This window comes from Nicrophorus vespilloides, unplaced genomic scaffold, assembly GCF_001412225.1.
Source record: "Nicrophorus vespilloides isolate i.1.1-1 unplaced genomic scaffold, Nicve_v1.0, whole genome shotgun sequence".
Classification (NCBI taxonomy): Eukaryota; Metazoa; Arthropoda; class Insecta; order Coleoptera; family Silphidae; genus Nicrophorus; species Nicrophorus vespilloides.
This window is the reverse complement of record NW_017098156.1, coordinates 1,740-73,828: the sequence shown is the minus strand read 5'-3', so window position 1 is coordinate 73,828 and position 72,089 is coordinate 1,740. Positions and strand designations below refer to the sequence as shown.

General features: G+C 32.0%; 1 protein-coding gene across 1 annotated transcript; it reads left to right on the top strand.

Annotated features, from left to right (window-relative positions):
* The first annotated feature begins 37,828 nt into the window (after nt 1-37,828).
* On the top strand, nt 37,829-69,877 carry LOC108561768 (succinyl-CoA ligase subunit alpha, mitochondrial-like). Its single transcript, XM_017919822.1, has 2 exons — nt 37,829-38,078; nt 68,865-69,877. The coding sequence occupies exons 1-2, from the start codon at nt 37,829-37,831 to the stop codon at nt 69,875-69,877; spliced, it is 1,263 nt and encodes a 420-aa protein (XP_017775311.1).
* The last annotated feature ends 2,212 nt before the right edge of the window (nt 69,878-72,089 follow it).

The following is a 72,089-nucleotide window of genomic DNA, read 5'->3' as shown; positions in this document are numbered from 1 at the left end:
TTTATTGTATAAGTGTAAATACACAAATCTATGATTTTGTAGTATATTTTAAGTATAATGCATGTTGTAAAATGTTTGTCAAGTGGGCTCCAATTGCAAATAATTTTTGTTTTGTTATATTTTTTTAAATATTTACTTAATTATTTGAAATTGGAGCCTAACGTGGGGCAACTTAATTTATTTATTTGTTTATTTATTTCATATGTACAGCTTTAATTCTGCCAACCTTTCGGTACTTATCGACCAGACAATGGTTTTTATTATTGGTAATATACACAATCTGTTACTTTTCGTACCAAATTTTACTATTTAATGAAATCACAATAAGTACTGTAACGTGTTAAAGTAGACAATGATGTAACTTCGGTCCACGGTGCAACTATGCTTCAAAAATTTTGGGGAGACATAATCGAACTATGAAGAGAGATGGTCGAGGTCTCCAGTTGAGAAGATTTTTGTGTGATGTGAAGATTTTTGTCGAGAAGCCAAGGCCCACCGTCGGAGAAGAAGTTTGCTGATCATAAGGAATCAGTTATTAGAGTTATTCCTCTCAATAAAAGGAAGTGGTGCCCAGAACCTTCCCACGTCAGGTACTGTTACAGTACAAAAACAAATATGTTTTTATTAAGTTAATAATTATTATGTAACAGGAGTGAAAAGCAGAAAATTTGATATAGTAATTCTATTTATTTAGACAAATAATTTGAAATTGGTGACCAACGTGGGGCGACTATTTTTTTTTATTAATTTACAATAAACTACGATTATATCGAAAAATATATTTTTATTATTATGTAATAGCACCAATAGTCTGTGTGTATATTGGGTTACAAATGTCTGCTCTATGTATTTTTTTTGTTTTGTTTTTGTTTGTACTTGCTGTTCCATTTATTTACGCAGACGTTAATATATGTAATTCGTACGTTCTGTTTGCATTTGCGAAACACACATTAAAGTAAATGTTGGAAGCGCTTCAAACATGAGCACATTTATTCACCCTCGCTTAGATATATTCGATAAACATTTTCGTACGGTATAAATACATTGCTCCAGCCATTCAATAATTTAGAAACTTCCGCATCCCAAAGCCTCGCTCGAGAGCACTGTTTGCGATTTATTGCATATTCATGATCAATTTTAACCCGCATCAGAAAATTCCTAAACTGTCTATAATTAGAATATTTCTTTACAATTAACTCAAATATACAGCAATACCTCACATAGTGCGAAATATCATAATATCCCGGACTGTTTGAAACAAGATTAATAGAGGAACTAAATAAAGATAGATTTTACTGTATAAAGAAAAAAATATTGATTGTGTACTAATTTATTTCAATTTTTCTCAAAGCGTACTATAGTAAATCCGGACTGATCGAAGCTGCACTAAGTGAAATATTTCTGTATTTATTAATTTAAAAATTAATATTTCAAATGCTTTAAACTAAAATTTATTTAATAGTTTTTTTTTCTTTTAAATATAATAAAATAAAGCTGTTTCCTTCCAAGCTGCGTGCTTTCCGTTCTGATAGCTTTATCAGGGAAAACTCGGTTTTCTGTTTGTGCTCTCATTCTTTATTTTTTTTTTAATTCCTAGTTCGGTCTGGGGCATTGCGGTAATTGCAAAAATGAAAGCCGGAATGTGTACACAATGGAATGACGTGACTTTTTGTTTTGGATCCATAATGACCACGTGTCATGGCAGCGTGCTCACTTGCGGTCTCAATTTTTTTTTCGAATCCCAGTGCCAATTAGACATGCGACCGCATTTGTTTCAGACCGCCCTGTAAAATTACTTTTCAATCCAATTTTCGCTCCGACACCTCTCGCACGATCACTTAATTACTTACTGGAAAAAATATATATATGTTAAATAAAATGCACGCAACTTGGTTTAACTAAACCAGCAACATGATTATTATTTACAATTATGTTGTAAAATGCTAGATTGTTATGAGGCAATATTTAAAAAAAAAGTTAAATGAAAGTTAGTTAAATATACTATAGATGGCGTATTAGAAATATAATTAGTCACCTATAAGAAATCCGTAATGATGATGAATAATTAACTTAACTTGCTTTTTGTCCACCCCTGGTTATTTATTGGTATTGTTATATTTCTTATTTGAGATAACTTTATAACTTTATTTTCACATAACTATATAACTTTATTTGTATTTTAGTATTTTTTCTTTGTATTTTAGTAATCTTATGATTCTGGCATCTATAGCCTTTTATCCACCCTTAAATCTAATGTTTGACATTTAAAACGTCAAATTGAACTTGGGTTAAATTGACAATAGATGGCGTATTAGAAGAAATATGATTATTTTAAGTCAATTATTATCAATGAATCTAATGCATTATTTGGGGTAGAAATAGTGCAGTCAAAACATTTTTAACATTCTTTAAAATGTATGCTGTTAAAAAAAGTATCTTTCCGCAAAACGATTTTTCACTCTTGTATATAATTACTTAGAAGGCGGAACGAATATGCAGTGATTCCGTTCCGTCTCGGTTGTATGGATCCATGCAGAGACTTTCGTAGTAATTCCAGCTCTTCCATTCCTCTGGGTATTTTCAAATGTGTACGATGAAATTGTAGTATTCGAGTGTTAAAGTATTCAAATGCGGCTGCATCGAGCGCGTTACGATATTTCATGTGTACATAATCTGAGGCGATGCGGGGCACCAACCAACCAACCACCACCACCAAGCAACACCCTCCCCCCTCAATCCCTCCGGCGGGGATTCCCCGGCATTGGCGACATCACGCAGCTCATCCTCATGCATATTTAATCCCCGATCTGTGCGTTGAACGGCCTCCACGGGCTGTCTTTCAGCGCCACTTTCGACTTGCGTAATCTAAACATAATCAAAAGGTAATATACATTTACAAGGCACGAACGGGCCCAGTCATAAAACATTCACATCCACTCTGATGAGCTCCTGTTTATACTGCACATCCTAAACACCAACCAACAACCACAATCACCGCAATCAAAGAAGCATCTTTCCTTTGCATCGCATACAACTGAGAATGGAAATATTCAGTACTAAGCTTATCCTCAAACTATATCTCTGATCATTATATTTTAATACTGGTTTTCTTCTTTAGCCAGTTTAATCTATAATTTTATATTTCGTAACTATATAAGTATAAACTTTAACAAATATTAGTTTAAAACTTCTTTTAAACAACTTAAATTATAAATTGTTATGTGAAAGATACAATAGAATTCTTATGTAAAAACGTTAGAAAAACGAAGAAAAAAAGACATACTTAAGTATGATAACTAAAAGTTCTTGTGAATCATAAAGTTATGTCAGGTGTACCAACTTCTATTGGTATTTGATGCTACTGAAACTAAACTGCTGCTGCATACGAATTGTAGGTCACGCATTTGTATGAATGTAGGTTTACATCTAAATACTGGTGAAAACGTTTTGTAAAGTTGATACAGTTAATATCAGGGTTGTAAAATTTAAAAAAGATTACGTTAAAAAAAAAAATGTGGGATAAGGAAACTTCTTATCAAATAAATTTGACATGCAATAGTGCAATTGGCGTTGATGTTAGAATCATCGCGAGTTAGCATGTGAAAATAGTATTCGTGCAAGGACAAAGTTTCCGCGAGCAGATGTTTCCGAAAAGATAAACTTGAATCCTTTTTGAGCGGACATTAGGAAAGGTGTCGTTGGGAAATATGTGCGAGAGAGACGGGAGGAGAAAATATGAAAGTTTAGGTATGCAAATGGAAGACAATTATCTTATGGTGGCGATAGTAATTTTCTGGCGAAGGAGATAAGGGAATTAGAAAATTTCAATTAGAGGATATGTGGAGAAGCTGCGCAAATAAACCGGGGATTAATATAATTTTGGCGCGAGCTCGCATAACCGTAAATACTGAAGGCAAACAGCCTCGAACTTATTGTATATAATATCAAGAGGGACGTGCATTAGTGTATGTGGAAGAGGATGAGGAGTTGGTGGAAGAGGAGATGCAGTTCTTCTCGGAGATATTATAGTCAGGGAATAAAATCCGAAGTTGGTAAGCCTGGCCAACATTTGCCGGGAGAGAAACGCCATCCATAAATTTGGCAAATCCTCTAAAATGTCGACTTGACCTTATTCCGGCCGCGTGTAAATCATTTCGGCCATTCCGTCGCATTACAGTCGATATTGGGATAAACTGGCCCGAGCCGTAGGAGGAAAAAGGAGGAGAAGTGAAGGACACTGACTGCATCATCAGGACGAGACTGCAGGAATTCGCAGAGATACACATACTCACATGTGCATGTTTACGGATGACGACGTACTGCATGTGCTTACTATTACAACTACTACATTCGTATATAAGGCGCGCCATAAAAATGAAGTGCGCAAGGGCTCTTGATTAAACTTTGTTTCCGCCGCAATTTTAGCGCAAATGCAATTTGGACCGTTGTTCCATTCAAATGCAATGGCGAAGGGATGTTTCTGAGTTTCCGGTGAAACTATTTCTATATTCGAAATCTGAGCAAACTAATTATACAAACGAGTCTGTGTCCGCAGGGCCGCCGGGGCTACTTAATGAGTGCCGAGCCCACGAGACCTGACACTGACATAACTACAGAAACCCCAATAATACTACCTCCCTTCTATCTCTCTCTCTCTATCTCACACACCCTGTCTCATCCTTTCGCCCGAATATCTTCCGCTCCAAATATTTGCAAAGCAAATAAAATATTAATTAAAATTCCGAGAGGACTAATTACACAGAATTCCAAATAATCTCCGGATGATGTCTCTCCAACTAACTAACTTTGATTGATTCATTATTTTTCCATCCATCTTTTCATAATTCGCAAAAAGATTATTTCTTGCCCTCAATAACAAATCGACTTATTAATAAAGTAGTTCAAATACAATAGCATTTGAACTACATAAACAAGACTAACAAGAACATATGGAAATTTTTATTGTTTTACAAAAAAAAAACAGTATTTATTTTGGATTAGGTAAATTATCTGTTTTGTATAATTTGTGGTTGGTCTGAGGTGGGCGGAATTAATGCAATCGAATATCGTTATGGCATGGGGGGGGAGGATTGTAGAGAATTTTCGTAAATAAATCACCGGCAGGAATAATTATAAAATCGTTAAAAATGCATTACATTACGTCGCGGCCGACGGTTTCCTGGGGCCATAAAACAGACCGTCAAATTCAAATTGTTCCAACAAAATGGCTCGCAACATTACAAACTATGTAATTTCACACCCTTAAATTATGGTGCTTTCCTTTTATTCTTATTACCCAGTTTCACTCTTTCCACACCGCACGCCCACGCATTCGTAACCCGCGGGAAAATTGTACAAAATGTCAGAGCAGAAGGCAAAAACCCGCAGGATTTATATTCGCTCCGCAATTCCATATGGAAAATGTAAGATGATCAATTTTTTTTTATAGATCTATACTAGTTGTTAATTGTAAATCTCATTTGAACAGCGAATTAGGAATGAATTGAGATTATGAAATAGAATATGAGATTGAGAGAAATAGATAATTAGATTGAGAGAGAGATAGTGGGAGAAGATAGGGTCAGGGAGAGACTATGTGTGTCTGTCGAAAGGGTGGGAAGGGAATTGCAATGGAAGTCTATTTCGCAGTGGATCTGCAAAGTCGAAGCCGGAATTGCGGGTGGTATGGTATTTGGCGACTGGCTATGACCCATTTCGCATTCATAGTTTCTGCCAGACGGGCTTCCAATCATTAGACACACCGAGTGACAAGCTGCGCCCCGGTTATATTCAATTAAGTTTCCTCCTAGTCTATTTAGTTCCACTCATTGCTGCCATCTCATCGGACACTTTGACACCAGATATCGAGCACACGATCTTGTTTTGATGCACACTCACACACAAAGGCTGAATCGTTCGAAATCTATTTGTTGCTCCTCCTGCTGCACCTGATTAATATTAATACACGTTATCTATTAAATTCTGACCCAACTAATAACCACTAGGTTAGTTATACTGAAACATTGTTTCTACCGATAAACATACATTGATTAAATTTTATTTTATTAATTAAATTCATTGTAACACATATTATACTTGTGTCTCTACACTTTGTCTAATATGAAACAGTAAAGAGGATTAAAGAAAAAGACAATTATTACCTCTCTCTTCACTTTATATAATTTGTAACATTTATTTCAATCATATTTATTTTAAAAAAAATTTAGAGTGGTTGAAATTCTAATGAAGATGGATGAACTAAACTATTGACACAAGTCGATGACCTAGCTGGAAGTGCGGATTCGTAATCAGGATGGACATGAGGCACTTTAAAGCTTGACACCAAATCTGTCATCGTTTCCGTTGAAGGAACAACATCCTTCAGTCTCACCTAAATTGACAGCTCACAGATTGAGCTATTTCAAAAGTTTCGTTACAAAATATATTTTATGAGAAGTACAGTATTTTCATATCCTAAATTTAATAAATGTTCATTAAATTTTTTTGATAATTTTATTCTAATTTATAAAAAAAAAGATAGAGTTGTTTTTCCATTTTAATGAGTTTATTGGATTCGAAATAGCGAAGCAAAACGATAACAATTCTCTAACAAGCTGAAAACTATTTCCAAACAAATCAAAGCAATTGCGAAACAATTCATAAATAAGGTGAAACAAAACGGAAACAAAAGGAAAATAAGCCAAACAAAATTGTAGTTAATGGATGCTATGAGAATGTATATGAGAATATAATATACTTTAAGATCTGAAATGCGATTTGAAGGAAACGTGAGACACTTTTTTTTATTCTTGTTATGTTTATGTAATTGGACACCTTCGGGCGGAAAAAAGTCGCGCATTTATGTACCAATTTTTTTTCCTCTGCATGACGAAAAAAAGATGTTTACGTTGAAGCCGTTGACAGCTATTTTAGTACGTCGGTCGAGGGTGTACAAAAATCGCGACGTTGACGTTCGCTTTGTACGAACTTGACACGGCAATTTATGTAACTCGTAATACGCGAATTTCATTCCGTCGGGGGGGAGAGAAAAGAGAGGGAGAGGGTTGGTTGGTTTGCTGAGGATGGATGGATGCAGCGGAATGGAAACGACCGTGTTTACTTTTTTTTTTGAAGGGTTGGAGGGGTGGTTTCTGGTGCGAAGAGGACGGAAGCCGTCGTTGGAGGTGGTTTCTAGGTAACGACGGTGGTGTCAGCGGCAACGGTATTAGCAGTACCGGAAATGTACAACAGGTCATTTTCATATGTCATTTCCGGCGACCGCGGGGGCTCATACATCACAGCCACTAATCTCCAACTCCAACCCTGCTGCTGCCGCCTCCGCCTTTGCTTGCACTCAATTTCGTATCCCAACACTCGTACATCATCTCGGATTTTAAAACGCCCGAAATGCATTAATATAAATTAATTAAAGCGCCCAGGAAAATCCATCAATCCACGGATTTTCCTCCATTCACCAAACAGAAATAAATAAAATAAAGCTAACCGAAAAGTCCCAATGCCGTGTTTTTCTCTTCACTTCAATCCGATAATTTACACCAAATCAATATTTTAATTTCACAAAGTTATTGCAGATTACTCCAAAAAAAAAAAAAAGTATATTACATTAAAAACATACAATATACAGTAATTTCTTAAATTACATAAGTTTTTTTTAAATACAAAAGAATAATTTATAATTAAAAATTTGATTAATAAAATTATAATTTTTGCAATTTTTTTTAAGGAACTAAAGCAAAAAAAATGAACTTTTGAGTAAATGGAGTAATGATTTTTTCTATTTTTATTTTAGTTTGTTCTAATATAAATCCAATTTATTCTATTACAAAAGTGCCCCATGTTGATTATCAAAATTATTAAATATTTGTAACATTATTACATCACGATTATTAATCAAAATATGCTTATTGAATTAAGAACTGGATTGTTAAATACAAAACTTTTTTTCCAAAAATATTAATTAAAAATAACATATTTGTTTCTATTTAAAACCCAATTTGTATAGTAATGAATGCAATTAATACAGTTTAGTGAATGTGATGATGTTCATTCTTATCAACTGAAATTTCAGTCAGTTTTACTGGGATTTATACCAAAGGGAGTATTTGGGCATCTCTCCAGCAGCAATTTTATTAAATCTGTCAAAAACTGACTGAACGTGTTAAAGTGAACGAAAGCACTAGAGGAAATTTAGATTATTTATCAAAATCAGGGGACGTCTCTGAGGAAACATCCGCCGCACCCGAAACGCGCATACATTTCACAAGAAAACAAGAATTCGCGAAACGATACGCAATTTTTATTATTTGTTTGAGTGAGGAATGCATGTTGAGGGAGGCCCACTCTTACACATTTTTCTTTAAATTAAATTCTCATCCCTTTCATATATGCGCATAACTTCTATTCACATGTTTTATTTCCTTCCTACACACATAAAAAAATATGCATATATTTCATACACAAACGCAGTTTTATTATGTTTCGTAATAGAAAGAAAACCCGAAGAAATATATTCAAAACGTTTTGATAAAATGAAGTTTTCATATAAACCTGAATTCTTCATTTCAAAAACTAAGTAAATTCAATATAATTCATCATGTATTTAACTTCTAAATAGTTTTATTATGTTTAATAACTTTACTAAAAGATACATTTTTTTTTGTTATAATAGGTAAACCTGAATTTTCTATTTTATATAAGCAAATCATTGTTTATAAAATAAAATATGTTTGAATATTACATAGAAGTTATATAATCATGATACCATATCATATAATCAAGAGGTATATCTTAGTATTATTTTACAGTCATTTATAGTTTTTAAAATTCAAAAATTTAAATAAAACTTTTTTCTGGAAAATGTGCAGTCAATTTATAAAACAAAAGTGTTCATAAAAAAATATTTTTTTGTTTAATTGATATATTTGATAAAAAAATAATTATTTACTAGTCAATGTGTAAATTTAAGCTTCTGAAACTTTATTTTTCATTTCTTAAATAAAATAATTGAAAGATTGCATTAAATTAAGGCTAAAGAAGAAGCGAAGGAGTGAAGTTAATTGGCCGCATTGAAATGTATGCCTCTTCATTAACGTCGCCTCCAATCTTTCAAAAAACTTTTAATGCAGATTAATACTGCTTCTCTTTCTCCTCCTGCCTTCAAACCCAATTCCAAAAATCAGAGCCGCTCGGGTAAGTAAGTGCATAAATTATTATTAGCAATGCTAATTAAAGAAGAGGATTTTATTTCCATCGCGAATTTAATTAAGGTTTCCCGCTGTGCCTTTTTTAAGTATGAAATGTTTCGATTCACGATGTCTTTCTCCTTTCAGGACGAGACGCGATTTTCAAGACACACCGATAAATTCGATAAAACTTCATTGAGGGAAAAGTCGTTGGATTAATCCGGAATTAATGAGGTCTGCAAACGTTTCCAAGGATTTTCATCATCATCATCTGCTTGTTACCAATATGAAATTTAAATTAATTTTAATTGACTCTTATTACCGAATATCATTATTTAATTTATTATTTTACATTTTTTTTTATAATACAAATATTTTAATTAATATTAAGCAGAATCGTCTTCTTTTCTTCAAAACTAAGAAAAAACAGACATCTAATTGCTTCCTTTAAGTTCATTGTTTTACTTTTAGAAAATACATTGAAACTCTTATTATATTAAGTAAAGCACAATTTTTGGTATACATAAATTAATAAATCTTCAAAATTAACCTTTTCCAGCCCAGTTATTCCAAATAGAATCATTAATTTTTAAATGCAATTTTGTCTTTCGACGATGAAAACTCTTGGAAGCAACTCATGTGAATTGAAGCTGGATGTATTTTTAACGGTAGGAAATGTTGAATAATTAAAAAAAAACAAGTGAGATTTTTTTATGATTAAAAACGTGCTTTTATAAAGTTTTGAATAAAACAATTTGGGCTGGAAAGGGTTAAGTAAAAAACACCCATCCAATTGCTTCCCTGAGATACGTTACTTAACTTTTAGAAGCTACATTGAAACTATTTCTGATATTAAGTAAAGCGAAATTTATGTTACACATAAAAATAAATACATAAATTGATTAAATCTTCAAAACTTAGAAAAAACATCCATTCCATTCCTTCCCTTAGCTACGTTACTTAACTTTTATATCGGAAAATCGATGGCAATCTGTGACGTTCCAAATTTCCTTCTAGCTCAAAATCCCGACGTTCGAAATCCCGACTATATCGAAATCCCGAGTAAGTCAAAATCCCGACTACCATAACCCCGACAATCAAAATCCCGAGTAGATCGAAATTCCGACTATATCGAAATCCCGAAAACCCGACAGTGTCTTTTATTATTATAAATTTCTACAATAACATTTTTATGGTAGTCGGAATTTCGATATAGTCGGGATTTTGATTGTCGGGATTATGGTAGCCAGGATTTAGATATAGTCGGGATTTTGATTGTCGGGATTTCAAGCGTCGGGACTTTAATATAGTCGGGATTTAGACCCACAAAAAAATGTATGTACTAAAAATAAGTAGGTGTATGTGTAACGTTACGTTACGTCACGAAATAGAAACGTCAACGTCACGTACGTCACAAACCAGCAACGGTACGTCAATTTAAATAAAAGTTTAAATTTTATAAATTTGGGCGAGAATAAAATATAATCAATTTATAAAAGGAAATGTATAAGATTTGTATCCGCTTTTATAGGTATTTTTCCGAATGTTAAAAACTGTACAAATTTACTTTCCATATTATTTTGACATAATGATTCCAGTTGATGTGACAAGACGTTGACTTAATGTCTCTATTAAACTTCCGTTTAAAAAATATAATATTAATACTATTTAAATATATTAATAAATTTACATTTCATATTTCATAAATATTAACATACTAAAATATGAAAAAAAAAATATACTGAAAATATATTGATTTTTCATTAAATATTGAATTTTAAATCGTAATTAATTACAAAGTAAATCAGTGAGTGAAAGAAGAAATATATTTATATATTTTTTGTATTTTTCATGCAAATGTAATCGAATAATGGATTGAAATATGTCGTGCACTCGACCAACTAAGATATAACCATTACTCTGTTCAATAACGTAATCATCGTATAAAAAAAATACGAAAGTAAAATAGAACGCATATACGTAGAAACAGTGAAACGAGATTTGCTGTTTCTATTTTATTTTTATGCTATCCATATTTCATGTAATCTCGTAATTAATAAATTACAAAAATATGGCGTTTATTTATGTACAGCTGAATCGTTAATTTCGGCCGATTCCGTACGTGTCAGAACAAATAAAATATATCGTAGCATATGGAAAAAAAAAACCATCATAAACACGATAAAAAAGTAACTACAAATTCGAGCGTAAAAATAATTATTTGCATTTTAATTCAAGCTAGGAAATTTAGTTGTAACAATATATAGAGTTTCATTCTTGATCTAAAAATCAATGTATACAATATTTCTTGCCCTAAAATGTAAAATTTTAGTTCAAAACTGTTTAATTTTTAATATATTTATTGAAAAACGTAAATATAAAGGATGTCCCAAAATTAACGCAAGATTTGAATTAAATAGAAATCACAGTTTTAGCCTTCAGGAGGCAAATTTAAATCTTGCGTTAATTTTGGGACACCTTTTATAAACATTTATTTTTTGCAAAATTAGTGTGTAACAATAATATTTTTTATGTAATAATGGACAATAAGACTTTGCTTGATAAACTTTTGACTAAAATTAGGATAAAATTACGGAAATTTTAATAAAAACCAAAATTACAAATAATAGGTTAATATTTATAATTATTGTAATAAAAATCACTAATTCTAATTAATTAAAAATGAAATATCTGGAGTGCATTTTTGAATAAATATGATAGATTTTTGTTTTTAAAACATATTTACTTGATAAATTGATAATTTCACTTTTTTTTTAATAAAAATTAATTGTTAATTTTCACTGTTTTACACAAACATTTGTGACATATTAAAACTTAAAGTTTAAAATATTTTTACAAGGAAAATGTATGTATTAAAAACAAGTAGGTGAATGTGGTACGTTACGTCACGAAACAGAAACGTCACAAACCAGCAACAGTACGTCAATTTGAATAAAAGTTTAAATTTTGTAAATTTGGATTAGAATAAAATGTAATCAATTTATAAAAGGAAATGTATAAAATTGAATAAAAATTAATTGTTAATTTTCACTGTTTTAAAGCAAATACACCAAGTTTATTTACACTAAAATTTGTGACATATTGTTTAAAATATTTTTGCAAGGAAAATTTTAAATTATAAAAATGTTTAAAATAAAATTTGTAAAATAAATTTTAGAACTCTGATAATTACGTTTGTCGTATATATGAAGAGATTATAGAAGTGCTCGAATATGTTTAGGATTATTAAATATAAGCTGAAAAAATGTAAAATATTTTGAATTATATAATGAAACTGGTATTGTTAATGGATTCCCATTTAATTGGCTTAAATTAAGTGGGTTTGCATATTGGATTACAAAGACAGGGTGGATTTGTATTAGTTTGCGTGTGCAGCAATATTACAAACACAATCGTCGAAGTGGCTGTGTGTTAGAGAGAGAGAGAGAGAGGGAGGATAGTGGGTGGTGGTACTAGGTGGTTGGTTTGGACGCCCTTCTACAGCGAGACTGGTTTGGGTTGTAAATAATTAGTGTAATCAGTGTGTTCGGTAACCAAACATTAACTTAAATAATTTATAATACAGTCATGATCACGAGAGATAGAGGGCGCCGTGGAAGCGCGTCCCGGCAACATCATCATCATCATCGTGATCACTATGGAAGGGAGTCCGTCAAATTAAGGCCTCCGGAATTGAGATACGAAGCCCCGGCTCTCCGACCTCTCCATTGTCTGCCATTCTATCCTCACAATGGCTATACCAACCAACCCGAGTTACTTTCCGTTGATTATTATGACCAACTATCTCGAGCATAGTTCACTTGTTCTGATACACGATGGCCGCGTGCACACACACTCACACACTCACTACCAAAACAGCACGTAGGTAATACTGGAAGATCAGATATCATTCAGCAGAAGACCCCAGTCGTAAATATGTTCGTGGATGTAGGTAGGTAGGCCCACCTTTGTGTCGTCCATCCACCCTCGCATAAAATCGCATTATATCAGTGAGCCTATTCTGTCTACAATTCATACTATCTCAACAAGACATACGATATAATAACAGCAACAATAAGAGCAAAAAAAAAAAATGTATATATGTGTAGCAAACGCGGTGCGTCATAAACCTTTATCATGGCCAGGAAATTACATCGTGCCTATATCGTGACCATATATTGTTAAGCAAAAGCCCGGAGGAATTTATTTTTGTTTGCCTTCATAAAAATAAATCCTCAGCAAACGCACCTTCGCGTTTATTTTAATCGCATTTTTATTATTTTAAATATCAAGACATATAAAATAACTTTTCTCAAAAACATTATCACAAAATATTTATAGTTTTTCTTACTTTATTTTTATACTCAATGCTGTATCTACACTATTCGTGACATGGTACATAAATGTAATCAATTGTACCAATTACACTAAATCTGACAGTTGATATTTGCAAAAGTATATAAAAATATGTAAAGTTGAAATAAATGTATGGTAAAAACGTAGCAAAATTGACAGTTCCAATGTTTATGTTTACATAACTGTTGTTAAAATGACATTAATACTAATAGCAATATTTCGGTTAAATGACAATGAAATTGACAGTTGATATTTTTCAAATCTACAAACAAATACAATAAGCCTGGCATAAAACTCATATCTGAAATTTTCAAACCTACAGAAACTTTGGTAAGCTTTGGTTAAAATGACATTGTAAACCTCGCATACATTTATACATAATAATACTCATAGTATAATAGATTCTAGTTATTAGTAAAATTATACAAAATCTAACAGCTGTCATGTTTATGTTTTAAAAACAGTTGGTAAAATGGTATTGAAATTTGACAGCTATAATATTTATGATAAGATATCAAGGAAATATCAGTCGTACCAATTATTATTAGTAAAATGACTATGTATACTGTGTATACAAAAAATGTAGGAATTGAGATTGACTTGTCTTGAATACTTACTTAATCCATGTTGGGAATTGTGTACCTTGATGTATTATATAATGGTATTTCATAAGTTTTAAGATGTTTTGCTATCTGAACTTTCCGTGCGCATTCTGAAGGACTATTTATCTAGGAGTCGTACTCGTAATTATCCGGTCTGCATTCTTGGCATGTGCAAGCTTTGCTCAGCGTTCTCTCCATCCGCAGTAATTTACGTCCCCTTAAATTTACCATCGAGACTTGCATAATTTGTGACACACGTAATCCAACTTATGCTCCTGCGAAGATACGTCTTTATCAAAGTTAATTAAAAAACAATAAGTTTGTATTTGACTATATTTTTTTTTTTTGGAATTATCAATTAAAAACAAAGTTTCATTATTTTAAAACTGTTTGATTATGTAGCAAAGTCGACAATTTTACTAGAAAATATTGTCACAGCTTGACAAGTTGCTGATTGATTGATGCATGCCTTTTCCGTCCTTTTCCGTGTTACAAACAAAGCAGAAAAACTGCATCCACTTACTTAGTAACCTAATTCCGTGAGGTGTAATCCAGCTGTGTAATGAACGGTAATCCGAATGTATTATCATCAATTTTAAAATGCGTGCAGCTCGGTTCGGGGAAGGCGTCACGTCTCACGCAATTATTTATAGATTTACATTTGATTGGCGTCCAATCTCGTGCGCAGCGATATAACGTGAACAATCAATAATGCATTAAGAAAATATGCGAGGAAAGTCACGCCGCCCCCAGAACACTCGTTACATAACGTACGTTTCCAATCCTTCCTCAACTGGAGGGTTTCCAAAACCAAAGGGATGATTCTGCAGCTGCAAGTGCAGGTAGAATCTCGGATGGTGGACGTTGTAAATCTATACCCAATCAATGGGAGTTATCAGTTCTGGTTGTGCGGTGATTGCGGCCGGAAATCTGCTCTCGGTCATGTCTGGTATTTATGCCTTCGGTTACGTAAAGCCGTCTGCGAGCATCCGGCGTTTTCCGGAAGCGGAAAACTTAATTTCATATCGCCCCCGTCGCGACGGACATTCTCCGAATGCAGCTGAGTGGGAATTCCGGCTGGCAGAGCGCAGAACCAGGTCGGAACAGTTATAAAACTATTACTCAAATTTTCCTCCGAACCAACACCATCTCTCTCTACTCTCTCAGTCTCCGCCACCCCTCAAACTGCACCCTCTTTGCCGTTTAACTGTTGCTGCATTCCTCAAGTTGTTACCAAACCTGAAGTCATTAGAGTAACGTCAATAGTCCTCCAGATATGGACCGCTCGAGGCGGCGGTGGCGGCGCTGCATCGCATTTCGCTTCCGGAGTTGGATACTAAATTCTTAGAGTTTCCTGGCTTCGCATTCAATTCCATTTCGAATTTCAAATATATATATATACATACACACATATTAGGTACTCACGGGATATTTCAATCTTGCACCGAATTGAATCCTTGCTTTGGACTCTCCAACTGCGATGCAATTTCGCATAGATGAATGATGGCATTCAGTACTTAACATATTTGTGGTATATGATACATATTGTAGTCAAATAATATTGCATTCAATAAAAATTAACAACATTTTTACATAAAAATATTCATAGAAACAATACTGAAGTGAGAAAACACGAATATTCATGCTAATTATATTGTTTTAATTAAATTGTTTGTTTATTCTTGACTGTAGTTTTGGTTAAAAAAATATTAAGAAAGTTAAATTAGATCTAAATTAGTAATCTAGACTGGATTTTCATTAATTTATTGGATTAACTTTTATTGTATAATTTAATAATAATAATAATAATCAAGTTTATTGACCAAAAGAATACAAAGAAAACAAAATAAAATAAATTTACAATGAGACATTTGGCCAAAGGGAACCGAATCAGTTTTGATAAAACTTTTTATCATCATTTTAAGATTTAATGGGCACTAGTTAATAATTAAAGAAAACGTTAAATTTGTGCATAAAACTAATGAAATATCTACTAAACTTTATATAGTCATTAAAATATATAACCTAATACAATGTCCTTGGGAAATAATATGTTAATACATATATTTTGCTAATATTAATTATTTAGTAATGAAACATTTTTAAGCGGAATTTTTGCATTTTTTATTAAGTTTTATATATAATTTAATATTAAATATAAATCTACACTTTAGACCAAAAAAATATTTTGTTAAGCTCTTATCAAATATTAAAAACAAACTGTACTTAGTTAATTAAACATATTTGATTTTTAATGAAATTATACACATTCATTAAACGTTTTTTGCAGTATTATTAAAATTTTGATGTAATGTTTTATAAACTCTTATACTAAAACCTTGTTTCTCGATATACTTGGTATAATTATTAAACTTGGATTTGCATGCATCTCTTGGATTAACTTTAATTGTTTAATTAAGTACGTCTTTTAAAGATTTCTATAATGTTGCTTAAACACTACACGTATTTGCATTTATTAAATCGTTTTTTAATGAAGTTACTAATTCAAAATCTCAACACTAAACTGCAGTATGCAATTACATATGTTATCCAACAAAAAAAATACAATGTCCTTGGGAAATAATATGTTAATACATATATTTTGCTAATATTAATTATTTAACAATGAAACATTTTTAAGCGGAATTTTTGCAATTTTTTATTAAGTTTTATATATAATTCTACACTTTAGACCAAAAAATATTGTGTTAAGTTCTTATCAAATATTGAAAACAAACTGTACTTAGTTAATTAAACATATTTGATTTTTAATGAAATTATACACATTCATTAAACGTTTTTTGCAGTATTATTAAAATTTGATGTGATGTTATACTAAAACCTTGTTTCTCGATATACTTGGTATAATTTTTAAACTTGGATTTGCATGGATCTCTTGGATTAACTTGAATTGTTTAATTAAGTACGTCCTTTAAAGATTTCTATAATGTTGCTTAAACACTACACGTATTTGCGTCTATTAAATCGTTTTTTTAATGAAGTAACTAATTCAAAATCTCAACACGAAACTACAGTATGCAATTACATATGTTCTCCAACAAAAAAGTAAGTAGTAGTCGATGTATGCAAACCGGCTCCATTTCAACAAAATGGGTTTTCAGGGAAGAAAAGAGGGATGAAAAACAACGAAACGCAAGCAGAGGATTTTCGCAGTTTTATGTAACGAAGCACGTAGCGAGGAGCAAGCAGGTCTTCGCGCCGTGTAAGCCATAATGAAGTTTGTGTTGCATGCAAGTTTTAGTTCGCCGCTGGGGCTTTAATGATTCCATTTGAATGGTGTTTGATGGCGGGGGGGTGGCACAAGGACCTGGGGTCCAGATTGGTACAATTTGCGCGTCGGAATGCGCTTAATAAAAACCATAAAGCGAAATTAGTCGTGGGTATATCAAAGAGTGTCAGCAAAGGGAAGATCTTATCATCTTGATGAGAGGGGCGTCAGGAAGGATGCGATAAAGGAATGGAAAGAGCCAACGTGGGGGAGGATGCTTGCTTCTGAAAAGCAAGGCTCACTCTCACTTTATACACTCATTATGTATATATACACACGTACCTATATATAGATATACATACACACAGGAGTGGATAGATAGGGCTCACCTTTCCCTCTAACGAGATTCATTAGCGAGATATGATCGAAGGAATTGCATAATTTAAATAAGCAGCAACAACAAGGAAAAAAGGAGTAAATAAAAAAGAAAGAAACAAAGTTCGGTTTCATTTTCGCTTCCTTGGTGGTTCCGGTTTGCGAGATGAGCGGAAACGGATAAGGGTTGCTTGTTGTAATGGAGGAAACTCTGTGGATTAGGAACGGATTGCTGGTTTTGTGACTTACTTCTCCGGCCTGTGTAAAATTAACTTAATTACCCCTAATAAAAGAAACCGTCTGGCTCAAGAAGCGGCGGCGTCGGATGCGGCGGCGGCGGCGGCATTCATTTTATTTGCACTTGCTGCTTAAGTAATTGTTACAAGAAAGTTAAATTAACTTTATTTTAATTAAATTAATGGTCCACCTAAAAGGCGAAATTATAATTAAGTTTATTGAACCGATAACCATTCCGGGGGACACCAAAATACCGCACACATAGAAACACACAAGAAAAAAAAAAAAAAAAAGGGAAGGATTCTTCGGGTTAATGATGAGGGGTAGAAGGAAAAGAAAGCAGACTGCGGAATCCTTCCAATTACAGTGCATACAGACACAACACACAATCAATAACTGAAGAAGAAAAATAAAATAACGGTGGAAGCGGCGTTTCGCTGCACACATTCTTCTTCGTGTTTTTATTTTTTTTTACTTTTGGCATCCGCCGTTTTGCATTTTAACGAAGCAAATATGTTACGTTATTACAATGCAAATTAGAACCGTTTCCAAAGAGAGAGATAGAGAGGGAGGTGGGATGAGGTTGAGGGGTGGTTTCAGTGGCGGCGGCGGATGCATATTTGCGTTCTCTGGTTGCAGTCTGTTTTCAGCGTTTTAACAAGATCCACTCCCTCGCTTAGATACAATTTTATTCCTCATTTCCTTTCCGGTTTCATGTTTTATATAACAAACGTGTCACGTTTTCTTTTCATGTTATTTACTCTCGAAGAAGATAGAAGACACCAGTCCTAATCATACGCGTGCACCAATTACCATACATAACAACGTACTGAGTTTGACATAATTCATTTTCCTACTTTTGTTACTCGCAAATGATAGACGACAAAAAATGATAGATGCATTCTTCATAATAACATAAGTAATTACTTTTTATCATATAATTTAAACATTAATGAAAGAATAATTATAGATGATTACGCAAATTATAGCCAACTATATATGCTTTAATATGAGTATAAGATCTTAGTTATATCTTTGTATTGTATTCTGTAATTAATAATTTAGTGTATTAACGTCTTTCCCAATTACTACATAAGTAAATACAGTATAAGAAAAGTTGAACAATCAAATGAAAGCTAAATATATAGTTAAAGCCTATGAGAATACGAATATAGTGGTATCAGGTATAGTTTTAAAGTTATCTACTTTCAATATATAAGCTTTAATATGAGTTTAAAGTAAAATTTGTGACTACTATTTTTTATAATTAGCTCTCAAAATTGAAGTAATGAAAAATGTTTTAACGTTTTACCGTTCGATAAGTAAAAAAAAGCATAATAACAATTTAGTATGTAAATTAAAGCTAAACATATACATTTTAAGATGAAAATAAGGACATAGTTGTACAATGTTATGTTCTTTCAAATTTGTATTAATTAAAAATTATGTACGTCAAAAATTGTGTACTTACATTTTTCTTAATTACTGAATAAGTAAAAAATAGCGTAATAAAAGTTTAACAAAGAAAAATATATAGGCTTCAATATGGGTTCAAAGTTGAGGCTATTATAGATTTCTAATAATTAACTCTCAAAGTTGAAATAAGAAAAATGCTTTAACGTTTTACCTCATTCTTGTACAAGTAAAAATAGCATAACAAAAATTTGGTTTGTAAATTAAAGCTAAATATATAAGCTTTAATATGAGAATACGATCATAGTTCTTGCAATTTGCTCTCAATTTTGAAATAATGAAAAAAATAATGACTTCACGATTTACCTCATTATCAGATATATATAAAGACTGTAAGAAAAAGATAAGTATACACATTAAATTTTAAATTATGAAATAAATAAATATTTGAAGAATTGACTTAATAAATTTCCTATTAAATAAACAGAAGCTTTGGAAATAGAAAAAAAAAACGTTCTAATTGGTTAATCTTTAAATATTTTAAGAACCCGGAGAGCCTACACGTTCCAAGAAGGAATGAAGAAATATATTCAGACCGCGTCTATCCTCTTTACTCTTTGCAAACACCAGCTCTCCTCCGTGCACCCCCGCAACTACGGCATCATTCCTCCTCTTCCCTTTTTCTTTTTATTCTCTCTCTCTCTTGTCTTTTGTAGACCCCCTTTTGCTTCGGGGGGTGGGATTAAAATTGTAAGGCGCTCTTTGTATTAGAATAACGGCCGTGAACGTTGTAGAAGTTTGCGCGCTCCGAATGTAATTTGCATTCCATGTCCAGAATCGGGCTTAAATTTCAGTTAAGATCTGAGGCGACTTTTAAACTGCAAGATGTTTAGATGGAAAAGGAAGAAAGGACTGGAGCAAAGTACAAGAAGAGAGATGAGAATATAGAGGAATAGACCAAAGCGGACCGTTTCACTTAAAAGCCAAAAGATCAGAGTACAGAGACAACCAATTAAAATTTCTTTTTACTAGGGGAAGAAGTGCGGTCTTCCCTTGCCTCACAAAAAAAAAACGGAAATTGACTTCGATGCGAGACATCCCTTGTGATCTGCCAATTCCAGACACATCAAAAAAAAAAGCTGATTATTATATATTTTTTTTATCCTCTCTCATCCCTTCAATCTTGAATTTAATCAAAAAAGTAATTAATATTATGAAACCACAAATTACTTTTGTCAATCAATCATTGATAAACAAAAATAAAACTCTTATATTTATTGCAAATTCAAGAAAACTTTCTAAAATAAATATAGAAGATGTAGAAAATAAATCTTTTCTCTTCAATTATATAAATCTTATATAAAACTTATGTTATGAGAGTAAAAATTGAAGAAAAAGCTAGTACTAACATTCAATAAACTATATATTAATCAATGTGTATTATTTTTGAATATCCTTATGTAATTTCTTACAAATTCTATTTGGAACTCTAGAATTATCATTGATTAATTCTAATTTTCTAGTAAATTATATAAAAGTAATTATTTCTTGAATGCAAGTATACTTGAAAAATTGTGTTGATTTAGTTCAAAAATTGCATAAATCTTTTTGTCGAATATAATTAACCGTTGAAATTGGTGGAGTTCGTGAAAACATTGCGAGAGAAACTCGAATTATTTCAATAAAACTCGCCGAGTTTTATCTCCGACTACTTTCTTCTTCTTCTTCTTTTTCTTCGGTATTCCGTATATTTTATGTACATAAAATAATCAAGCAAGCATGAAATGAGCACAAGTTCGCCTCCGTTCACTCTCTTTTTGTACGGTTCATCTCGACTCGAATCAATCCGATTGCTGTGTATTGCCTCTCATAAAACTTACTTCTTCCTCCCCCGCAATTCGAACGAAAGCTCGCTTTTTCCACTTCCACATTCTAAATTCCCTTTTTTTCTTTTTCCATTTTTATTTTCGCATTTATTTTTAGTTTGCTCTCTTTATTCCCATCCGCTCTTTGCAACTCGCTTAAACAAAGTTGATAACATTGGATGCATAAAGATTTATCCGTTGGAGCGAATAATACAAGCCTCATCCTACCTTAATCCTGCGAGAAGGAAGACGAAGTATATAGAGACAGGTAACTTGAAAATATAAAGTGGCACTGCAGGAAATTAAATTCCGATACGATGGACTAATTGGGAACTCGACTACATCTTCTTTTTTTTATGTCCTGCGGTCCTTGTTTCGACTTCAAAAGGATTAAACATGCAAAGTAGATTAAATAACATCGCCGTACATATATACAAGCACGTGTGGGTACGCTTTGAATAAATGAGGAAGAAAAAGAGTTTAAATGCAGCGGCACGAGATAAGTGAGGTAGGATGGAATAAAACGGACGAGACAAAAAAGTAATTGACCGTGGTGGATTGTGGTTTTACTCCTACTTTAAATTTTAAACTGAGAATTTACTAACTAGTCTTTTCTCATCTTCAATTCATTTAACTAATTATAATTTGCAGTAAGTAAATGAAATTTATTAAATTCTTTTCTCTTTATCACCACAAAGTATAATTATTTCTCAATAATAACACGCCACCTATCGGTTTGTTCTCTAAACTTTTTAATTTTGATTTGATACGGTATTTCTGTAAAATACTAGTGGCATAACTCTTAGAACTAAGCTTCGAAGACTGCGCAACCACACAAGCCTTGTATACAATTTCGCATAAGCAAAATATCCAGGTTAATGGATAGGGCGGATATATCCGCCGATAATCTGTAACTTAAATTTTGCTTTGGATTAATAGGTTTATGAATTTTATTTATAAAAATGAAGCAGAAAATTATGTTTGTACAAGTTACATTTTGTTATTTTGGTGTAGGGTTTCTATAGGTTTGTTCTCTAAACTTTTTAATTTTGATCTGATATGGTATTTCTGTAAAATACTAGTAGCATAACTCTTAGAACTAAGGTTCTAAGACTGCGCAACCACACTGGCCTTGTATACAATTTCGCATAAGCAAAATATCTAGGGTAATGGATAGGGCGGATATATCCGCCGATAATCTGTGACTTTTAAATTTTGCGTTGGTTTAATAGGTTTAGAAATGTTATTTATAAAAAATGAAGCAAAACTTATGTTTGTAAAAATTAAATTTTGTTATTTTGGTGTAGGGTTTCTATAGGCTTGTTCTCTAAACTTTTTAATTTTGATCTGATATGGTATTTCTGTAAAATACTAGTGGCACAACTCTTCGAACTAAGTTTCGAAGACTGTTCAACCACACTGGACTTGTATACAATTTCGCATAAGCAAAATATCCAGGGTAATAGATAGGGCGGATATATCCGCCGACAATATGTGCCTTGGTTTAATAGGTTTATAAATTTTATTTATAAAAAATGAAGCTGAAACTTATGTTTGTACAAGTTAAATTTTGTTATTTTGGTGTAGGGTTTCTATAGGTTTGTTCTCTAATTTTTTTAATTTTGATCTGATATGGAATTTCTGCAAAATACTAGTGGCTTAACTCTTGGAACTAAGGTTCTAAGACTGCGCAACCATACTGGCTTTGTATAAAATATCGCATAAGCAAAATATCCAGGGTAATGGATAGGGCAGATATATCCGCCGACAATCTGTGACTAAAATTTTGCCTTGGTTTAATAGGTTTATAAATTTTATTTATAAAAAATGAAGCAAAACTTATGTTTGTACAAGTTAAATTTTGTTATTTTGGTGTAAGGTTTCTATAGGTTTGTTCTCTAAACTTTTTAATTTTGATCTGATATGGTATTTCTGTAAAATACTAGTGGCACAACTCTTCGAATTAAGTTTCGAAGACTGTTCAACCACACTGGCCTTGTATACAATTTCGCATAAGCAAAATATCCAAGGTAATGGATAGGGCGGATATATCCGCCGACAATATGTGCCTGGTTTAATAGGTTTATAAATTTTATTTATAAAAAATGAAGCTGAAACTTATGTTTGTACAAGTTAAATTTTGTTATTTTGGTGTAGGGTTTCTTTGGTAATAAAAAATGTATTTATAGTCTCATCGATCGTCTGATTTATGAAAAGAGCTTAAAGCGAAATTACCGTGATAAGCTCTCCAATATATCACATTTGTTGACTTTCACCACATTGCCAATATGAAAAGCGAACAGAATAAAAAAAAAAGGAAGCCATTCCCCGTAATGAAATCAGATTTTCTGCATCTCGTTCTCTATGTTTCCTCACTTTTCTCTCTTTCTCTTTTCTCTCGAGCCCATTTTCAGTCCATATTTTATGTTGCGAACGTGTCGCATTTCCTTCTCCTTTTTTCTTCATTTCCTTAGTCCTCGTTCTTTCCCTCCGCTCGCTTTACTTCTTTTTTTCTTCTTCTTCTTCTTAACTTCCTTTTCGCTGCCCTACACCGCTCTCCGCGTTTCCCTTTTAACTGTAAATCCCTTGCAAACATTGTCTCCCTTATCGGCGCCGGAGGATTGTGATTGGATGATCTAATCCTGAGGGGTAGGGCGGTGGTGGTGCAAGGCGCGGTGCGAATAATTCCACCGGAATTGCTCCCCAAGTATAATTGGCGTCTTATCAAAGCGTAATGAAGACGGATGCATAGCCCATAGCACCCCTTTCTTTAATAACCGCCACTAATTAAGCCCACCTCCGACCCGTAATCGTTTAGCATGCAGCACGGGTAAACCTAAATACCGTGGAGCAGAAAAAGGAAAATAAATAAGGCATAGGTAAGAATAGAGTGAGGAAGAGAGAGAGAGAGAGAGGAAGAGGAAAAGTTTTATCTTCCTCGGAAAATCCTGCTTCCCTCAACCCCGCATAGCAAGACCGAATCGACCATCAATTAAGGAAGATCAGGTCTCGCCTTTGTCTAATTCCCTTCAGAGTGATTTACGTCCCTTGCCTGGGATTAAGACAAGAACCAATAAATAATTAGTTAATTTGCGCAGATTCCCTCTTCCCAATTCAATTCCAAACAAAACACGAACTTACAATATTTCACTTACAAACTTAGACATTTTATTTGAAACAACGGTATGCTTATATCAACTAGAGTTTTTTAAAACCCATTTTTTTTAAAGAAATTTAGAAGGAATTAAGTCTTATTCTTGACTGCCAAACGAGATGGAATAGTTTAAAGGTCATAAAAGAAAAATCCAACAAAATTGTTGAAGAGGTTTTTTATTTGAAATTTTAATTGTAACTATAAACACGTCTATGTATTATTATTAAATAATTTAATTAAATATCTATAATTAATTAACAAACCATAATTAAAATCACTATGTGTATTATGTATTAATAATCTTAAATTAAATTTATCTACACTTAATGATTCATGAAATGAAAAAGTATGGATTTTTATCAATCTTTGATGCTTGAGGTTTACAAAGAAAATTTCGTCGACGTAAAGTTTCCGGATGCGAAATTAAGTCGGCGTTAATACTTAAGCAGGTGGGACTACCCCCCTCTTCTCAACCACCCTCGACAGGCGGCGTCGTGTGCATTAAGGAAACTGTAGTACAAGTTAAAAACACCTGCACAACACTTAAAACCGGTACGCGTTTTACGCAAGAGCGCACCGAACTTTTAATTTGCGCTTTCCCAGTGATAAAAGCCCACGGACAAAATGATAATTGCAGATGGAAGAGAAAACTTCTTTATATTATAATAATTTTTTTTGTGTTGAATAGAACTTTGTCGTTCGGCAGTAAAAATAAAAGCGTTTAATATTAATACTTGAGGCTTCAGTTTGATAGGCTCTAATTTGCGTTTCCCCCTTCTCAACTGAAGACAGCCAAAAAAAATGTATGTATTACGGAAGTTTATATCTCCATAAAAGAAGAGGGAAGAAATCGCCCTTCCTTCAGCACCAAAGACCGCAGCATTATATTATATTCCCCCATTTACTTAATTATAACTTCCGAATAATAATATAAAAAAATCACCAATAACGAAAAATTAAATATCATTAACCGATTTTTTTTTGTTCTTCGTTATTACTGAAATTGTTGTTAATTACTAATATAAAATCGCGCTTCAATTAACCGTTTTTTTGTGTTCTTCGTTATATTTCTTGTTATTGTTATTTAACAAACTATTGCTTTGCGCTTCACAAGTAAAAACTGATTTCGCAAATATGAGAAAATCTACAATAATAAAAAATTAACATCGCATTTTTTTCCAATTAACCGGTAATTTTGATCTTAATTAATATTATTTACTTTAATTACAAGAAAATCTCCAATAACGTAAAATTAAACATTTTTTTTGTCAATTAACTGGTTTTTTTTGTTCTTCATTATTACTGAAATTGTTGTTAATTACTAATAGAATATCGCGCTTCAATTAACCGGTTTTTTGTGTTCTTTATTATATTTCTTGTTATTGTTACTTAACAAACTATTGCTTTGTGCTTCGCATGTAAAAACTGATTTCTCAAATATGAGAAAATCTACAATAATCAAAAATAAACATAGCATTTCTCTTCCAATTAACCGGTAATTTTGATCTTAATTAATATTATTTACTTTAACTACAAGAAAATCTCCAATAACGTAAAATTAAACATCATTTTTTCTTCAATTAACCGATTTTTTTTGTTCTTCATTATTAATGAAATAGTTGTTAATTACTAATAGAAAACCGCGTTTCAACAAACCGGTTTTTTGTGTTCTTCGTTATATTTCTTGTTATTGTTACTTAACAAACTATTGCTTTGTGCTTCGCAAGTAAAAACTGATTTCGCAAATATGAGAAAATCTACAATAATCAAAAATGAACATCGCATTTCTCTTACAATTTACCGGTAATTTTGATCTTAATTAATATTAATTACTTTAACTTCAAGGGTAAACTTACAAGAAAATCTTCAATAACGTAAAATTGAATATCACATTATTTTAATTAACCGGTTTTTTTTTCGTTATTCGTTATTATTTTTCTTGTTGTTACTTAAGGAAACAGTTACTTTTTGTTTCGCAATAAAAACTGATTTTTTAACAAAAAAATGTTCTTTTACTAGGATTAAAAACCGTGATATTAGAAGAAAATCTACAATAACCAAAAATTAATCATCACATTTTTCATTTAACCGGTTTATTTTGTTCCTCATTGTTATTACGTTTTGTTGTTATAGTAGAGGACTAAAGAACTCATTGATATTATGAGAAAATCTCCAAAACAAAAATAGAGCATCGCATTTTTTTTTTCCAATTACCGGTTTTTCTGTTCTTCATTATTATTATTTTTTGTATATGTACGTTGTTGTTAATTATTCAACAGTTGCTTTGTGCTTCGCAATTGAAGACCTTCTTTGATATACGCACGAACCGTTGGAAAGGAGAGACGGGAGAGACCCATTATTCCATCTTAATTGCCTTTTTCCCCGAGAACCGTGCACAAGCCCTCACCGAAACCAAATATTTATTCCGTCTTCAAATATTCTTCATATTCCAATTCGTCCTCGTCGAAATTTTTCTTTCTCTTTCCCTATTTATTTTTCCGACTTTTCCCTTTCAACAAGCAGACGAGGAAGAGACTAAATGAGAAATCGAAAGAAGTTCCGAATCTAAATTAAATTGACGAAACTTCTGCCCGACGCTCAGAAGAGTTATCAAACAAACAAAGAATCCGATTTAATAAAGTTTTATAAACATTTTTGATGTGATTCGGGCGTACGCAAAAGAGTTTTTGTCCGCGATGATGAAGGAGATTTGTAAGCTCGAAAAAGCAATTAGCGCAATTTAAATATGAATCCCGATCGACTTTCAATATTTCATAATTATGTAATTACGTTTTAATGAATTTTCAATTAAATCGGAAAAAGCAATTTTAAAATTTTGCCCGTTTCGAATTTCTCATTCCTACATTTTTGCACTCTGTAATTAATATGTTTTGTCTCGCATACATAAATTATTATTATTTTAGTATTACATGATTTTTCATATAATTCCGTTAAATATTTAACATAAAATACAGCCAAAATCAATTAATAATTAATTAATATAGAACATTGTAGTTTTGCCATATATTTAAATAGTATACACGGTCCTCTTTTTATGCGTACTCTTTTTTATTTTAAGAATCATTTTTTTAAATAACTATTTTAGGCCATTTTGACACGTTTTGACACAAATTGGCAAATCATTTCATCGAAAAAGATGATAATTCTGAACGAGCATTCAAGTTTCGACCGGAGCTTCAGAATTGCATTTCTGGATATCAGGAATTGTAGAAAAAAAATAGCAAAGCCATCGAAAAGTTTAATCACTGATTATATTGTCAAAGGGAAAAAATTAACATGCGAAGTTGAGACTAATTTTACTTGTGAAGAATCATTATCTTCAGGACATATATCTGATATGCTGACTATATCTTCTAGTGATGAAAGTGATTTCGAACCAGTTCGCAAATTATGCCAAACACTCTCATATAGCGACGATAATTCTAAAGAAAAAAATGTGTAGAAAGATTAACTTTCATAAAAATTTTCTATATTTTTTTTGTAAAATTTTTCCGTATAAATTTAGAAAGAATATGTTAACATTATATTTTTCTGAAATTTAATAAACTTGTCTATGATTGTTAAAGTTCTTATAAAATTATGAATAAACATTTCAGAAAGAATATAGTAAGACTAATTATTTTTCTGAAATTTAATAAATCTTTTTTTATGCGATTTTCGGTATATTGTAACTCATTGATTTAGTTTTATACGGTTTTAAAAAAATATGGAACATATCTTTTATTTTTATACGTGTGTCTAGTCCTTTTTTGTGCGATTTATTTTTATGCGTTATCCTGTGGAACGTATCTACCGCATAAAAAGTAAACCAAGTGTATTTATTTATTTACAAACTTTAGTGTTTTTTACCGATCAAAGTATATCTATTAATTTTATTAAATACATTAAGAAAATAAAGATTTAAAATTTTATTTTCTTCAATTCTTACTTTATCATAAAATTTACAAAAAATTCTGAATATTTTGAAAGTGGATAAGTTCATTTTTTGTTTGTTTTGACTGTAGTAAGGTTTATAATTTGATGTTAGCTATCATAAACAAGAATTTGGGATTAATTATTAAAAACTTGAAATATTCTTTGTAAAAAAATAAATAAGTAAACAATTTTTTCAAACTAATTTAATATGTTAACATTTCTGAAGTATTATTCAATTATTCTGTAGTGTCATAAACTATATTGATTGAAACTTAACTATTTATGGCAATAACTTAATGTTAATGATTTATTAGATTTACTACTAATACTTCATTAAACTAAATACAAAATGATAATAAATCGAAGGTGATGTTTAGATTGTTAAAGTTATGAGGATTTAATTAATATTAAATTGTTTTATTGAGTGTTCGATGGATGCTGTGGATATCTTTTAAAGTACGTTAAGCTGGGCACGATCCATAAATAGAAGAGTGAGGATTACATTGCACGCTGATGGCGTATTTGAGAGGTGATGGTTTGCAAACGTTCGATACAAGGAGAATTGGGTTAGGATGGGATAGTAGAGGAGAGAAACTACGATCTGATCTGCATAGTAGTGGGTGTGATATGGTGCTTTCATGTAGACGAGACTGCTTCAACATGTTGTGTGTTTGCCGAAGTTAAGGTTGGCCCGGAGTACGTGCCGTACCTGTCGCTCTTCGATATTGCCCGAAATTAACACACGGGAATTCGCCTATTCTCAGACTAGTTAAACTAAATATTACTTACTGAGTTAGCACTCTAATACATTTACCGAACTTAGTGACGAAGAGAGGAGGGATGGGGAGGTGCAGAATCCCCACACTTCCATTGTTTTCACTTCCCTGCACCGTATTAATTATGTCAATACGCACTAATGCATGCACACACGTATATACATGTATACACATACAGCAAGTTCAGAGCTCGGTAAATATTTGACGTATATTACCGGATGGATTCCGTTGGCACCGATCTCCATTTAAATATAATCATTTTAAGTGCTCCCTGCAAACACTTCATTACATAAAATTAGATTCACAAACAGACCGATTCTTTCTTGTCCCTTTCTTGCTCGCTACCTTCGAGGTACCAAACAAAGGGCCCATCCCTTTGCACGCGCCAACCAACAACAACACATCAAAACTACTAGACAACTTCCATAGCTTTTAACGCTATTAACTTCGTTGACCTCTGTATAAAAGCCAATACATTACTAGATTCTATAATATATATTGTAGTGTTTTTTATTTCTATATTAACTGTCCTCTAGTCTGCGAAATATTTCTCTTTTTGTATAATCGTTACACGAATATTGTCAAATGCATTTTCATCCCTTGATTGAAATAAAATTAAATCAACGACTTTTATTTTAATAAAATAATTACAAGATGTATTTCTATTATCAAAACAAAGTCTGATATTAATAATAGAAATTAATGGAAAATACATTTAACGAATGGTTAAGTCGCTCTATCCAGGTGCCAGTGGTTACAGGTTCAAATCCCTTTGATATGAATAAGGTTCAGCATATGAACCTTGAACCAAGTCGATGGACATTGTCCAGTATTACGGATAGCAGCAGATTCACAGTGAAAGGAAATAGTGGAATCGCAGAGCATCAATATACTACTGAAGTTAATCTAAAAGACGTTGTTTAAATTAAAAAAACTAATCATCATAATGGTAACTATCCCTCGGGAAAGATTATCCATTTAATGTCAACTGCGATCTTAAATTTAACAGATATTATCAATTAAGATGAAGAAGAATAAAAATACATCAGTTTTCATAAATATGCTACAAAATTTTGACAATTTTGATAATTCAAAACATTTTTTTTGTACATTCAAAATCTATGAATTGACTTTTAAATACTTTTCAATTTTTATTTACTTTTTGTGAGTATAACAATAGTTGAAATCGAATAAAATTTGAATTAAATGTTAGAAAATAATCGAAAAAGCTATTGAAATAAAATTGTTGACTAAAACAAAAGTATTGTGAATTTTATGCATATCTATAGGATTCTAATACTTCTATATTTATCAATTAAATTATGGGAGTTAATTGAAAAAAAGCCCTTTGGCTAGCCTATTAGTATATATATTTTTATTATATGTTAAAATTTATTTATATATAAATTGTACTTTTTTTTTTCTTCTTATGTATCGATGTTTGGCCAATAAATTATTATTATTATTATTATTATAAAAAAAAATATTTGGAAATAGTTAATAGCTAATAATATTAGCAAATTTTGTTTTATTATTGATGGAAATTAATTGAAAAGAAATATGTTCAGTTGAATATAACTTATTTTAAAACTTTTAGACTAAAAATGAAAAGTTTATAAATAAAAATATAGAAAATTTTGGAAAAAATATTTCCAACTAACTAAAAATTTCCAAAAAAAATACAGGTTACAGAAGATAAAAGGTAATAAATTTCCTAAATATATTAATTATAAAATTGTCTATGTATATTGCACAAAATATTCGTGTATAATGAGCAAAGTCTGCGTTTATGAAACCTCTTAATTAATTAATAATTATCATGGGATTTAAATAAAAATATATGTAAGAAATACATATAATTACTTTGTTAATATCAAATTTACTATTTTTATTAAATTATATTAATTGACTAAATAATTTCCTACTCAAATTTGCTGAAAATTAAAAGTGTTAAAGTATTAAATGCATGTAATTTATAGGAGATGTAGAGTACTGATTTATAACTAAGTAATAAAGTAATTCAAAAAAGATTAATAGTTAGTATCTGTCTAAAAGGACGAACATCCTTAAACGGTATTTCGCAATGAAAGCTTAATAGAATCATGATATTAATATATGTTTTATAATTTAATTTTCAATCGGAACAAGGGCTTATCTAAAGTGGCAATGAATATTCAGGTCGCAATAGTTTTGCATAATGGTTTATTAATGCATAATTATTAAACGAGTCGAGATAGAAATGGGGAGTATATGGATGGGGGACTGCACTCCACTTAAATGCAGTCATTGGGATGAAACACGTGCGACGTGTTCCATTTGGGACAATCGGAATCCCACTTCTTCTGCAAGACCACCACCATTATTTTTGCTCTGCGCAAAAGAGGCGAGAAAGTAGAGAGTGGTAGTATTTAAAATCGGAAGGCATAAATTCGACGGCGCGCTTTAATTAAGCAATTTAGGGCCTCACCTAAAATATTCGGACGTGGGGGAGGCGGAGGTTGCCGCTCCCAGGGAACCGAAGAAGTGCAATTAGCGTGCGGCCGTGCGACGTGATCGGAATTTCGGTAAAGTTTCTCTGACAAGCAAACAACTCTGACTAAAGTACTTGTGATTTAAAGGGGGACGACGACTCACACGACTTTCCCAGATCTACTCCCCCGTTTCTTCTTACATCTTTCTCTCTCATTTTTTTTTATCTCTTTCTCTTTTTCTCTTTCGTTGAATGTGTGCGAATGCGAGTGTGTTCTTTGATACTTTGCCTCCCCCAGATGCCCTAACTCAATGCTATTATGGATGGTCCCTATGGACGCCTTATATATTGTGCCCAAACTCTCCCGCACATCCCGCCTGTCTTAAGACACTTTCCTGGATTTTAGAACAAATCCAATTCACCAGCAAACTTTGCTTTCACACATATATACCACCCTCGTCTCTATCCGCACAACATTTACATTTCGTTTAATTTTTTTTTCACAGTCTTGATTTATCACATATTTTTAACAATTCCATTGACACAAATATGATTTACATACTTTCAATAGTATCAAAAATATTTGTAACGAAACAACAAAATAATTTATTTATATTTATGTATCAAGTTTCAAAAATTATTATTTATTTCTAAGTTATTTTTATATTCTTCAACTTACGCGATTTTCAACTTACACTAAAACTTTTGGAACAAATTAATAATGTAAGTCATGTACATTCTTTAAAGTTCTTGAGATTATTCATACGAAATATGAAATTTTAATTTAATTTAAGATACATTTATCAAGTAATTAATTTCTTATTTATTTCATACATAACTTTCATTCTTTTACTTTTAATATTTTAAAAAATAAATTGATTTTTATTATAACATTACTACTTTCTTTGGAATATGAAAAGCTAATGTATCTAAATATTAATTAAATGAGATTCTTTGTTAATGATCTGTTGAGTTGCTTAAGATATAATTAAAATAACTTACAAGATCTTTGGATTCATGTAAATTTGGATAAGTGAAGATGTACATGTCCTTACCTAGAATAGAAAAGAAAACAAATTATTAATATACACAAATATAATAATTTACTGAAGGTGAAATTTAAATATACAATTTCATGTTATATATTTATATTATATATGAATTATTATACAGTGGAACCTCGCATAACGAGCAAAATGAATTGTACGAAAAATGACTCGCTTAACGAGCAACGTTTCGCATAACGAATGACGATGAGAAGGGAAGTCCCGGATTGTGCAAAATTGAATAACACTGGTATATCTCCGAATAAAAATCTAAAGAATAAAAATAACCATAGATATGAAAAACAAAATCATGAATAATCGAGAACAAGTTTTTTTTTTCTCCGACATGGAACGAAATTTACATTGGTTTATATGGGAAAACGTGTTTCTCTATACGAGTATTTCACTATATGAGTAAAAATTGGAATGGATTATACTCGTTAAGAGAGGTTTCACTGTATATGAATTATTATATATGTGGGTGTTATTCAATTTCTAAGAAATACAGAAATATATAATTTCATGTTACAGAGGAATGATCAATAATTTTAATATTTAATTACAATTTTACTCGGAAAACTTATTAAAGATGTAAAGATAAACATGCTGTAAACATAAAAATAAATAAAAAAATATATGACTGCTCGGACTAATATTAGTTATAATGTCGACTATAATTAAGAAGTTTATTTGCCGTTCGGATATTTGCATTCAGAAATTGCAGAGTAAAAGCACACGACTTTTACGTCTCGTCTTTTCCACCATATTTGCTTTTAATTTTATTTACTTCTTTCTCATCTTCCTCCTCGCTACCGTCTAGAGGAGTAATAATATTTTAATTTCAGTTTATGTACTGAGGAAATAATTTCAACTGCATAATATGTCATTGCCTTGCAAGTTTAATGCAGCAAAAGGGAATTCGAGTCAAACAGGACGAGCACGAACGAAACTTAAGTTTTATATAGTTATATACGAAACGTCATGTAACATATACACGCGCAGGGGGTAAAATTAGCTTTGATCGTAACACTAAAAGATTTAAGATTCTCTCCGCGCCATCTGTACGCACGTAATTAAACAATTCACTTTAAAATTTAATTAACAACTTCGGTTCAAACAAACAATAATCGAAAAAAAAAGTAAATAAAAATGCTGCTTCGCGGATTAATCGGAGCAGAAGGTTAATTAGTTTCAACAATTTCTCACTTGGCTTTTTGCGGTTTGAAGTTTCGTTTCGTGGGGGGATGACGATGGGGTGGCGTCAAAGGAAATTGGATTGATAGGTATGCGCACTACACAAAAACCAATCACTTTCAACCGCAAACCGAAGAAGGGGGAAGCGGCGCATTTTTTTTCTCTCGCTGTGTGTGTGTGAGCTCCACTCCTTTTCTGTATTATGTTTTATTTTTTTTTTCTTCTTCCCTCTGAGAACCACCGCCAACCCTCCGACACCACCGCCGCACTTTAGGGTTCGAGTCTAATTCCGTGTGGGTTGGTGAAAAAAAATGTTGCAGCAAACTAGATGACTGAACTGGGGGGGAGATTGAATTATTTCCGCCGGATTTCTCTGCTCTAATTGACATACAGACGGGGGAGGGAAAAAAAGAGAAATACACCAAAGTCCTCCACCACAAATCGCAGTTTCTATTTATGTGTGTGTGTGCGTCTGAATGGTTTTGAGTGTGCGTGTTTATTTCATCGAAAAGATCTTTGATTTCACAACTTTATTGCTGAACGTTATTTCTTAAGTTACATCAACACCACTCCTGATTTTAAACCAATAAGTGTACAGTAAGACTTCGTTTAGCGCTTCCTCGATTAACGTTGATTACAGCCATATGGATAAAAGCTCAACTATAATTGAATACTCATAAGAAAATCAGTAAAAAATGTTAATTTCTCATTACTTCACTTTGAACGCGAATTATAACCAATTACATGAAACTACAGATATAATTAAATACTTGCTACATTACCCAAATATTCAACTTTCTTGTGTATATTGTAGATCCATTCTGTCTGTTATAGTATAGGAGAAAATCAACTAAAATATAATGACATAAAAGCCTAGAAACCATATAAATTTACATGTGATTTCATTTAATGCTGTTTCGTTTAGTCTTTCTCTTGTAGTAACACATCATAAGCACTAAACGAGGTTATTGTAAACGTTTTATAATCTAAGTTTAATTACTATAATATTTGTTATGATTATAATTAGTTATTATGATATTATATAATTTACCGTATTTCTCCAAGTATAAGACGGTCCAATGTATAAGACGCACCTTAATTTTTAAGCTTGTAAAAGCCCCCAGTTTTAAAAAAAGGATACGTCTTATCCTTGTGGATAGATTGAATACTCATATGTATGTTTTATATCTATTCTACCTATTATAGTTTCTAAGAAAATCAGTAAATTGATAATTTTTCATTACTTCAACTTTGAACGCGAATTACAAACAAATACATGAAACTACAGAAATAATTAAATACTCGCTACATCACCCAAATATACAACTTTCTTGTGTATATTGTAGATCCATTATATTTGTTATAGTATACGTGAAAATCAACTAAAATATAATGACCGAAAAGCCTAAAAACGATATAAATTTACATGTGATTTCGTTTAACGCTGTTTCGTTTAGTGCTTGTCTTCTAGTAACACATCATGAGCACTAAACGAGGTCTTATTGTATACAAATTATTGTAAACGTTTTATAATCTAAAAATTATTATAATTATTTATTATGATATTATATCAATAAAATAACCAATTTTGTTGTCACATGTATTAATATAATTTACCGTACATCTTCAAGTATAATACAGTTAAATGTATAAGACGCACCTTAGTTTATGAGCTTAAAAAGCATAAAAAATACGTCTTATCCTTGTGAAAATACCGAAATATTTACAGGCTATTTTATATATCACCTTTGAACATAAATCAATTAAATCAACAAATATTTTGTTTTAGAAATTTATATAATACTTAAAAGGTACTTTGTTTAGTTTTTAATACAAATGTACATAATTTACTGCGGATTTTAATTTTCTATACTAGATATTTTATTAAGTATTATTATATGAGATATTTTCGTTTATTATAATTAAAAATGAAATTTGCTAAAAAAATCACTAAAAACCTCTTTAGCCTGCGTCGTTATCGATTGGATACTTTTTAATTACACGCTTAAGACCGCAAAGCGGGTCTAACCTAAATGGAGATAAAAAAAATCGGTGGTAGAAGAGGGTTGAGAGTAGAAAGAAAGCAAATCCTCGGTAAGATAATAAATAAATTAAAGGGGGGGCTTTAAAATGATATACACGCGCCAACTAAAAGTGTTTGTGCAGAGAGTGAGAGAGTAGGAGATGGTAACGGAGTGGAGTACACACAATGCAGGGTGCATTTATAATGGCTGCGGGAAAACTAATTGTCCGTCACTTGGGAAAAGATCAGTTAAGGGATTTAAGCCGCCGGAGAGGTTCTAAGTAATGGATTTTTCCGACGCCGAGAATAACAAGAGACCAACTATAATTACAACGTATTACCGTTTTCTTTTTTCGTTGTTATTGTTTTATTGTTGTATCCGCAAAATTAATATACGCGAATTTCATAAATTCTCCAACTGGATCGACACTATATCATCATGTGTAGCCGAAAATTGGAAACGATTGCTCAATTTTCTGCACAGAGGGTGCATGAGGATGAGAGAGGGGTTGGCGTAGGTGGATGGGCGGCAGAAGCGGAGCTTTAATAAAATTATATCGTGAATGGTTAATTTATAATGTTGATGTTGCGCGCCGGGCGTCGCGTCGCGCCCTCCAGATTTTTAATTCAATGACAATGATTAATTCTGACTGGTAGTTTATTACACCCCCACTGAACACCTTATTGCATTATCATTCCTTCCTTCGCCCTCGCAAAATAAACAAAGCGCAAACCCATTTACAAAACTCGACTCTCCGATGAAATCCCCTTAAATTATTTCGAAAATTCATCGACTTAACTTTACGTGATTCATACCTTCTTCAAACTCATTTAACAAAATATTATTTTTGTAATTCTACTCTCATCAAAAACAACTCTACTTTCTTTATTAATATTTAAAAGTTTATATCAATTTCAAGAAAATATTGTGTTCATAAACTTCACCTAATTTATTTATTTTAGCAGTTTTTAAATAAATATATAATTTCTGCTTATTTTAAAATAATAATTTTATTATAATTTATATAATTGTTTCTTTGTTGTGCTTATTTTATTTATCTTTTCAGGCTTATATATTAGGCATAATATCTAGAGCACACGAGGTTTTTGGGGCCCACAAGACTTTTGGGACACACAAAAAATAGTTGAATTAGAATTTATATTTAAATTAGAATCTACTTAAATGATACCTCAGACTCACAACTAACTTAATGAGTCCCTCATTTCAGGTCTAAATATTTAATATATTGAATTTCACTACGACCGATTTCGTCTATTGGATTATTCTAATACTTATCTTGTCTATCTTTTTTGTAGTGCTTATTTTATTTATCTTTTCAGTTATTTCAGGCTTATCCATTAGGCATAATATCTGTGGCACACGAGATTTTTGGGGCCCGCAAGACTTTTGGGGGGCCCACGGAAAATAGTTGAATTAGAATTTATATTTAAATTAGAATCTACTTAACTGATACCTCCGACTCACAACTAACTTAATCAGTCCCTTTTTTTTTCAAGTCTAAATATTTAATATATTGAATTTCACTATCTTGTTTATCTTTGAATTCTAAATAATTCTAATTAGAATTTTACTGAACTAATTTTCATTAAGTTAATTATTACATGCGTATCACATTAAGCACAGTTCCTAGGACACACAACATTTTTCAAGAATTTTTGGGGCCCACGGAAAAAAAAATTGAATTATGATTTAGATTTTGTTGAGAGATGATGGTTCATAAAATGTCTGGTTTTTAGGGCATACTACAACCTTAATTCCGCATAATTTTTTTTTGGCAATTGAATTATCTACATTCTTTTCAACGCAATGGTTTGTTATTGTTATTTTTCATTTATTTCAGGTCTGAAAGCATAATAGACGTACAGTGAAACCTCGCTTAACGATCACCTCCTATAACGAGCGTTTCCCTTACGGGGCTCGCGTATTAATGTGTTGGGTCCCTAGTCATCAGGGCATCGCAGGCAATGAGAGGGCAGACGAGGTCGCAAAGAAGGGACATACTCTTGGTCAAACCATCAATATGACAGTACCACACACTGACTTCTTTGAGAACATAAAAACTGCATCCATGAAGGAATGGCAGGAAGAATACCTTGTGGACAATCAGACCAAAGGAAGGCTTTATTTTGAATTGCTCAATAGGACAGTGAAGAGCACCCCATGGTTTACAGAACTAGGTATCTATAAAAAAACGTCAAGTCTCAGCACTCTCAAGAATACGTTCTGGGCATTCCTTATCCCCATCTCATCTATACAGAGCGGGACTATTTGAGTGCTCTAACAACACTGAAGTGACGAAGACTCTAATTTGTATCATTTCTAAACACCATCAGTTGCCCACTTCTGTCGAAACCCTCATATCTCAAAACTGCATGGAAGTTTTAATAAGGCAGTCATCAATTTTGTACCAACAACTAACGCCGCCTTTTAACAAACTATAATCATTCATACAACCTCACTCAACAATTATTGGTATGAGTACCTCGCTGCAATCCATTTAACAAAACAAAACACAACTACATAACCGACGAGGTTCATCCATTTTTTCCATCTGTTTAGAGTCGCCAGAACCCCGGCGCGAAATGTATATGTATCAACTTAGGCCACATACACACTGGGGAGACACCCTGTGACAGGTCGAAGCTTTCCAGGGTCGAGGTGGGAATTATTTAGCCCTCGATTTACTGGTTATGCAGAGGTTTCGACCTGACACTCAACACTTTTTGATCCTACCGATATGTGACTGGCTAACGGGTCGACAAGACCCAGCTAAATGTGAAGGGGTTTCCAGAAGGAGACTCATTACCGGAAGAAGAAGAAGAGCGTTTTCCGTAACGATCAAAATGGAACGCATTATCGTATATTACATTAGTTTATATGGGGAAAATTGTAAAAATCCGGAAATTTTGGAACGAATTATAAACGTTAAGCGAGGTTCCACTGTATTTTTAACAATGGGTGCTAATGACACGCCATCTGTTAGTTAATTAGAATTAGAATTAGAATTAGAAACTTTCAATATTTTTATACAGGAGTGCTAAACCTGGTATACACTATTAGAGAGCCCTTGGCTAACACTTAATGGGACCCTCACACTTCACACTGTTAAATGGATCTAGAACAACATTATTTGGGGCCCTCACCCATTTTCTTAACTAAGCTACCAATAAAGTTTATAGTCTTGCTTTAATAAAAGTGAAGAAAAAATAAAAATCCAACTAAATCTATTGCTCAACAAATTTTCTATTTTATTTTCGCGCTCTTATCTGACCACATATTCTTTTAAAACTTCATTCACACCATGACGTAACACTATATTTAAGCGGGTTCGGAAATTTATTGCCGGTATTTACGAAATAGAAAAAAAGAATTATCCGATCCATTAATTTTTATATGGGGGCTTTAATTCATTTATTTTTGTTGATGGGTTATTGCTGTTTTTAGTGGTTTCGTACTTTCTCTCACTCACTCTCTCTCATATACACGCGCTAACTCTCTTCCTACCACCAGTGTGTATGTAGGGATGTGTGCTTTGTGTGTTCGCTCCGGGCGCGTTGTTTACGCTCATGAGGTAAAAATTATTTTCATTTATATTCCATTGTTGGTCGAGGCACTTTGTAGTAAAAATATAATGGACCGCGAGATGGGACGCAGTTTATCATTTACGGTGCATTGTGTGTTCCACGCCACGCAACGAACTCTCATCTCTTTCTCTCTTCTCTTTTTTTGTTTCCTACTCTCTCTCTCACTTCAACTCACGGACATTTCATCCGTCGACCAGAACAAAATTCATCGTATAATGGACCGACGAATAATAATAAATAACAATAACAAACAACAACAACAACAAAAACACGGCAAGGCGAGTGTATGAACAAGGGGATAATAAATGCTCGTACCAGTACAACAATGAAGGATGGACATTACCACCCTAATCGTGCCAATCTACAAGAAAACAGACCAACAATTTATTTAATTTAGAATTTATTTTTTTTCACCCTTATTCAAGATTTCTATTAACGTTTCAGTTCATATTTTTTCAAAGCCCCACGTTGGTCGCCAAACATTAAAATTACCATACAAAAGAAATATTACAATTACCTATACCAAATATGTATTTTAATTGAACTTTTTCAATGAATTCAACTTTAATTAATCAATTATTACAATTACAAAAAACATACAAATTATTTTTATAACATAATGAAAACATTTTAAAAACATAATGAAAAACTTTGAGCATTATTTTATGATATAACTGGACTTATTAAAAAAAGTACTATATTAAAAAAAATTTCGATACGTTCATATTTTTGATTTTTTTTTTGAAGAAAATATTAATTATGGAAATAATTTTTTTAATTACTTATTTGTTAAGTTTTGTTTAATCTGCTAATTATATAATTTTAATTACATTGCTTCAGAATACACATTTTTTTAAGTGTTTGGATTACAATACTATTTTTAAAGAAACGTTGGTTCTCTGCGATTGTGACAAGAGTCTAAGAAAATCTGGTTAGTTGTAGTTCCAAGCATTGAAACTACTTATTTAACCACTGCTGAAATATTCATTTAAAAGAAGCTTTGCGACTTTTATTCGTCAGCGTGAGTGCAGCGCAGAGATTTAAGTAAAAGAAAAAAACAGAAGAAAAAAATATGAGGAGGAAAAAAAAATGACGAGTCAGAATTTAAAGTGCAAAATTATATTACAGCAACGTCTTTATATATTTCTGGGACCTTCCTTGATTCGATATGTATCTTAATAAAAGTAGGTTGAAGTTTAAAATATATTTGAATGCGTAATGCGCATATATCTTCGGAACGGATTTCGTAATGCGGAAGAAGCGTTTTCTCCATGCAGAAGAGAGAAATTCTTCTACCGATAATTTCGATGGGCATTATTTTTAATTTATTGTGTGAGGACGAATCGATTCATTTCACTAACCCTTACACCAGCGGTCTGCAAGGTGGTGGTGGAGTGCAGAGGAATTATTGGAGTCGGTTGCAAAGGCACCAGGCAACGAATGACAGTAATATCTCGACGTGCGAGCCAGCTACTTACGGATATATCCTAAGCAATTTGCTCTTTACGAGGCACTTAGTCTGCCTGTCGCCTGGGCTCCAAACACTAGCACCACCGGCAGCAGCAGCAGCCTTTCACTTACACTAGCACCCCCTTAATTAAACATCTCCCTCACTTCTCTAACCTAACCCAACCACCCTTCTTCAAGGAGCTTTCCTACTTCAACATACATTTTTTTTTTCTTCTCCTCTGCAAAAACCCTCGCAAAATTTAATACGCATAATCATAAGTCCTGCACCTTTGAAAATAATATCAATTATCCTCACTTGCTCAAACATTAAAACAGTTTATACGACTACGTGATACTTGACAAGTTGCAAATAATTTAGAAAATAATTTTCAAGATTATGTACATTTTTTCATGATTCATTGATAAATATATTTTGGATTTCTTTAATCAATACTATTGCTAGAAGGTAATTTCCGGGATTTCCCATTTAGTTATTCCCGGGAATTTCTAAAATTTATATTCCCATGAAAAAAAATAACAAAATTCGCTGAAATTTTTTTTCTTTTTCTCTAATCTCTATAAAAATATCTATATAATAGCAATATTAGAATTTAATTATAATTAAGCAAACTTTATATGATTTACAATTCCCGGGATTCTCGGGAAATTAAATATAAATTTCTCGTTTCCCGGGAACAAAATAAGTTTTCTAATAAAGATTATAATAAATGGAATATGAAATGTTTTTCTGAATATATTAACAATTTGCTAGATAATTAAATTTTCGTTAAAATAACATTTAATTAATGCTGAAATGGTATACGTTTTGATGTAATCAGTATTATCATTCGTTAAGGATGCCGAGGTATTCGAATATAATGCGGTATACAAACAGAAAGCTGAACGAAACAGTCGGTACCTGCGAATCTTCGTATGATTAATGAACGTATTAAGATTTGATGAAATATTCATAGGTGCGTAAACGAAGACAGCGAGATGTCGAGATATCAAAATAAGTAAATTTAGGTAACGACGACGACGGCGGAAGGGATTTAGGGGGGTGGGTTTGTTTTCATCACCGTGAGCCGGGAGAATAATTATGCGAGGATAGATTGATTAATGGTTCGGTAATTAAGAACATTGTTGATGGGTGAATTAAGTTAAATGCTGGTACGAGTCTAAAATCAACATCTGATTCGTGCAAGTGTGTATGAGAGAGAGGGATGAAAGTAGCGTGTGTTACATGTTGAAATGGGAAAGAGAGGGTGAGAGTGTAAGAGCGAGTGGAGGAGTGAAAGGGTGCGTTGGAAACAACCACCCCTAACCCGAATTTATCTTTACATTTCTGTCCGTGTGTTCTGTGTGTACGTGGTGCATGCATGAGTGTTTGTGTAATTATAATGTGCGCGATTACACCTAGCCATGAAACGTTAACTATTTCACGGGCAGATTTATGTACCCCCTCGGGGGATTTATAATATCTGTTTATCTAAATATAGCGTGCCAAAATGCCACTTGTTCGGCAAAAACCATTTTATCTGTCTGTACTTTACAACCGCGAACCGCTAATTATTTAGTCTCTGTTTAGTACGCACGCCGTACGTCTTCATATATCGCCGCCGCCGAAATCGGAAACGGAACAAGGGCTGTTCTAGTGGGGGGTGGCGGTAGTTGGGTTTGACGGCGGCAGCAGATGCGGGGAAGGCGGATTTGAAGGCAGATCACATGGATAAGGCGCTACAATAACTCACATCATAATTGCCGCCTTGATGAATCGAACGTTTTATCGGGCGAAAACAAACACTCATTTGAATATTATTACTTTGGCCGTTCGTTTTTATTTCCCGTTTCCTCGTTGTTACTTTCTTTTCATTTTCCTTCCCCCTTTTTCTTAGAGTTGTCTTCTTCTCTTGAAACATTTCTCTTTTGGCCGGTAAAGAATTTTAGACACGCTCCAGCCATAATGTATAAAATCCTATACGAAGAAATATAGAATATTGTACGCTTGGGGCCTCTCACACAAATCTACCTGCGCCGTTTCCCGCGGGTCTCACATGGCCCACCCATTAAACCCGTCGACGTCTCAAACATTTAAAACACAAGATACAAAAGTTTTACGTAATACCTCCTCCTCTCTTACGCAGATATTGATTTTTCCATCAACATGATTACTAAAATTCTATCTCAATGTAAGGTTGTCGTGGACCCTAGGCACCAGTTAAGTAGATACTAATTTAAATATTTTTCATGCATATAAAAATGATGAGGCGAATTCTGATTTGAATGTTTTTCATGGATAAAAAAGTTGATTTCTGATTCAACTATTAATATGAGCCCATAAAATTGCCATTGGCACTCAAAAACGTAGTACACCTAGTGGATAAAATGATTCTGGTTCACTTTACCTCGGATAACAAAGCTTCCATGTAACAAAGTCTATACTTTCATGACCAATTATAACATACAAATATTTAAGACCAATCCCATTGATGATTACAAATGTCGATTAATAAGATGTTAGAAATTTATTGATTTCAAAATATGATAGTTTTTCAATGAAAAATTTAGAAAATATTGTTAATAAAGAAAGCACCGAAAATGAAAATAAAATTATAATTAATATTTTAATATTTTATTAATAAAAACTAAAATAAATTCCGATTTTTTTAATTTTACCCGGCGCGTCCACCAATATTTTGTCTATTTTCACTTTGCTGTACAAAGCAAATTTTTTGTTTAACTAATATTAATTTATAATTTAAACATAAACAAAATAAAAGAAAACAAAAACAGGAAAAATCTTATACGAACAAACCGATATTGGTTTTTCGTATAAGATTTCCTGTTTTTGTTTTCAACACAACACACTTGCTTATTTATTGGGCTTATGGGAAATATAAAGAATTCATGAATGTACAACAGTGCTGATCGTATGAATTGGATATACGTGGATTTTCGAATATCCGATACAAAAAAAACCTTTCCAGATTCTTATCCATAAATAATACTGCTGAATGAATGAATTACAGAGCATTATTATATCATAAGCATAATTACAACGTAAATAAATGATATTCAATGAAAATATTCCAGATAATTATATTAAAAATATTATTAATTAATATTTAAATAAGTACTATAATTATATAAAAAAAAACATATTATTGAAAAAAAAAAAGAGTTTTTCCTATTATTTTTTTGACTTATACAATCTGAGCAGTGAAAAATAAAGAATGCATAAAAGTTTAAATAATTGATCGTATAGATTCGATATACGTATATTTTTAACATAATTTGTCATGAATTTCCAATTCATATCCTAAATCAAATATCTACGTACTACATACTTATTTACAAATAAAATTTTAACAATTGTAACGTGGTAAAGTGTGCAACTATGCTTCCAAAATTTTGGACCGCATCGAACCGCGAAGGAAGACGGGTCTGGTCTCTAGTGAAAAAGATATATTTGTGTGCTCCAAAGAAAGATGTTGGTGCTCTCGAGGAGCCAAGGCCCACCGTCGGAGAAGAAGTTTGCTGATCATAAGGAAGCAGTTATTAAAGTTCTTCCTCTCAATAAAAGGAAGTGGTGCCCTGAGTCTTCCCACGTCACAAACTCACATCCAAGCTAACTTGAAGATTTTGTACACAATAAATTATTTCATCAAAGAAAATTTATCATTATTTTGTGCCATCATTTTCTCATAGTTGAGATAAACTCAAATCTTTCTGCCCAAGAAAATTATATTTTCTTTAAATTATATATTATAAAAAATAATCAAGTTTACAATAAACATAAATTTTCATAATACTAATTAATTTTTCTGCAATTTTACATATTTTCTGAATAATTATAATGTAAATAATTAAATTAAGAGAAATGGTTAAGTTTAATTGGTGTATCAAGCGTATTTTTTCAGATTGTATATCCATTTTTCTTTGCGAATGAAGCAAAAAAAAAGTTATTACGCTAAAATCTCACTGAAATTGCAAGCTTTACACCTCATGAAATGATGTTCGGTGCAAGTGACAGGCGCTGAGGAAAAGTGGAATTTCTTTAATTCACCCGTTTTCGTCCATCCGAGGAGAAAGGCAAGAAAAAAATAGAGAGAAAAGCATGTTTAATCCCATCTTCGTGCGGATGAAGAAGAAGAAGAAAACGGCGGCTAATGAAAAACAATGTTTAATAAATAACGCGAATTTATTGCAACGAGTGCCGCGCGCGGAGATCTATGACATAATAAAACTGTAACGCAGCTGCCGTTTCCTTTACAATTTACACACATTGCCGGAGGAGATAAAAGGGAGTTTCTCTCCCTTTCAATGTGAGTAGGAGTGTGTGTGTGTTTGAGAGAAGGGCGGATACTTGGAATTGAATCCCGAATTAAGTATTTACCGCGCCCACCCAGGACCAGCGGAAAACTTCCCTCCCACAATCGGGGTGGGAAAACTGGGCAGCAAAGTGAAGTTCCCATCCTCTCTCAACTCAACTGCTGAAGGTCCTGAAACGGGAGACTGCGGTTTTGAATTGCACCCAACCCAACCCAAGCTGCAGGATAAAAACGCATTAATTGAATTCTTAAAGGGTTTCACGTTACTTAGGGATTGCTCCATCTGAATTGGCGAGGAAGACGAGGATGAGAATAAAGTGTAGAAAGAGAATGAAGAGGTTGAAAAGTAGGAAGAGGTACAACTTCCGACAGGAAAAAAACGCGCGGTTTAATAATTTTTAAAGCAAACATTCCAGTAATTGCTCTGCCAAGATGCATTAAGGAAATGGGGGGAAAAAAATCGTGCAAAAATATTTACACACACGTACGTCAAACTTTAATGGCTCGTACGATTCACTAAGCCATTCAAGTCATGTTAACCATTTTTTAATTTGTTATGAGGCCTCCCTCGACATCCCACTCTCTCTCTGTCTCTCGTACGCTTTTAAACCCAATTCCACCCCCTTTCCTCTCTCTCTCTCTCACTCTTTCTCTGGCCTTTCCTCTTCATGTTTTGCTAGTTCGGGCATTAAATCATCCTGAATTGCAGCCGCCCAGGGCGCGCGCAAAAAATCCTTCGCTCCTTGTAATTTTAATTAAAAAAACATTAGATCCAGCTCGCATACTTTCCACTCATTACATTATCTCCTCTATTTGCCTTTACTTGCAACATTGGCCCTCTTTTTCCTCTCTTTCGTTCTATCTCCCTATCCTTCGACTCCATTGTGGTCCGTGCTTTCCACTACTCTTTTTACAACGCCAAACCGGAATAGATTATCATTGGAAACAAAGAGCTTAAGTCTGGAAAGTTTAATCAGACCTTCAAGTATTTGGTGGTGAACACAATATTCCTCTGTTGAACCGTACCAATTCAATTACGTACTATATATTCAACACTAATTATAAACTATGTATTTACTTATTTTTAATTACAACATTTCTCCAAGTATAAGACGAACCTTAATTAGACCGTTATTAAAGAAAATAAATAAATAAATAGCTTTGTTAATGTATTTAAAACAATAATTAAGTTAATGTATTGAAATACTATGAATAATGGTTAATCACAAATAAGGAAGATAAATAAGGATTAGTAAGCGAAAAAACTGAAGAAATAAATAAAGGGAAGAAAAAATAATAATCAAATATAAATCTGTAAAATTAAATATCTTTATGCCATGTATAATTGGAAATGATTTTGGATTAATAAGGATCTCAAAGCCATTTTCATCAAATTAGTTTAGCTCAATAAATCTTAATAATTCTATATTTTTTTAATAGTCTTAGAATAAATAAAACTTAGAAGTATCAAAATGAAAACAATTCGTTAAATTAAACGTTGTAACAATCTTTAAGTCAATTTATCAAAAGTTGGGTAGACTAATCAAAAATCATCAAAAGTTCTCCTTAGAATTACATAGAGAAGAAGAAAAACAAGAGCAAATTAATGAAAATAATACTAACTTTACATTAGATATTTTGTACCAACAACAAATCTAAATGATTCAAACTAATTAAAACTGTATTAATCTTTAGATTGAATAGCTTTGTTAATGTATTTAAAACAATAATTAAGTTAATGTATTGAAATACTAAGAATAATGGTTAATCGCAAATAAGGAAGATAAATAAGGATTAGTAAGCGAAAAAACTGAAGAAATAAATAAAGGGAAGAAAAAATAATAATGAAATGTAAATTTGTAAAATTAAATATCTTTATTGAATGACCATGTGTAATTGGAAATGATTTTGGATTAATAAGGATCTCAAAGCCATTTTCATCAAATTAGTTTGGCTCAAAGAATCCTTCTCTTTTCATTACCATGGTATTCAGAGTCAAAGGTTACCCAAAGATGAAAGAACTTCCACGGCTACGATTTTCCGGAATGTTCGTGATATCGGGAAGTCGGGGATTCATTATGAATGTCTGAGCATTTCTACAACTTCCAATTTCCAAACCCCTTCTGAAACATAGTTTTTGCAAGTGGATTCCAAGAAAAAAAAAAGACCGTAAGAAGAGGCAAGTATTTAAGGAAACGGTCATGAATCGTTTAGTGTGAAACAAGCGTTTCAGGAAAAAAAAATAACTTCATCGACTTGGCCATTCCGAACGTCACGCGGATTTTATTTAGTATTCCGCTCTTATTTACTCCGAAAGTTTTCAAGGAGAAAGTTTTAAAAAAAAGAAATTTATTACCACCCTGAGTGTATCCGAAAGTAATTATTAATAAAGCTGACTGAGAAATCGATGAGAGCTGTTGAGAAATGATTTAGCGAAGATTACAATTTGATCCACTGTTGCCTTTACGTCCTACCCTACTTTCCTATAGCAAGAAGGCATAAATCAGTTGGTCCTTATTTTTGAGTTCGCTTCGTGTAGTTGAAGTTCTAGTGTGTTGCCGAAACAATTAGGGATCGTCGACGTGGCCGCAAACTACACGCAACAACGGATCTGCTTATCCTTTAAGAAACATCCATTATCCTTGAATCAATGGTCCTGCAGATTAGTGTGCCGCGGTGGCTTCTTGGGCTGAGGCTCAATGGAGCAATTACTGCGCTCCCTCCCCGAAGCACTTAATTGCTCAACACAACACTGCCCTTCATTAAGATCCCCATTGTTTGTCTACAGGACACCTCCAGACACTCATCCATCTCCAACAAAAAAAAACATTCAGTTTATCATTACTCCAATAATTTATTTAACTCTTCAAAGACTGCATTTGGATCTTGTCAATGTAAACTCTAAGATAATGTATATATATATGTATCAATTAGATCAATAATTTAATTATTTATTCGAATAAACGATGAAAGCAATCTGTAAGCCAATTTATTCAATCTTGGAAAGACTAACGAAAATCCTAAGAAGTTCTCTGTAGGAAATTACTAAGTAGAGAATAAACAAGATTTTTTTTATGCAATATAAACGAATAATTAAACAATTAGATCAATAATTTCACTATAAAGCAATATGAATTCTAAAATTGAGTCATTCTTAATAATTCTATATTTTTTAATTTTCTTAGAATAAACAAAACTTAGAAGTATTAAAATGAAGACAATTCGTTACAATAAACGTTGAAATAATATTTAAGTAAATTTATCAAAAGTTGGACAGACTAATCAAATATCATCAAAAGTTCTCCTTAGAATTGCATAGAGAAGAAGAAAAACAAGAGAAAATCAATGAAAATAATACTAACTTTACATTAGATATTTTGTACCAACAACAAATCTAAATGATTCAAACTAATTAAAACTGTATAAATCTTTATATTGAATGTAATAGCTTTGTTAATGTATTTAAAACAATAATTAAGTTAATGTATTGAAATACTAAGAATAATGGTTAATCACAAATAAGGAAGATAAATAAGGATTAGTAAGCGAAAAAACTGATTTAGATTTTTCAATTTTCATCATTTGTACACTTGTTTAACTATATAATTTTATTACTATATAAAGTTACTACTAATTAAAAACGTAAATACTCTATATTTCTGTAAAGTAAATCGAACATTTAAAAATACGATACAAACTTTTTTTTTTGCATAAATATTTTCGAATCGAATGTTGGAGGAAACAAAAACTAAATAAATATCCAAATAAATACGCAACGAACAGACGAATAATAAGTCAATTAGGCACCGTTGCAGTTGAGTGAATCAACACCAACAAAAATAAAAAAAAAGTGAAAATGCAACATAAAAAAAAGAACCATTTCCATGAAACCAGAGCTCGTTTTATTTCGTTTGACGCCGCATCGGAACACTAGTATCCATTTAAAATAAGCAAATTGGATTTTGCGCCTTTTGTGTGCTCTTTAATATCATCCTTTGTAGTTAGTTTTCGCTGACCAATTTTGCAACAAAAAACAAAAATATACATATAGTATGGGTGCACATACAATTTGCAAATACGAATTGTGGGATGAACCAATTTCATTTTTGGTTATTTAGTTTTGCTATTAATTTAGAAAATATTTGTTTATACGCATTGGAATATATGGAATAGTGAGCACAATTTTATTTCATACATTATTTATTTAAAAAAAAAACTACATATACTTTTGAATATTGTGTCTCATGTAACCTGTTATAATTTTATTTGTATATTATTAATTTAGAAAACAATTATACTATATTTAAATAAATATTTCTTGTATTTGAATTAGAGAATAGACAAATTTATGTGATTTTACCATTAGCAGATGATGGGCGGATATATCCGCCCATATCCTTCTTAAGTTATCTGAACACGCCACTATATAGAAGTTTAGAAGTTTAGAAGATATTTGGAACTAATAAATATCAATTATTTTTTCCGAATTCACCCCACATTGAACTTATATACATAAAATGTACATCTTCCATTTGGTTTCATGTTGGATGGATATTGAATGGAATCAGTGTTCGAAAAAAACTATTTCTATTTAATATGGTCATAAAATTCAACTATATTAGTTAACATTACTCTTTTTATTTTACATAATAACTGCGTAATCAAATTCATGTTTATCGAACATTCATTAGTGAATGCACAATAAATACATTTGCGCAAATATGAGTTTTGATTTGAATTGTAGTATACATGCTATTACAATGTGTAATCATTGATAACAATTGATTAAGCAAACAATACTACTATAATAAACATTCAAATTTTAACTAGCATCAAAGTGTAACAGCAATTATTCGATTTCAACGAGGAAACCCCATTATGTTGAATAATTGAAACGAAATAATTAATTAGCAAATAAATTAATGATAATTAAATTTGAGTGCAATTAGCCTAAAGGTCCAAAAATATTATTAGTGATATTACTTATTTAGTCCAAAGTTAAATATAATTTATAAAATAGATTTTCTCTTTCTGTTTCTTTCAGAAATTTTATCGTAAATTATATATGAAGTGAAGAAAGCATTTCTTAAATAAAGACAGATTCAAATAAAGAAATTTCGTTAATCCTCGTCTAGAATACTGTGGAAACAATATAAGTGAAAAAAAATATCAAAGATGTTTTTTTACGTTTTATTGAAATTTTTACATAATAAGATATAAGAATATTGAAAAAAATGTAAAATAAATATTGGAAAATTCGATAATTAATTCAGAAATTGATAATTACATAAAGTAACTGTAAATAAATATTAGATAACTAATTAGAAATAATTGTACATAATTAGTATGTAACAAAACTTAATGAGATTTTATCGTAATTTAAATGGAAATATTAGATAAAAAAATGAATTGTTTTAAATCTGCAATTAATGATCAAATTACATCAATTATATTAAAATCCATCTGAAGTATTTGCTATAAATTGATTATTGGATGCTGAAGTTTTGACTACGTCGTAGTATACTTAGTTGTAATTGGTTTAAATTTAAAATAAGTGCAGTCCGCTGTTTGCTGCTTCCTGAATACAACATTAATAAGCAAATAAGTCGTATTGATTTCGGGATTTAAGGAGCAAGCCGATCGGTTTATTAACTCTGTGCATTATTTGAGTTTGGCAGAGAGGATGGAAATTGGGTCTGGCGGCACGGGGAAGCCTATTAAAACAAACCGAAAATTTAATAAGCCATAAATCGTGTGGCATTCGAAGTGTACTACAAATTCGTGGGTGGAAAACCATAAGAGAAGAGGGGAATATTCCCGCTTCAAGCATAGATTATATTATTATAAATCAGCTTTAGTATCAATTTACAAACGTACCCGCGCTTTATACACTCGCACTCGTACAAAAGGTAAGGGCGTATAAAGCATATATCATCCCCTTTTTTGATTGGGATAAGAACAGCGAACTGGGCGAGGCAATTAAATTAAAATTTTTATATGGGTCAGATTATATACAACCAGAAGAATACGTAATACCATCAAGCTTTTTCTTTCTTTCTCTCTTTATATATACACGTGCGGGTCTTTGAACCTTTGATTGTGTTCTCAATAATAAATAGATTCGCTATCCTCGGAACGTCAAGTTCGCCCACCGCGCCAAGATTAATTATGTAATCGCCGTTCGCTGTGCGAGGATCGACTTGCCACTTTTATCCCGCATATGTATACATCACTGTTCTTAATGATTATATGCCCATTGGCTGCGAAAGGAAAGCTCGAGGAGGAAAAATAAATTAGGGCTCCTTCGAATCGGGATCGATGAGGTGGACGAGGAAAGAAAATAAAAATACGGTAAATAATTGAGGGACAGGCGCAGCGTTAGGTGTTGTGATCAATAAAATACAATGCGATCGACGATATTAGATGTTGCATTAGTTTTTTTTTTCATGATTCTTTGGAAAAAAAAGCAACATTACTTTTAACGAATTACAAACTGATGGATCGTTATAAAACTTTCAACGCATGTAGTTTAAAGTATATGAAATTATTAAACAACGAGTTGCACTTATTCGTGTATAATACGCATCTGTGTATAAGATACACCAGTTAATAGTGTGCCTTAATTTGAATTTGAAAACAATAATGGGAATAAAGGTTTTTCTTTAACACGATAAAAATAAATTTAGGAATCTCTTGTATCACAACTAATTACACGGATTTGCTCTAAACCTGTGATTCCCAAAGTGGTCTATATCGACGCCCAGGAGTCTATGACAACCTCCAAGGGGTCTACGTCAGCGAAAAAAAATATTTGGGGGTCCTTGAAATAAAAATGGGGATCCACGGTAGTGGATCTCAACATACACTGATTGTGACATTATTTATAAAAGTACCTATGAAGTAAAAAAAAAATATTATATAAGTTTATAAAATTGTGTAAGTTGTACGATGTAGGCATTCGTTTTGTGATCGCAATACATTTTGAACTTGTAAAAACTTGCACATAATGATATACCAGTATCATCCTGTTACAAGCATACGCCAAGTCTCAGAGCAAAGATCTTAATAATTATAAAGATGTCCCAATATAAATAATAAATTTACAAAAAATCAATAGGTAAGTAGGGGATCTACCCAAAACCGAAAAACATGGCAAGAGGTCTGCGACACAAAAAAGTTTGAGAACCTCTGCTCTAACTATCAAAAAATTTCGGTATAAACCTGGTATAAACATATACTTCTTTTATTTAACGTATACATTAAAGTACTCGATTAGTCCGATTTCAAATAGTGCTCAAAGTATAAGAAATAATTAATCTACTAGTAGTTACTTATAGTATTTATTCAACGATCATGGCAAATACATCTAAAATTCTACAACAAGGTTTTGTTATGACACAATAAAAAATGAGGAATCAATTGTATTATACGACAATATTGGTTTGCTCTAAACTATTTGAAACTTGCGAAAACCTTCGTATAAAAGTGTTTTTCTACTATTTAATGTATGTATTAAAGTATCGATTAGTCCGGTTTCAAATAGTCCGCGATATTGGCAGAACTTATTGCATAATACATGCAAAATATAAAATGGTAAATATTTTTGTACTAACTCTTTTTTCTGTTGGCTTTGTGTCTCATATAACAAGGTTTTACAAAACACGTCATTTTCTATCTATTATAAGAGGATTACTTGTTTTTTCGATGCGTTATAGAAAAAAACAGTAATTTATTTCGTTTAATTAAAAAATATTTAATACTTCAAGCACTTTATTCTATTATTAACAATTAAAACAAAATCAATACATTTTAAACAAATACATCAAGTATTCATGGAATATATTTATTTTCACTATTCCATATAGATATATAACTATATACTAATACTGCAAGTTACGTAATTGAAGCCTTCCTGAATTAGGTAACTCGGGATGTTACTATAACTTAAAATCTATATTTAGAACTCATAATAACTTAACTCAACCTCGCTGAGTGCGGGTAATCTGTTTGAAACCGGACTAATCAAAGAATTAAACATATACAAAAAATAAACCATAAGAATTTTCCAACCGGACTGAACGAAGATGCACTATTGCTGTAATACGTTATAAAATTAATTAAATATTTGTCACTTTTGAAAACTACTTCTGAATCATTATTTCGTATTGATTATTCCTTTAATTAGAAGAAATTAAGTATTCCTCAAATTATAGAGCGACCTAAAATTCGATTTCACCGAGACTGAACAGAATTACAAACTCTCCTCTTTTTCCCACGTCAATATTAACGAACTTTGCTGACCCAATAAAGTCTAACATTAGAAAAACCTTTATTTTATTGAAGAAATCTTTTGTTACACTGTTTATATTTGCATTGTTTTTTTTATAAAGATTCAACAAAGATAAAATAAATATAATAATAACAATAATTTTTCATTTATTTTTTTCTATAGATAATAAAAAAAATCTAATTAATTTATACATATTTTGTTGCAATTAGGGTCGAATTCTTTCATCTATAATAAAATTATAAATATTGTAAAACCTAAAATTTATTTTTATATACTAATTAGTATAGAATATAATTATATCAATAAAAATGTTTTAAAGTTGGTTTTGATTATCTAACCCCTTTAGTCGTATATATTCGCCATGGTCTCCTATATGACGAATATATTCGCATCATAAAAGTCACTTCATACAATGCAATGCTTAAGGGGTTAATGATATTTTCAATAAAATTATTGGAATATATGTTGTATTCTGTCGTAATTTGATGTACAAAGTTTGACGTTTGACATCTATAGTGGTGTGCCTTTTTGTTGATCGTGAGTGGATCTCCAAATGCGATGTCACGATTTGAATATGACATTATGCGAAATACGACTATTGATTGAATCGGCAAAATCTAATTACGTTCGGAATTTATTAAGGCAGGGAACTGTAAACGTCGAGCGGGCGCAGTTGTATCCAGTTGTGGCGGAATTAAGCATTGATATAACGACGATCTGAACTAATTGTATGTATTTGTGTGCATTATAATGGGGAGGATATATCGAATCGAATGCAAGGTTCCACGTAGTTTGCATGAAGGGATGAGAAGATAGAGGGAGGATGGGGGACGGTGTGATGCTGGCTGATGGTCAACTTAATGATCAAATGGTGATCATTAAACATTGTGAGACCGATATCGATCGGCCCCGATTCTCACAAACCCATCGAAGAATCCCACAAGAGCATGAGGACCAGACGTTATTACCTCGTCCCACAGAAAATCCAAATTACTTCACTTACAACTTTAATTGGATACACTTTGTTCCATTATTTTCTTCATCCCGGCCGCAGCCCGGAAGCTATAATTTTCTTCCGCACAGCCGAAACCTCGGCTTCCCCCAAAACGCCTAAATCGCAATTTATTATTAAGAGAAATTGGGCCGGAACAAAGGGAACAACAAGATGAAGCTAAAACGTTTATTATTATTTTCCTATTGATTTTAAACCATCATATAAATGAAGATAATAACAAAAATAATACAATTTTTTTCATAAAAATATTAAGAAATTATTGAAAACTAAACATCTAAAATGTAATAAAAAATATACCTATTGTAAGTATCGAAAATTTAATTTTTTTTAAACATGTTTCAACTTAAAGGTATTAGGAGAATTAATAGAAGAATTTTTATCAGAATCAACCATTACTGAAGGAGAACTTTAATTCAGATTTTTTTATTATTCAACTCAGAAATTTTACGAGAAATAAAAAGTTCGATACAATTAGGAAAATACGATTTTTTTTTTTGCAAATAAATCATAACTAAAGATGATCTTCAACTTAGTTTTTTTTAGTATTTAATTTCAGAACAAACTTTAGGATATTTTTTTTCAAAATTTAGATATACAAAGAATAAACTTAACTTTTCACAAGTAGTTCGTAATCGTCTTACTACAACAAGTACAAAAGTTGCTGAAACCCATTTGTGAGTAGCATATTTTTGTCAATCATTATTAGTTATACCACAAAGTAATTCCACATAATCGATAACTCAAAAAATAGGACATTTTTGAGAGAATACTGTAAATTTTCAGGCATTACTAGTTGATTATTTTTAACAGTAGAATTATTGTAGGCGAATACACCTCTCTATACGGTATTTCGCTATAACGGTCCTTTATGGTACTTCTTCGATTTACATCCCTAAATCTTTTGTTAAATGACCAAAAAGAAAATACGACCTATGCTTCATGGACAAATTTTCCGGAATGAATCTAGGCCGTAAAGCGAAGTATAGGTGTATTATATAAGATTTTAACATTTAAATAAATTTTATAATTATTTATTTCATTTATCAACATTTTCAGACATGGAAATTATTTGATTACTTTTAAATTAACGACAAAATTTTTGTAATAATTCGCATGATGTTATATTACGCGGTACTTGACAAGTACTTAGGAAATTAGGGGTAGTTTTTAATCGACTAAGCAGAATAACTGTCAAAGTTTGTGAACTAATAAACAAATAACTTATTTTTCTATAGTTATTCCAACTTTCGTTATATGGTAAATGCTGCATCGATTTGGAGATATTTACCCTAATCATCATTAGGACACTAACTGCCAGCTTTATTGCACTTTGAAATTACTTTTGTTGTGAGATTAAATATCATAAAAAAAAATAACATGTACATAAATTTTACATTAGAGAAGAGGCTTAAAAATGTTCACATCGATCAATTCCCCTAAAGTTTCTCGTTGACAGACTTAGACGTATAGTTTGTATGTGTGCTTAGGAAAAAAAATCTTGGATCAACTCACTTATATAACGACATCGAGGAACAAACAGAAGCCCGACGAAGTTATTAAATCTCTATTAGCTTTCTCCAAACATACCTGAAACAAAGAGAAGACAAAAACATTATAGCTTATTGAAAACAGAAAAAAAAGGCGCTTCTTCGCTCGCAGTTCTTTCGCTCTCAATATTCAAATGGATTTCATTAAATTTAATAACGGAAATGATATAGGGTGTTTTTTTGTCTGGCGGCAATAAAATAAGTAAATAACAGAGAAAATGAAAAAATGGGTGAAATTAAGAATAATATTGAGCCAAAGCTAGTTGCCGAAGGAATGTGAATAAAGTTTCCGTCGAGCGGAAAGTCGTCCGAGGAATCGTTTCGAAAGGACGAAGGACGAGGCGAGGGGGTCGCGTCTCAAAAGAAAATGAAACATTCCAATTCCATTGGAAAATTTCATCAGGTTTTAAAGCGATGCTACTTTAAAAATGAATAAATTTCCGGACCCGTTCCTCTTCCGACCCGTTTAGAAAGAAGAAACTTCATCTCCGCCACCCCATTGCGCTCCACTAATTTACAAGGGAATTATGAATTTCTTACGTTGCTCGCCTTCGTGGGAGAGAGAGTCCGTGAGAAAGAGAGAGAGAGAGAGGAAGGAAGGGGAACGCGTGGGAGAGAGTGAGACGTAAATATTTGTTCTTATGGAATGGAATGAAAGTGCCTTAATTAATTTAGAAGCATTTGTAACGAGAAATGTGTATAATTTTGTTTGCTCGAATTCCGAGAGTACAAGTTGAATAACACTAAATCGATAATAAAAAGCAGTGGAATCAATGTATGAGAATATACATAGATTTACCTTTCTTGTCGAAAGGACAAATAAATTTAACAAATCATAGTTTTCTTTAAGTTTTTTAAACTCAAAGTCTATTAGAAACGTATACATATTATATTAATTACATTAATTGAAACGTTTTTCAAAAGACTATGAAATTACAGCAAATATCCGGACATAATCAAGGATTTCAAAACCATACAATGATAAACTGCACAGAAAAAAACTTTACTGTATAAAGTTTGTTAATTTCAATTTAGTTAATTTTCAAACCGGACTATTGTAAATCCGGGATGATCTAATCCGCACAATGCGAGGTATTGCTGTATAGTTTAAGCTCATAAAGTATAAATGTCAGAAATCTTTATAATTAGTTATATATTTAATATGAATTTTAAAAAGTTTGGAAAAAGGTTTAATCCTTAATATTAATACATTTATAATAATAATTAAACTAATTTCCTAAGACTTAAGTTAAGTTTCTTAGAAATTCATTATATAACGTACAAGCTTTTTTATATAGAAATTTGAAAATAACTTTGATTGTTGGAAAATGTTACTTTTTTGTAATAATAATTGTCACACTTTCTGTAGAACGTTCGGCAATGCGAGCGGCCGGTGGCGGTCAAAGCGGCGGTCCTTTTTATACGCTTTTTTTTTGTAGGACGGCGGCGGTGGCGGCTGGGCAATAATTTTTGCAAAAGAAAAAGCTCATAATAAATTACGAGGTTAAACAATGGTCCTTCTGTGCGGAAGTCCCCGGAGCGCAAAGTCATAATACTGACGTTCTTTTATGACCGTTCGCTTCACTCTTTCTATATTTTTTTTTTGGTCGTCGACATTCTATTTTTTCCGAAATACATTTCGCCATTCCTCCTCCGCATTATCATGATTTTCAACCTAGTATCATCGTTTGTTTACTATGTAACTATGTAATAAAAAACACTACTTGATTATAATTATAAATCTAATATTTTAGTGTTATCATAATCAAAATTTAGTTCATAGATTTATTAATAATGTTGACTATATGAAAACAATTGATGTTATAAAGATTTTATAGTTCTGGTAAGGAATTTTATAAATTTCTTAATAATTATGACTATATGACGACAATTAATGATGTAAAGATTCAAGAGTTGTCTAAAAAAGATTAAGTTTATAGATTTTTGAATAATGATGACTCTATATGAAAACAATTGATGTTATAAAGATTTTATAGCTCTGGTAAAGAAGTTTATAAATTTCTTAATAATTTTGACTATATGAAGACAATTGATGATGTAAAGATTCAAGAGTTGTGTAAAGAAGATTAAGTTTATAGATTGTTGTATAATGATGACTTCATATGGAAACAATTGATGATATAAAGATTTTATAGTTCTGGTAAGAAAATTTATAAATTTCTTAATAATTATGACTATATGAAGACAATTGATGATAAAAAGATTCGATAGTTGTGTAAAGAAGATTAAGTTTATAGATTTTTGTATAATGATGACTTCATATGGAAACAATTGATGATATAAAGATTTTATAGTTCTGGTAAGGAAATTTATAAATTTATTAATAATTATGACTATATGAAGACAATTGATGATACAAAGATTCGAGAGTTGTGTAAAGAAGATTAAGTTTATAGATTTTTGTATAATGATGACTCTATATGAAAACAATTGATGTTATAAAGATTTTATAGCTCTGGTAAGGAAGTTTATAAATTTCTTAATAATTATGACTATATGAAGACAATTGATGATGTAAAGATTCGAGAGTTGTGTAAAGAAGATTAAGTTTATAGATTTTTATATAATGATGACTTTATATGAAATCAATTGATGATACAAAGATTCTAGTGTTGTATAAGGAAGATTAAGTTCATACATTTTTGAATAATGATGTCTCTATATGAAGATAATTGATGATGCAAACATTGTAGAGTTGTGGTAAGAAAAAATAAGTTCTTAGATTCTAGAGTTCTGATAAAGAATATTTTATTCATAGATTTCTTAATAGTGACAATTCTAAATGAAGACAATTTAATATAGAAAGATTCTAGAGTTGTAAAGAATATTACATTCATGGTTTTCTTAATTAAGAAGACTAAGGAATATTAAGATGATTGAATATACAAGGATTTGAGAGCCTCAGCTAAGAATATTTAGTTTAAAGATTTCTCAACAATGATGACTATCTCAATAAGTATCAATAGATGATACAAAAATTCTAGGAATGTGGTAACAAAGACTAAGTTTATAGATTATTCATAATGATGACTCTTAACAAAGTTTCCAGAGTTGTGATAAAGAAGATTAGGTTTATATGATTAACGATTCAAAGATTCTAGTGTTGTGGTCAGAAAGAGTAAGTTCATATACGAAGATCTCCAAACTTGGGTCAAATGCAAAAGTCATCATCCTAATTCGTCCATTTACTAAATACTTTTTTTTTCTTTTTTTCATATGTAAACTGTTTTTAATCTTGCCGAGTTTTCGTAGGGCGACGTCTGTTCTTCAGTGCATAATGATAAGTTGAGACGACGGCGCGCGGGGCTCTGAATAACTTGTGAGTTATGTAAGCGGGATTTGGCGGGCGACAGGCCTGGTAATATATGGAGACAGAGTGGAGATGCGATAACACCTGATCTAACTTCGGGGTCACGCAACAACAGCCGAACAACAAATACATAGGGGTTGGAAGGAAGGAAAGACGCAAGAAAAGGAAGAAGAAGGAATACACCCATTCTTGGAGGGAGAAAGATCGCACATTAAATGCATTCATTCATCCCTCTCTCCCAAACAATTTTTCTATCTCCCTCAACGCATATTTTTTTTTACTCGTATTTTTCAATATTTTTTTTTAAACTCCCTTTTTCATTCTGGCAGATTGATTATACCTAGGCCGAGATAAAAAAAATTCGCATTAAACTTGCGCGTGCGCCTCGTTTCCTTTCATTCTCTAAAAGCTTTTCCGCTCAAACAAACACGTGTTGTCCTTTGTCCTTTCGCTCATTTTATTAATTTTCATTTGCATAATTAAAAGCGCAAACACATACACACAGAAATTAATCACGACGCGTGTTCATTAATCACGAGCAAAGATAAATAGAAGCGAAATGTTGTTTTTGATGTATGATTTCGGATTTGCGAAGTGACAAAATGATGATTTTTAAATGTACGTTTTTTTTTGTAGTACCGAATTATCCGTATTAATTTTGCATTGGAAGCCATTAGCGCCGAAACTTCAATGTAAAATTTTTTACCAGAAAAATGAAACGTGATGAAACACGAATTTGTGTATTAATTGGACATCGTACGGATAAACAAAAAAAACATTTTTTGTATTAATTTTTGATTAAAAAATATCAATCAATGTTTACTTGCAAATTGCAATTTACCAGACGATTAAATATCTCAACAAGTTATAAATTATTTTAGGAAAATGCATATGGGTATGAAATCAAAAAATTTAATTGGAAATATTTCAATTTTTACAGTATTTTCTCTTCAAAATGTGCTTTAATTAGTTTCTAATTAAAAAAAATTTAATATACTTCATGCGAACTACAAAATCAATATAATTAATCTCTAAATAATAAATTTTCTTCGTTTTTCTGTTCCAAAATTGAAGACATCTTTAATTTATTATTAATTTTATAGATTTTTTCTCTTAAATATTAAAAAAAAAATAGTATAATTAAGTTTTTTGAATATAAAATATTAACTAAAAGAAAAAATTGAAATGTTATTAAAGAAATAAAAATTTGCAATAAAATTATTGTTCCAACTGAAAATGTTTGAATCAAATTTTAAAATATTTAAATTGAATCTACTTAATTGTTGTCTAGGGTCAACAACAACTTTAATAAATAGTTTGAACTAATTTCTAATAAACGTGACTTTGTTTTATACAAATTTTCTATTGAATTGTCTAAAGTCGAAGAAAAAAAGTAATCAAAGCAAAAGTAATATAATTTATAGAGATCCGAGAAAGTGAAATGTATACATAAAAAAAAAGAATCATATAAAATCAAGCACACCTTTTGTGAAGTCACCAATCGAATACGAACATAATACTAAAGCGCATGAAACAAATCGTTCTACCCTTGACTGCAATATAATAAAAAAAAAACGTTACTAGTTCGAATTTCAGATCTTCCCTTAGGGCCGACCTACTTTCAATATTTTTTTCTTAGCTTAGATAAAATTACCTTACACGCACAGCAGAATCTAATTTCAGTTTATTTTTTTTTCATGATTTTTCACGTTTCATCCCAATATATTGACGACGAAAAGCACTTTCCTACTTTTTCCGTCCACCGCGTATTCCGCGTTCAATATTAGCGGAAAATCCAAATTAAAATACGTATTAAAATGCAAAGTATTAGTGGTTGTGCAGAGAGGGTCGGGAAATATGTGGGGGGGAAATTGCTTTGTTAAAGCTTTCTATCATCTATGCGCGCTTGTATGCGTGTGTGTGTATATATGTACACATTCAAATGTGAGCTGTAAAAATGACTCGTCGGGTACGTTGACATTTCATTTATATTCCCTGATGGATTTTTCTCTCCCCTTTTCGCCGTTTTTATTTTCCTTCCTTCTTTCCTTCCTTTTCACAGGCTAAAACCCGTGCGCACATTCGCACTCTCACACACAATTCCATATCACATTCCGATTGCAATCTTGCGATTTAGTTACCCACTGTAACGTGAGAAATTAGAAATGTCATTCTTATTCATACACTTGACTTTGTTTCTGCTTTTCTTTACAAAAAAAGAAACTGACACGTTAACGCATTTCCTTAAAGATAATAATCCTATATGGAATGAAAAGGAATCATACTTTCATTCTTAAAAAAAAACTTTAGTTATTATAGGCTTTATTTTGTAAGGCTCAGGAAGCACAAACTGAGTTGAGCCTCATAAAGTTGGGCGTTCCACAAGGTAGTGTCCTGGGACCAATTTTATATCTATTAAACACTGCAGATATACCAACAACAGAAAAAACAAACACAGATAACAAAGCAATGATGGCATCAGACAAAAGTCCCATAATTGCATCTCGACACCTTCAAGAAGAGTTAAAAACCCTTAACCGCAAAACTTTTTCTTTTTTTGTGCCATTAAATAACACTCATCATGTTTCTGGCTAAATGAGCTTAAGCTCACATGTACGCCACCCCTTAATAACAACACCATTGTATCTGCATATCTACACTGAATAAAGAATTTTAAAATTGAAATGGAATTCAAGAAGAGCTTAAGAAATGGCGAATTAGTATAAACAAGTCGAAATCGGTGCATGTTACTTTCACCTTAAAACGAGACACCTTTCCTCCAGTGAAACTCAACAACCAAATAGTTCCAGCATCTTCAAGGGTGAGATACTTGGGAATGCATCTGGACACGAGACTGACTTGGAAAGATCCATGCAAAGCGTAAACAACTAGTTTTTTTTTTTTCTTGTAATCTTTCTCTTAAAATCGGCGGCTTCACAAACACCAACAAGACAATTAATTAATCCAATGTTTAAATAAGTATATACGTTAGTGTTTTTGGAAAAAAAACGTTGTTGTTCGGACCCTTACCAGCTTTAGAAACGAAAGAACACAAATATTTTCCTTTTCCAGGTTCTTTATTTCTTATGATTACAATGATGATTATTGTCTATTCACAATAATCTTCACTCGCGCGAGCACAGGCTCCCATGAAGTTCGCAGAAACTCAAATATATATTATATTTTACATATTATGTGGATACTTTCTCATACACTTATGTAACTGAACAAAAATACAACGACAACACGACATCTCTTAAGCATTTTCTTTAACTAAGGTTCCCATTGAGGTGTTTTGCATAAAATTTAGAAAGATGTATTGGTTAAATGTGCAACCAACCGGTTAAAATGACATTTTTATTAACAGTAATATAAATCGAGATCTTTCTGTCCATTTCTATTTAATTTCTTGAAATTCTCGAATTTTTTTTCCCGGGAACACAGGAACAAAATCCTGACCACGTTGTCTCCTGTACAAACGCTCTAGTATGTAAAGTCTTTTACTTTCATTTCCTCTTACAGCTGTAAATTTTTGATGGACACACACATCTGAATACTTTTTTTTTTGTTGCCACTTCAATTTTATTGGCCGGTCCTGTGGCCAGGTTTTTACTGTTCCACCTACAAAATATTTATAGCCTTCTCTCTCTCTCTCTTTATATAACTATACAAATAAATATATATAAATTTATTGCCTCCTCTCTATTTATATAAATATATCTATGTATTTGATCGTAAAAATTTGCAAGGAGATCCCGTTTTAAATGCGGCTCCGTTCCGATAAATTTCGTTATTAGCATAATAATTTCATAAAAACAATTTGCGGCGCGCGGTGAGCGCCAACGAACTCGATATCAAACTGGCATAAAAGTTTCTTCTTAAAAATATATTACGTAAATGGATGATGTGGAGGAGGCCGCAGCAAAATGTTGCTTCATCAAATATTTAGTGTTTTCATTTACCCGAAAATTATGCTAATACCTTCTTCTTGCATCGGGTCGGAACATTTCAGCCAAAATTTCAAAAACTAATTTCGAAAAGAAGAGAAAAAAAAAACAACACGAATTTGCAAAGTAAATACAATTTTATGCAATGTGATGTTTGGATTTTGAATGTTGAATAATTAATTGGACATATTTTATATTATGTTGTTATATAACAGGGATGGGCACGTTATTGACATCCAATCCTATGTTTCAAGATGTTTTACTATATTTTCATATATTAATTTTTCAATAGGAGTCGTAACTCAACGAAGAGCCACATTTGCCCAACCCTGTTATATAACATAGCTATAATTTAATGAGCATTTGGATAGATGTTTTTGAATGAAACAGTTCAGGATTAAGAACTAATATTTACTCATGACATCTTATTTTGATAAGTAAAAGGATTTTGAATGAGTAATCTTAAGATTAAGGACTAAAATTTGCTAATGACAACTTATTTTGATAAATATGTATGAAAGGATTGTGAACGAATAAATTAAGGACTAAGGACGAAAATTTACTCATAAGAACTTATTTTGATAAATAAGCATATGTTTAGGACGTTGATTGAATAAATTTAAAATTAAGGACTAAAATTTACTCGTTAGAAATTATTCGGATAGATAGGCATCAGGATAGAAGGATTGTTAATGAATAAATTCAGAAATAAGGACTAAAATTTACTCATAAGAACACATTTTGATTTAAGGACAAACAATTAAGATGCAATTTCATTTGCATAAATGAAATTGGAACATAAAGAAAATTACAAATCAATAATTTTGAATGTTAAAATATATAACTTTTTACCGATAATTTTAATTATACATAAAATATTTTTTTATCCACAGATGCTAGTTTCTAAATATTTTGTAGATTTTTTTTCAATTTTCTTGTAAAATGTTCTTCATTCTGCGTCATGAAAAAAAAAAGTAAAGCTTGAAGAGAAGAGGAGAAAATAATAATTTAAATTTATATTTTTCGCCGGAGGCATGGAAAACTGGCGAAAAGTGTAAATAATAATGGCGTGCCGGTGACAGTGGAAATTAATGGAAAATCGTTGTTTTGAAATTACGATGCAGAATGCAGATTTCTCTTCTTCCTTTTTTTTTACTTCTACTTCTTCTGTTCTGCCGTTGTTTTGTAATTCGCGCCTCGCGGCGTTCCCATCTCTTCCTCCCTTAATTTCTTCCTCTCTAAATCTCTCGTTTTCATTCTTATTGTCTCGGCTTTTAATAAATAAATTGTTCTTTGAATGGCGCAAGGAATGCGGTGGTAATTTATGGCCGTTAACTCTCGCGTCTCCTCCACTATTCCGCGGATCGCAGTAACCCAGGATAACTTTTCACCTGCAGCTTTTGTTCTCCACACAGATGGAGGGAAACCCAATGTTTTTACTTATTTACTCCTTATTCTTTCCCTTATTTTATTTGCAGCGCTTTTCCTTACATTTTTTTTTTCACTTCCCCTCTGCTTTATGCCTGGGTGTTGGCTGCTGATGCTCTTTCTTCCTTTTATTTCTTTACTTCTTCAGGGATAAACTTCCACGCGTCTCCACATGTCCCCGGAATTTACTACTTTAACTTTTGTCTCCTCCAATCTTCCATCTCCTTCCAAAACACACACATACAAACACAAACAACAACATACGAAACAGCACTCTTCTTCCCAGAGTCGCGGCGCGTCTTTCGCCTCGCATTTATAATAAATAACTTGCTGTTTAAGTTCCACCGAAAGAACTTTGACAGTTTAATGCTTTGTCCTGTTATTGTTTCCCCAAACCCAAGACCGAAGCTCCGAACTCCTCTCCCATTGTTCCAACTCTCCTCAATAGAAATTATATTAAAGGATTTGCCTACACCGTAGAAAGGAATATGCTCTCCGGGCTTCGCCTTCAGCATCCAGAAAATTGTTTTCATTAAGCTTCGCGACGACCCATTAAAATCCATTGTACTGCATTTTAATCGTTCTCAGCTCTAACACACACACAAATATTAATTGATTTTAATTTTCAAATCTTCAGTTCCAAGTGTTTGCTTTTTCTCTTTCCCCAGACGTCCTTCATATCAAGAGGCGAATTCATTTTATAACCGTTTGTCCTCCGCATCACTGATTTCCATTACTCATTGAATTTACATTTCAATTCATCGCACAAATTTAAATATTAAACAAAAATCTTTAATGTTACAATTTATATAATAAAAATTATAATTGTAACTTCAACTTATTTTCAATCTAACATTTTCATTTTTTCTATCTCATTTCTTGTGTAATTTTGTATAGAAAAGAACTAAACTTAAACTAAATTTCCATTATTTTCATCTGATTTCTTACGTAAAGGACAATATAAGATTAATTAATGTGAATCATTTAAAATCATTTTTTTTTCAATAAATTACAGAAAGAAATATTTGTATTTCAAATTTTGACCCAAAGTAAATAAATTGTCTAATATATAAAAAATATATAAAATATATAATAAATAAATAATATATAAAAAAAAAATGTTATAAATTACTGAATTTGCATAAAACAACAATCATAATTATATTTACGATGAAATAAAAGTGAAGTCCCACAGTGACTTTAAATAACAAAGAATTATATAGGACGAATAATGTAACAATAACAACAACAAAAAATCTGGGATGCAATTGGATGCTGTAATTGGAAAACATGAAATCTGGATGAAACGAGATCTGTTGGGAAATCGAAACCACGCATTGTTATTCATATGTACCTAAGGTAATAGAAGAATAAAAGAAGGGAAACTATGAATATAAAAATAACAATTCTTCTAAACAAAAAAATAATGATAATTTCTATAAATATATTAAAAAACAAACAAAATCAGTTTGAAACTATTAACATTTGTTCTTTCCTAACATATATGCAAAATTATAGAGATAATTCCCAAAATTATGTTTCTATATTAAATAAGCTTGTACATAAACCGACTCTTTCAAATATCAACTTTTCTAAGAAACCGATTTTCCAATTTTAGCAATAATAAGGGATTTTTTTTTTTCAGGAAACAGGAAGAAAATTTTCTAAATTCGTTAGATTTAAGTAAAGTTTGATGAAGCTAGAACAAATTTGAATTTTTGGAGGTAATAAATTTAAAATGGAAAAAATGATAGAATCTAAATCACATTTAGGTATTAGATTGTAAGGGGATTAGAATTGTTGTGAAAGTCAACTTTTTCAATAAAAAATGAACTTAAAAACCGTAAGATTAATTAGAACATACGAAGAAACATTCATATACAAACTAAAAAAATATAGAAAGAAAAAGTAAAACTGAAATATAGGTAAACAATACATTTTAAAGCCTAGTCAAATTTAGAAAAAGGGCGATTAATAGCCGAATGGTTAAGTCGCCCTACCCACGTGCCAGTGGTCACAGGTTCAAATCCTGGTCAAGAAAGGCCCTTTGTGAGCCCTCTCGGTGCTTACAGCAATAGGGCCATCGTTCATCACAGATAGACAATGAAATGAAAGAGGTTCAGCAAATGGACCTTCATGGACCTAATGTCAATCGCGATCTTAAATTTACTCAATATTCACTTTGAACAGATTGTAAATAAAATTACACGACATAAAAAAAATCTGAAATAATGTAATTAAGAAGGTAAAAATATTAAACTTGAAAAATGTTTAGAAAGTTTTCATCAATTTAAAGCTATAACATCAAATTTTTGATAAACCAAGTGTCTAAAATTGATTATTTCAATAACAATTCATGATTTTATCATGTACAAAGAACATTTAAACATGTATATTAAGAACATGATGAACAAATGAGATAAATTAAAACACAATTGTTATATGAAAGTGAAACTGAAATTTCTGAAACGTTTACTTTGATTTACGTTAAAAACCTCTTTCCCTCAGTATTAAATAAGTCGTATTCCATAGATTATACGGTAAACGAAACGGAGATTCCTTAACAAAGACTTAAGACTTTATTTACTACAAACAAAGATAACGTTTAATCTTCATTAAAGATAAATTGCTTTCGGCAATTTTCCTAATCTGAAATTTATTTGCTTGCCGTCTTTTATATATATACATTTTTTTCTTTCTATCTCAACAACGCGGGGGCAGCGATGAAGCACCCGTTGCGTAATTTATTTGTGCCTGTTTCATTTTTATTTTTTGCGGTATTCTTTGGGGTTCTTCGGACTCCCGCAGAGTACGTGCACATTATACACGTCGTCGCTGATATCAGATAACTACCCGATCCCACGCACACTACACCCTCTCTCTGTCCCTTTCATTTCCATCATCCCCAACTTTATTATGAAACCAACACACGAATTACTCTTATTATTGCGCAAATTTATTGCGCCCGCGCCTAATCTGAGTTATTAATATAATTATAAAAATAAAATTAATCAAAATGAGTTGCGCCCTCGAACAAACACACACACACATAAAAAAGAATGAAGTAGGATGCGTATATAAGGGTGGAAATCCGGAGATTGTTTATCTCTTTTTACTTCATCCCCCGACGGAACGATAAATAAAATACAAGAACAAAAAAATATAATTTACGTGTTTTTTTTTGCTTTCCTATTCACTTATTCAGATTAGAAAAAAAATATGTATACTGGAACTTTATTAAGCAGTAAAAGTCCACAATTTAATTAAAACCCGTATGCAGGAACGGGCAACTATTACTAGTCCCTCATTGCATTGCAATCGTAAATTAAATGCCTTGATTTGTGGCCCCTGAATATTAACTTGCTTCCTGCTGCTTTCTTTTATGGCTGCAAGGATTTCGTTCGGATATTATTTTTTATACACCTATGCTATTTTCATCATTACGTATACAATTGCATAAAAGTAAAGCATTACAATCAATACTTAAAGTAATGCAAAATTTAAGTTACAAAAGAAATATATGAGAATTTATTCATGTATTGTTTTTTTTTTAGTTGCGTTCACACAAATTAATACTATTTTTTATTGTTGGAATTATCGAAAGTATAGAAAAGAAAACTTTTTCCAAAACCTAATTCAATGATTAATCAAGGAATGAATACATATTAAAAATATAAGATTTATCATTATAATTATGCATTCGCAATAAATTAATTGAAATTTATTGTATTTTATTCTTTCAAAATTATTTAAAATCATAGAGAATGTTGTTAACACTAAAATAATTTGTTTTAACATTTGGCGACGTTAGTGATGCAATAATTGCATGATATTCTAGTTAGACTCTGGTGAGGTTTGTATTCAGGAAAACACAAAATGATCCCACTAAGACTAAATCTTCATTAGTTAATTTATACGATTATAGAGTGCAGGACAAAAATGTTGATGTTGAATAGTGTCATAGAAACATAACTGTATAAATTGGATTGAAGTAAATCGAAGATTGCAATGGATGATTTAGAAACGTCAAATAATTTGAAGTCTCCTCGCAAATTGGAAATTTGGTGCGTTACGTAAGCAGAATGGCTTTGTTGAGAAGGTTGGGGGTTTTGTTCAAGCAGCAAGTGAGATACGCGGGTTACGATGACACCATACCGAATCTGATGGTGAAGAAGGAAACCAAAGTTCTTTGCCAAGGAATCACTGGCAAACATGCAACCCTTCACGTTAAACTGGCGGTGGAATACGGAACGAACATGGTTGGAGGCGTGACTCCAGGTAAAGGAGGAAAGAAGCATCTGGATCTTCCAGTCTTCAACACCGTGAAAGAGGCGAAACAGGCTACGAACTGCGAAGCTTCCGTCATTTACGTGCCTCCGGTGAAGGCTGGAGCTGCCATCCAGGAGGCTATAGAAGCGGAAATCGGTTTGATCGTCTGCATCAGCGAAGGTATTCCTCAACACGATATGGTGAAGATCAAGCATGGATTGCTGAGGCAAGGAAAATCTCGTTTGATTGGACCCAACTGCGCTGGATTGATTGCTCCTGATCAATGCAAGATCGGCGTCATGCCTGGATCAATCCACAAGAAGGGATGTATTGGTATCATCTCCAGATCGGGTACTCTCACCTACGAAGCTGTGCAACAAACGACGGACGTTGGTTTAGGGCAAACCCTATGCTTGGGTATCGGTGGTGATCCTTTCAATGGGACAAATTTCGTGGATGGAATTAGGCTGTTCTTGCAGGATGCCAACACCAAAGGTATTGTCATAATTGGAGAGATTGGTGGTGGCGAGGAGGAGAAGGCAGCTGCCTATTTGAAAAAGAATAACTCGGGGAAAGGTTCGAAGCCTGTGGTGGCGTACGTTGCAGGTCTTTACGCTCCTCCAGGTCGTAGGATGGGACACGCTGGAGCCATTGTATCAGGAGGTCAAGGCAAGGCTGTAGACAAGATCAGAACCTTGACAGCTGCAGGAGTCACCTGTCCTAAATCACCAAACGATATTGGTAGCACCATGTTGAACGAAATGAAGAAACGCTTTTTGATTTGATTCCATGCGAGGAAACTGTAAATTTTTGCTTATATTTTTACTAATAAAATTGTAATTGATTGAAACAATTTAATGTTTAAAGAAAATTTGAACAATAATATTATTTAAATAATTTACATGTATATTTGTTTGCATAATATATTTATTCATTTAAAATAAGTAAAAAAATAATTATCATAATTAACAGAGTTAATACAGAAAGTAAGTAAAAGTATTTTTGAAAACAAAAATGAGGATTTAGCAAAGAATAATCATTTTATTAACAAAATGTTTTATCTTTTAATATTCATAATGTTACTTTTGTTCTTTTCTTTTTGTAGGATTTGATCATCTCTCGGTGTATCTATGATGTAGATCGAATCAAAAAGAATAATTGAAAGCGAGATAGCGGACTTAATTAGTGCTTTATGGAGTGGGCAGCTTTATTTATGCGTCGTCCCACTGCCAGACTCGAGGTATAAAAAATATATATATATAAAAAGAAAGGAAGAACGTGAAGGGCGAAAGAGAGAGAGAACAGAGAAAAAAAGAAGCAATAGAGTCGAGAAAAATGAGAGGGGTCTGGAAGCATTAGTCTAAATTACTTTTAAGCAAAAATCGCGCTGCATATTCATGATTGAAATCCCAGGGAGTTGATTTTAATTAATCTATGCGTGCAACGTACACTCGACTCTGAGGGAGTTGGGTAGTAGCGGTGTGACTGCAGCTTTGCGAGGAAGGATCTTTGGCTCGGCATTGTTGTCCTTTGATAATGCCCCTCACGTAGCCAGGACTAGGCAACTTTACACATTGGAACCACCGCACCTCCTCGCTCCCTCCTATTGCTCCTGAGGCAGGTGCCGGATCCTCGGTTCGTCCTTACACGCGCTGCAGAAAGGACGAGGAAGCAAAGAGAGAGAGAGAGAGAGACGTGCCAACTTTCCAGTCGTCGGCCCACTGCGTAACTCCGCTTTAATGTTTGTCGAACGTGCAACTTTAAGTCTCGACGATTATATTCAAGTTTCAGGCCGTTTTCGTCCGGATCGCACCGGCAATTCATCTAAATTTCAGTCTGTCCTCCGTTTTCCGCTTCCAGAAACATCCCTCTTCCCCGTCTTCACTTCCGCTCAACCATCAAACAAAAACGCAACTCCAAGAATCAACTTCGCAATTTATCCTCAAAATCTCCACACACCAAAAAAATAAACATTCATATAATGCTTATAATATTCATTCACGTGTTCCATTTTAATTTTCAATTAAAACTTTCATTAATTAATCATCTCAGCCTTACAACTGTAATTACAAACATACGCATACAATTAGTGTACCAATGTAATTTAATGCTTGAAAGTTAAGTCGTGTAGTCTTATTGTTAACGCACGTAGTGAGGCTTTAATTAATTAATGTTTGTTAAAATGTGAACGTTCAGTCGGTGCAAAAAGGTAAATTCTGTAGAATTGTACACACGGTAGACACAATTTATTCCGGGATTTGTGAGATCAAAAGTCTGCGGATTCAATTCCCGACCGCAGCTGTAAATCTTAGGCGTCCACCGGAGCCATTAACAAACACGTTCTAAATAAGTAAATACGATGTGGAGTAAGAAATCTTTTATTGTGGTAAAATAGTTTAAATATATCTATAAACTAGACAATATAAATAGACTTTATCCTAAATAATATAGTTTTGTTAATTTTTATAAGAAATTATGAAATTAGTTTATTTAAAAAACATTGAAATGTTGTTGTTAATACAGATAATGTGAATAAATGTACAGTAAATCTTATTAATAAGTGTTTAAAATATTCTAAAAAAAAATAACAAGATCATCTCAGCGTTTATCCAAGAAGTATAAAAGAAAAATAAATAAAACAATGGAAAAGCTTAATGAAAATGTACAGGATTGTCGATGAATATTCAAGCTTACGTTATGCTTTTTCCCAGACAACGTTTCAGCTTTTATAATTGAATTGCTTAATCTGCCGGTTAAGCAAATAAGCGCGTTCTCTATTATATTTTCGTTTTTTATTTTTTTTTGAAGCCCGAGCGAAGCAGAAACAGTTAAACTACAAAATTAGTATATTTAGGGGTGTTCCTCTGTGTATTTTTTTTTGTGCCCTTCTGCAGCGTGGGCCGCGAAACAAATGAAACAGATGGCACCGAGGCTTGAAGTGGAGATTCCACAGGTCGTCATGTCAAGTGCTCGGTAAACACAATCGCACTCGGCAAG

Excerpts from the sequence above, each read along its gene's own strand:
- LOC108561768 (XM_017919822.1), top strand. The coding sequence starts at position 37,829 with ATGTGTTGGGTCCCTAGTCATCAGGGCATCGCAGGCAATGAGAGGGCA. Across the intron at positions 38,079-68,864 it reads CCCATGGTTTACAGAACTAG|TCTCCTCGCAAATTGGAAAT; the intron begins GTATCTATAAAA and ends AATAATTTGAAG.